General features: G+C 41.8%; 1 protein-coding gene across 1 annotated transcript; it reads left to right on the forward strand.

Moving 5' to 3' along the window:
• Positions 1-18,661: 18,661 nt before the first annotated feature.
• SLC35F2 (solute carrier family 35 member F2) lies at positions 18,662-54,750 on the forward strand. Its single transcript, XM_020803169.3, has 8 exons — positions 18,662-18,878; positions 32,868-33,043; positions 34,442-34,569; positions 40,271-40,430; positions 43,868-44,024; positions 47,586-47,638; positions 50,314-50,468; positions 52,572-54,750. The coding sequence occupies exons 1-8, from the start codon at positions 18,736-18,738 to the stop codon at positions 52,818-52,820; spliced, it is 1,221 nt and encodes a 406-aa protein (XP_020658828.1). The 5' UTR covers positions 18,662-18,735; the 3' UTR covers positions 52,821-54,750.
• Positions 54,751-72,089: the final 17,339 nt, after the last annotated feature.

The following is a 72,089-nucleotide window of genomic DNA, read 5'->3' on the forward strand; positions in this document are numbered from 1 at the left end:
AAAGTCTAGATTTTTTTACCTTGTGAGACCAGGCTCTGCTACACCACATGGAGTATATGTTCTAACCATGCATGCCCGCCCTGGAAAACACTAAATCTGGTGAAGCCCTTATACATCTCATACTGTGCAAAACCTTTTGCCTCTCCAGCTTGGAGACAGAGATGCAGCGTATTTGTGAGAATTCATTGCATCCTCTCTTCCTTGTTTCTGTTATATCTGGATTTCCTGAGTAGAATAAGGTTTAGGGAGAATGGAGGCTAGGGAGATGGCAGGGATAATTAGTTGCACTTCTTTACTACCTGTTCTCATCTTCTCACAATTGAGTAAGGTTCAGACCTTGGAAATATTACTTTTTTAAAAAAACTACAGCTGCAAAAATCCAGTAGTCAACGTGAACAATAGTCATGCTTGCTATGGGATTATAGGTTTTATGGTCCAAATAGTAAGATTTCCCGAGCTCTGGTAGGGCTTCTGTTTTGCTCTTTTCTTCCAGAGAAAATTGCCTAAGGAGTGCATGGATGTGTAATAGTACAGAAATATAAAGTAGGGGAGCTGTCCATTCAGCACTCCGGGACCATACTACTGAGAGTTTATGCTCAATTAAAATCTTCCTTTAAAAAAAATGAAAGAATGTGGGCTTAGCATATTTCCTTGGCTCATATTGCTAAAATTATCGTGCCCGTTTCTGCATTCATAAAGATGAAAGGAAGGAAAATCATGCTGATGATTGCCCTTGTCAAAAAGAAGGAAAAAATGAAGGAGGGATACCACGTAGCTTATGGGTAGTACTGTAGTCATAGAACTAGTCCTTGGCTTTCAGTGGACTTCCAGTGGGACTGTAGCTTGGAGGAGCCTGGCCCTATTCTATTCGTATCTGGTCTTTTCCCTACTACTGGGACCTAACACAGCTCACAACACAACTTAAAATTGTAAACCTTATAGCACAATCGCATCCATGTTTACTGAAAATAAACTTTCACTGTGTTGAATAATCCTGCATATGGATGCATAGAACTGTAGCCCTAACATGTATGCAGAATTTATCGCTGAGTCACCTTGGATTATGGAGAAGCCGTGCCGAAGCCCTGCCCGGGAATGAGGTAGCCGTCTTAATAATTGAACTCCCAAGAGTGGCAAATTTGCTGCTCCTGGCAATCCATTTGGAATGACCCAGGTGGATCACTGGTTACTTCCAAAATGCCTGGCTCTGAGGAGTCCTTAGAATCAAGGATTTCTAAAGCAGCTGGCGCTGGATACAGTGATGCTGGGCTGTTTTTTGCAAAAAGCGCAGCTCTTCTCAAAAACCAGCAGGCCCTTAGCAGCGGGCAGGTGGGTGAAATCATGCTGTGGAGGAGCATGACCGCAATTCCAGTCTCTGGTGACAGGAAAACATGGGTCATCTCTGGCAGTGTACAGGTGCACCGATGACACCCAATTCTTACCTTTCTCATCTGAACACAAGGAAGCTGTTCTGCTTCTAAACCAATGCCTGAAATTGATAATGGACTGGATCCAGTCCAAATTGAAGCTTAATTCAGACAAGATAAATATGCTCTTATTTAGTCAAGGGACGTGGTGGCGCTGTGGGCTAAACCGCAGAAGCCTGTGCTGCAGGGTCAGAAGACCAAGCAGTCATAAGATCGAATCCACGCGACGGAGTGAGCGCCCATCACTTGTCCCAGCTCCCGCCAACCTAGCGGTTCGAAAGCATGCAAATGCGAGTAGATAAATAGGGACCACCACGGTGGGAAGGTAACAGCGTTCCGTGTCTAAGTCGCACTGGCCATGTGACCATGGAAGATTGTCTTCAGACAAAACACTGGCTCTGTGGTTTGGAAATGGGGATGAGCACCAACCCCTAGAGTCAAACACGACTGGACAAAAAATTGTCAAGGGGAACCTTTACCTTTACCTATTTAGTCAAAAGTCAGATGGGGAAATAGGTGTTTGGCCTGTGTTAGATCACTGGTTCTAAATCTTGGGTTAAGAACCCAAGGTTTTGGACCCAAGGAGTTTTGGACTGCAACTCCCAGAAGCCTTCATCACCAACTGTGCTGACTGGGGTTTCTGGGAGTTGCAGTTCAAAAGCATCTGAGTAACAAAGGTTAAGAACCACTGTGTTAGATGAACTTATGCTCCCATTTAGGACTCTTATTTGTGATTTGGATGTATTCTTGAGTCCAGGTCAAGAGCATATACATATGTGCAATTGAGGCTAATGCACTATTCCTGTTCCTGGATATGTCATATTTGACATCACCAAAAATGTGCTCTTTGAAGTACTGTAACATCCTGTATGTGAGGTTACTTTTGAGAAGAATCCTGAACTTTCAGCTGCTTCAGAATGCTGCAGTTAGACTGTTGACTGGGCCAGTTACAAGGAGCACATTTATTTTATTTTTGTTTTATTTTTTATTTGGTAGTTGGCTTAGATCAGAGCTTGAAGTTATACATTTTGAACTTGTTTTGTTACTCATTACGTCTTGACAATTGGGTTGCCATTGCTCCAGTTAAGCAAAGGTTCATTGTATTGTGCATTATTAATGTCCTGACTTGTCTTGTCAAATTACCAATAAGATACAGAAATGCTCTCTACTTCCCTCTAGTGGTCAACTTTGATAAGACAAATATTGGAATATTTATGAAAATATGGAAAACAAAACCAAATAATATTTCCCTTGCCACTCAGGGTTAGTAAGGGAATGGCATAAAACCTGTAAACTTTCTGTCAAAATGCTTTAAAAAGCTCTATAAAGTAATTTCTTAATTAAATAGGTGTTATTATACCTAAAAATAACTGTGTATCACTAGTTACATTACTCATTACCCCCCAAATTAACCATTGCACATAACTAGCTACAGGGTTTGACTTGAACTAGTTGGATGTTGTTTACATGCCCAAGTGCAGTGGCTATTGGTTGTTTCCAGGCAAAGCTGAAAGTGCTGGTTATGATCTATATAAGGCATTTGTTTGTTTGTTTGTTTGTATATAAGTTTGTATTAATATACAACTTTTCTTCCAAGTTTGGAATTCAAGGCAGTTCATGAGATTATTGGACAGGTCTATGATGATTGTTTATTGATGGATCTGAAAGTATTTTTTCTAATCTACGCATTTTCACCCCTGTTACCTCTTAATGTTCTAACTATATTTATATTTATTTGAGTTTGCTGTGGTTAGTCACCCTGAGTTCCATCTTTCAATAGAAAGGTGGAGTATGCAATAAATAAATAAATATTTTTCACTTTCAAGATGCACATTTTAAAATCTTTTGTTTTGCAGGGATGATGGTGCAAGGAGAATTACTGTAGATATCTCTGCTTATTTAAAGCCTAGTATTATCATGAACTCTTGGGGAGTATATGAACAATAGACTCTTCATTCTGTTGAGGGAACAGAGCTACAGATAAGGATGCAGTCATCTAATGAAGTAAAACTTCAAGTACAGAATACTCAGCAGATTGTAGTGAAAAACATAAGGCAGAATGTACTGAAGCCTCTTCCAACCTGATTCTCCCCACCTCCACCCCTGTTGCTTTGGCTACAAATCCTGTCAGCCTGAGTTGGCATAGGTAATAAATTATGGGACTTGTGCTTATTTATTTAAAATATTTTTACCTTGCCTTTCTCCTTAAAAAGGACCCAAGGTGGCTTACATCAGTAAAAGACAATATATAAAAGCTAAAAACAGAAGTATACAAATATTAAAAATAAAAAAAATACCACACTAATGCAGGAAACAAAACCAACATTAAAACACATTCAAAGCAACAAGGAACTACAATCTGTTTAAGAAACCCTTACAGCAAAGATGGGGCCATCCTGGCCTCCCGTGGGAAGGAGTCCCAGTGTCTGGGAGCAGTCTTCTTCTATGTACCAAACAAACACAACTGTGAAGGTGACGAGGTTGAGAGAAAGCCTCCTCTGAGATATTAAAACTCAGGCAGGGTCACATAGGGAGACGCAGTCCTTTAGAGAGATTGGACCCAAGCCATTTAGGGCTTTATAAATTTGTACCAGCTCTTTGAGTTAGCCACTTGTAGTCAAAAACATCCAAGGGGACCAATTGGCTGGTATATTGTGTTCTTGTCTATTATGGTGTTGTAACACTGTATTTTACTCCTGCCAACCTAGCAGTTTGAAAGCATGTAAAAATGTGAGTAGATAAATAGGTACCACCTTGGTATCACATTCCGTGTCTATAGGTACCACGTTCTGTGTCTAGTCACGCTGGCCATGTGACCCCGGAAACTGTCTTTGGACAAATGCTGGCTCTATGGCTTGGAAACGGGGATGAGCACCGCACCCTAAAGTCAGACATGACTGGACTAAATGTCAAGGGTAACCTAACACTGTGTACTTCCATTTATGTCAGCCAGTCCCAGAGTCTCATGAAAGCCACTAATCATTAGTTTTCACTTGTCATTTCAAGCAAAAACTCAACTAGAACCCAGTGTGTCATCAGCATACGTCTTCACTATGGCAAACAGAACGTAATACTAATTTCAGCACAGATTTCAGAATGACTTTTGGATACATTCTGATCCAATAGTCATATATTACCAGGCACAACAGATTCTCCATGTTCAGTCTGAGGTAGATTAGCCTAAATCTGAAGAAATCAGATTTGTCTCTGCTTACTAAAACTTACCCCACTGCAAATTTCTCTTGAATGAGTATTTTCTAGTACAAAAGATACCTCCAGCTATAAGGTAGAGATGGTGAAAATAAACTTTTCACTGACATTCTTGATGTCTATAATGTTGAAGTGTTCTCAAAGGCCAAGCAAAATGAGACATTATCCACACATTTACCAGCCGCAGGAATAATTTTTGGAAGATAAACTGCAAGTAGTGTTCCCAATTTGCTTTCGGATTCTTGTGTAGGGTTATGTGTGTATTGTGTGCTGTCAAGTCAATTCCAACTTATGGCAACCTGTTCCAGGGTTTTCAAAGTAGAGAATACATAGAAGTGGTTTCCCATTCCCTTCTTCTGGGGTGCCCTCAAACTCTGCAGCTTGACCAAGGCCACACAGGCTGGCTGTGCTCACAAGAGGCACATTGGGGAATTGAACTCTGAATCTCTGGCTCCACAGCCAGATACCTAACTCACTGAGCTATCCAGCCAGCTAGTACAGGGTTGGGTGAAAATTTAATCCTTTATGTCACCTCTCCCCAAGTCCTGATCATTCCATTTGTTTTTGCTGTCTGCACTGTAAGAAAGCTTCCCACTCAATCCAACAAGATGGATTGGGGAATTTTATTTCTCAGTGCATGAAGATTATGTATTTATGTATTTTTAAGAAGCCAGTTGAGCAGTTGCTAATTAGTTCAGCCCAATGTTGTCGTGTGGAATCCTATTTTTTCCTTCAGCGGTTTACCTGCTCTGTTCTGTTTCTTGCTCCAGCTGCCAATTATCAGTTGATCAGAAGAAACTACTGGACATGTGTTGTTGTTGTTGTTGTTGTTGTTGTTGTTGTTGTTGTTGTTGTTGTTGTTGTTGTTGTTGTTGTTGTTGTTGTTGTTGTTGTTGTTGTTGTTGTGTCAATTTGCCCCAACTTGTGGTAACACCATGAATGAGCAATCTCCAAAATGTCCTGTCCTCAACTGCATAAGAATAGTTATTTATATGACAATTTTCTTTTTTTAAATAAGCAATAACCTATTCCAATGCAAAATCCCAGAAGCTACGCAGCACACTTTTTTAAGAGCTCACATCTTTTATTAGAGACAGGAAAATTTACCCTCGGCCCATCTGCTCTGGGAATACCTCAGGCACTCTAGCTGAGATTATCTGGGAACTTAGTTTGAGGGAGGCAGAGCTTTCCCCATATTTGTAATGTATTAATATGTATCTAAAATTTTAAAGGAAAGTGATCCAATTATACCACCAAACAAGTTGTGGAATCTCTAATTACTTGGAAGTCAAATGCACAATCTCTTACTTTACACTGTATGTCACCCGGTAAACGATGCCATATCAGTCTGTAACGAGGGAGCAAATGCTTGATTATTATTTTAGGCTAAAACCAGAGAGAGGAAAAAGGCCTAAGAAACTGAAAGTTAGCATATCATGGTAAATTTTAATTGAAATAATATTAGCTGTGGGTCTGATGGCAATTTTTATATATATTTTAATTACATTTTAATTGTTCTGACTTTTTATTGTGTTTTAAATGTTGTAAGCTGCCCAGAGACCTTTGGGTAGTGTGGGTGGCATATACAATGAATGAATGAATGAATGAATGAATGAATGAATGAATGAATGAATGAATGAATGAATGAATAAATAAATAAATAAATAAATAAATAAATAAATAAATAAATAAATAGGAACCTTCTTACAGTGTGCTCTGTATCGTATATTTAGCTGCCTGGATAGCTCAAAGAATTGTGTACAGTACTTGGCTGTGGAGCTGGAAGTCATGAGTTTTATTTCTCACTATGCCTCGTGATGAAAGAGCCAACCAGGGTGGTCTTGGACAAGCTGCACAGTCCCAGGGCACCCCCAGAAGGGAATGGTAAGCCACTTCTGAGTATTCACCATCTAGAAAACCCTTTAAAGGGTCAACATAGCCCAGAATCAACTTGTTGGCACATAATTATTGTTGTGTGGTCCATCCATATGTGAGCTGGCTGGATAGCTCAATGAGTTACGGTATGTCTGGCTGTTGAGCCAGAGGTTGGAAGTTCAGTTCCCCAGTGTGCATCCCAGAAGAGCCAGCCTGTGTGGCCTTGGGCAAGCCGCAAAGTCCCAGGATGTCCCCAGAAGAAGGGAATGATAAGCCACTTCTGAGTAAAGTTCTTTGAATTTTGTTTCCTGTTCTTAGACCAGGGTTCATTGTGCGATACAGCGCTTAAAGTGCTAGTGTAGTGTAGTGATTAGAGTGTGGGGCTGGGACATGGATAATCTAAGTTGTGGAGCCCACGGTACCATAAAATGCACGGATTAACCTATGGCCATACACTCCCTTAGCCTAAACCACCTCAATCTGTGTGAGGATAAAGGTGGGAAAGAGACCTATGGTAGCCACTTAGAACACCAAATACAGAAATAGCCATTGAATATCAATAGAAGCAACAAAACAATGACATAGCATCATTCCTTTTCATCAATTAACTGTTTTTGGCTGATTTTGTTTATCTTATTGGTCAGAATCCTCTTGTTCTTTCATAAGGTCTGTATAACATCCAGTACTAATTTTGGCCAATCCATAACAGGATGCATCTGAGCCCATGACCAGATACACAGCTGGGATATGCCCCCATACCTCGTCATTTTGCTCTGGCAAGTTACACCCAGTGCCAAAAAGATCATGGGCTTTTATGTTCTTGTTTAATTTGTGTGTTAAGCTGATTTATTTATTTAAAAAAAAATTAAAATGGGTCCTAGAACCCTTTTAAACAAACAAACCCATAATGCCACATGCCATGTGAATTTTATCCAAAGATTCTGGAAACAGATGCTTTCTCAATGTATTGTCAATAAGAACTTTTAGTTAAAATAATGAGGGGACTGTCAGTACACTTCAATGAGATTTTGCTGAAAACACGTTGCTGACATTAAGGATTTCAGGGTTATTGCTAATTCCAGTAATAGATAGCAGGGCAGGGAGGATGTGTTATAGAAATGCATTTTGGCCCCATGCCCAGGCTAAATGTAACCTCTTCCAAGCTGCAATCCCTATTAGCAATATTTAACATGGAGTGACAACCGTTAATAAAAAAAAATCTACCGTATACTTCTATACCAATCAAAAATTATGCTAGATAAAAATTCAAAGCCATGTCTCCCAGAACTAGACAAAACAAAGTTAGAAAGTACACGTTGTGCATTGCATTTTAATGTTCAGGGAGCAGGGAGGGTGAAGCCTTTGTATATTCATTGCACGTAGCGGTATCTCTTCATGGACAAACAAGAATGCAACATGATCTTTTGTCAGAGAAATACATGACATCGTTTTCCTTAGAGCAACAGTGTTTTCCCAATTGTTGAATTGAATTTGGAAACACACTCTTTTCCTACACCCAAAGTGGGTAGCTTTTTCTCAGCTACTTTCTATGGAAAACCTGTCTAGAACGCACCTCTCACTTCCATTCTTGATTTCTTGCAGGCTTGGAAATATTTTTCCAGTGTGAATGAAAACAACCAGATAATGAGATGAATCTCTTTCTGCCCCTATTATATATATGGGTTACTACATTCCAAGCCATGGACTTTGTATGGGATGGGGACTCTTGCATTTCCCCTCTAAAATATTGATTTATTTGTCTGGTTTCATTTCATGTATAGCCTGCTTTTCTCCAAAATTTTTGGTTTGTCTGACAATCTCCTATTCCTGCTGCTCCCAAATCACCAGTGCCTCTTCATATATATTAGATGCTGTTATTTGGTTTTGGTAATATAATGGTAAACACTTTCCAAGCAGATGATGCTAGGGCTTGAACATGAGACTTTTTGCATTCAAAGCAAATGTTCAGCCACAGAGCTTTAGTCCTGATAGCTGTGAAGGCAACAATGCAGCAAAATTATTCCCACCTCCCATAGAAGCTGTTTGGAAAGCCAGTGAATCATTCTACAAATCACGCTTAGACTGAATGATTGTAGCAGTACGGCAGTGGAATCAATTACCTCAGGAGGTGGCGAGTGCTCCAACACTGGAGGCATTCGAGAGAAACTTAGACAACCACCTAGCAGATATCTTTTGATTTGTATTCTCGCATTGTGGAAGGGGCTGGACGTGATGACCTTGTAGGCCCCTTCCAACTTCATGATTCTATGATTCTCAGTTAATCATTCAGAGTCATGCAGTGGGCAGCCTCGTCTATGAGCTCTCGTCGGGCTCATAGAAACTCCAAGTTACTTTTCATGCTACACTTGCTCTTCTGTTTTTCCCCTCAGGAATCATTGCCGTAGGATGTAATTCCGTTAGAAATAAGATCAAATAAAGAGGCAGCAGGATCATAAAAAAAAAGCAACTATGCAATTTTCTGTTCTCACCATAGCCATAAAATGTAAGTAGGCCTCATAAATCAGTGCTCCTTTAATGAATGTTCATATTCTAACTCAGTCCTGAGCTGCAGTTGGGAAGGGACCACCGCTCAGTCATAAAATATGTGCTTTGAACACTGAGGTTCCCACAATCATTCCCTAGCAGGCATAACTTCCAGCCCTGGGACGCCATGGATGCTTTTTGCTGCTCCTCATGCACTCCCAAAGCTAGCAGAATGCCAGCAGCTTCTCCTTACAGTCCAGCTGGTGTATTTTATAACTTCTAACATCACTCATTAGCTGTTGCTGGTGGAGATTGCTGGGGAATGAGAACTCACTGAGATACGGGGAAAATGTATTGTGATTGCACATATATGCTGGTTCATGTGGCTTCTGTGCCCTAGCTGATGTTGCCAGATGCAGCCCTGAAAGCTGAAAAGTTTGTAATTTTTGATCAGTTAGCACAGTGATTCCCAACTTTGGGTCTCCAGATGTTCCTGGACTAAAATTTCCCAAAGCCTTCACCACTAGCTCTGCTGGCCAGGATTTCTAGGAGTTGTAGTCCAAGACCATCTGGGGACCTAAGTTTGGGAACCACTGACTTAACACATAAAGGAAAAGATTGCTTTGCCCTCTAAGAGCGTTTGGCCAGACCAGGGGTCTCCAAACTATGACCCGCAAGCCACATCTGGCCTGCCTTGCCTTTTTATCCGGCCTGGGCATAGGAAGAGGAAGGAAGCCTGACAAGTGATCCGAGGTGGGGTATCGCTTGGGTCCCCCCTTCCTTCCTTCGGCCCTTGAAAATGTGTAAAATATATGATGTGGCTCTCACACTGAAAAGTTTGGAGACCCCTGGGCTAGATGGACAAACAGCATGATGCGGTGCAAGGTAGCTTCTTTGTTCCTTCCAAAGGGGATGTGGGAACATAGTCTTTATAAATGAACTAAGATGAGGAAAATCATTAGGAACAAAAATCACGCCCTGACCTAGAATCCTGTGTACATAGCAGAGTGCAAATGTAGCTGAACTGATCCTTCACCAGTGTCACCTGCAGCTGCTGTTGCTGCCAAATAGCTGCTTTTAAGGACCTTCTCCATCATCATTGGATGTATCCATTCTCCTCTGCAGATGTGGCTGTTACTCCTGAAGAGAGTGGATAAATCTTGGGCTACATTGGCAGCCAAATTCCTTAATTCAGAGCTTTGATTCGCAGCTGTCTTCCATTTCAATTTGCTGTTAGTGATCACACAGGGGCCATAGATTGATTCAGAGCTAGTGTCTACACATGGATATGGTGGGAACTGCATTTCAGTCAGTCTGCCTGCCTGCCTGCCTTCCTTCCTTTCTTCCTTTGTTCCTGCCTCTGCTGATCCTTTTATGGTTCACCGTGAAGCTGTTTGTATTTTTAAAGGGTAGTACAATCTTATGGAAAAAGTGACAGCTTTCCGAAGTTCTTCATAATGTACACAGAAACATACATACCATGGAAATATATCCAGTCTTCTGTATTTTCTTAGAGTTGTTTCTATTTCATAGCATTTAAAAAAATCAGTGCTGAAGTATGTATGTCAGTGCAGTGATTCAGCGCTAGACTAGGTTATTAAATTTTTAAAAAATCAGGCACCTGTGGGAGGGGTGGGTGTTCTTGTGCTTCCTAAACAACATGCTCCAACTGCCTCCATCACAACACCACCCACAAGCATGCCCCCCTACTTTTGCAGAAGAAAACAATCAACCACGCAGAGAAAAGCCATTTTGAATTGTTCCAGCTTGAAAAGAGCAGAATCCCCTAGTAGCAGAAAAAAAAACCCTCCACATTGGGAGCAAAAAGGTCCAGATTGATTCGAATTGGCCTTTGCATCATGTGATCAGTTTAAAAAAATTTTTTTATTCCTCCATTTTGTAATTGGAACAAATCCTGTGGTATTTAACTGTGTAGTTACAGTCTTAGTCTGGTTCCTCAGCTTAGACTCTTCCACCTTCGATGACCGTGCTGCAAATGCAGATTCATAATGTAGTCTAGAATCCTGACAGCATGGCTCTTGGCTTCCCTGACACCCGCAAACACCCTCATCACATTAAGGTGCTTATCTAAGAGGGAACTCTGTCTAGAAGCAAAAATTAGGAAACTGTATTTTGGGTACATCATGGGAAGGCATCTCATTCTTCTGGAAGGGAAAACCATTGAATGAGACCAGGTAACATGGTGTTGACTTTGCAGTCAGAAATACTCTGCTGAGATCCATTGTTCCACCTGCTGTGGGGAGTGAAAGAATCCTGTCTCTGCAGCTCCACTCATCAGCGGGACCAGTCACCCTCATCAGTGCATATGCACCAACACTGTCATCCACTACAGAATCTGCTCTCTTGAAGTCTGCTACAGGCGTGATCATCCAGCACCGAGCACAGCTGATGGAATGCTGGGTGCAGCACTACTCTGAGCTATATTTCAGAAAGAATGTAGTAGCCGAAGAAGCATTAAATAACATTGAGTGCCTGCCTGTCTTGGAAGAGTTGGACAGCGAAACGGCTTTAGCAGAAATAAAAGGGGCCTTGGATTTCCTCGCCTCTGGCAAGGCACCTGGGAAGGATAATATCCCTGCTAAAGTGCTGTAAAGAGATCATCACCATCTAGCTGTATGAAATCTTTTGTCTTTGCAGGAGGGAAGGTGAAGTACCACAGGACATGAAGGATGCAAACATTGTCACAGTGTATAAGAACAAAGGAGACAGGGGTGACTGCAATAACTACCATGGCATCTCTCTTCTCAGCATTGTAGGGAAGCTGCTTGTCTCTGTTGTGCTGAAGAGACTCCATGTGCTTTGTAGACAGAGTCTGTCCATAATCACAGTGTGGATTTCAAGCGAATAGATCCACTGTTGACATGATATTCTCCCTCAGACAGTTGCAGGAGAAATATATTTGTCTTCAGTGTGGAAGGGATTGTCATTCGCGAAGTAGCTTTCTCAGCCACACTAGACGCTGTTCCAAGTTCTCCATACAGAGCATGTTACCATACTCTCTTGAGACTGAAGGATACCTAATCTAATTGAAAATGGGAAGGCAAGATTCTCTGGAAAAGAGAATAATGCTGGCAGAAGTTGAAGGCTGCAGGAAAAGAGGAAGACCAAATATGAGATAGAGTGACTCCATAAAGGAACCACAGGTTCAAATTTATAAAAGCTTAGTAGGGCTGTAGAGAATAAGACATTGTGGAAGTCACTCATTCATGGGTTTGCCATATATTGAGGGCAACATGATGGGACACAACAACAACAACAACAACAACAACAACAACAACAACAACAACAACAACAACAACAACAACAACAACAACAGAAAGTCCTGTGAAACTGAAATGGTCTTAAATTAAATTACCGTATTTTTCTGTGTATAAGACTATACTTTTGTCTAAAATCTTTAGACTAAAAATTGAGAGAACAAAAACAAGTGGAGGGGAAAGCAGGGATCAAAGCGATCCTGCAGCGCTTTGATCCCTTTTCCGCTACACTTGCTAAGCCCGACTTAGATTTCTTAATTTTTGATTAGAAAAGTGGGAGTCGTCTTATACATGGGGGCATCTTATACACAGAAAAATATGGTAAATAGTTCTCAAATCAAAGTTTGAAAACAAATTATTTCTCAGAGCTACAACTGCCAGAATCAGCCAGCTGGTATAGGCAATGGCTGGAAAGTCCTGGAAGCTATACTCCTAAAAATAATTGTGACGTTTATCCCGTGGCCCCTACTTGTTTCACCAAACAAAGAGCTCACACTAGTATCCCAACACATCCTTTACCACGCTGCCACCAATTGTGACGTTTACCCTCATGTTCCCTGCTTGTTTCACCAAACCAAGGGCTAACACTATGTATCCCACAAGCTGACACCAATTTGTCCCAATATCCACGTGCCCCATTTATTATTCCCTCACAAAGGCGCACGTCGTGTTCTCTTCTCACCGCTACCAGTGGATTACTCCAATCCATAATATAAATGATATATGTTGGAACGCTTGTCTGGTGAACAGAAACAGAACTTATTTATTGAAGTGAAGCAGAATGAGTAATAACAGAAGTTTTTCAGATATTCAGTATACATAAGTAATTCATCAACAGTTCCCTCAGTACATAGTTCTTTTAACTTGCAATTTCATTACCACCCTACCTATATCTGTAATCAGCTCTGTCTCTCTGACTAATCCTATCTCTCTGACTAACCAGCCTTATCTGACTCCTCCTTCTCCAGCCAAGCCTCATATAGCTGCTGACTCCGCCTCTCCAGCCCTCTCATAGGTTCATGCAAATCAGCAAATGAATATGAATGGCACGAGTGATATGAGCGGTCACCACATTAATTTTCCAAACTGAAAGGTAGAAACAGATCTGCACACCTTTGCAGGCAACAGAGATGGCTATTTGATCAATAATAACATTAAAGTAGAAATAAAGCAGTTTCTCTTTCAAAAGGAAATATAGTGTAAGGGCCAGCAGTACTCTTTTAGCGTAGTCTACCTTGCAAGTTTGTTGTGTGGTTAAAGGGGAAAGGAAGGATCTTACATGCTGCCTTAAACTGTTGGAATAAAGGAGGTGCAGAAACTGAATTATGAAACAAAATAAGAAGGATTGTCCAGGATTCCTTGTGAATGTTCCCTAACAGTGTTTCTCAGTCGATGGTAAAAGTACCACTAGTGGGATGCAGAAGTAGTCTACAGGGAGAGCAGAATTATCAGAACATTTATAGAACATCTGCTCTCCTCTGATCCTCCTATCTCCCTGCAAATATGATGTGCCACTTGCCAAGGACTATGCATTTTTGATATACAGTTACTGTAGTGCTGCAATTTATTCGCAACAGTATTATTACAAGTTTCATTTACTAAGAGAGCTGCTGGTTTTGTTTGTGTGTTCATTCCCAAGAGTCCTGCTGTAATTTTTCATGTTCTTAAAAGTTACTGTAAATGATCAATATAGTGGTTGTTATGGGTTTTTCGGGCTCTTTGGCCATGTTCTGAAGGTTGTTCTTCCTGACGTTTCGCCAGTCTCTCTGGCCGGCATCTTCACCCACAACAACCATTAGATCCCGGCCGTGAAAGCCTTCGTGAACAGATCAATATAGTGACACAATGACTGTAAACACTACATGTCCTTGGGGTGGCGGTGGAAGTTGGCTTCTTGTTTCTATTATTGTAGGACGCTTAATCTTTGATTGAATGATTAGTGGGATGTAAGATACAAAAGATCAAGAGGACATTAGTGCACAACTGTATAATCATAAACAAAGCATGGCGTCAAGTCAATTCTGACTTATGTCAACCCTTTCCAGGGCTTTTTAGGCATAGAATGCTCAATGTTCAATGGGGTTTAACATGCCCTCCTTCTGAGGGCATCCCGAGACTGGGCAACATGCCCAAGGCTACAAAGGCTGGCTTTTTTTCCTGGGACACACAGTGAGGCACTGAACTCCCAAAATCTGGCTCTGCAAGCAGGTACTTTACTCACTGATCTACCCAGCAAGAGAAACTGTATATACTCCAACATTTCACAGATACAGTCAGGGATACAGCTGTAATATCCATGTTTTAACACTAAGGAGCATGCTTCAGGTCCTGCCATTCTATAACAAGAGTGAAGGCTGGTGACTCTGATGTTAGTATGGTGGTGAATCCACTCTGGGTTTTATTCCAAACTTTGAAGTACGTCCCCAAGCTTCTGAACCTGTTTGGGGAATAAGATTCAGAGCCTTGCACAGCTCCTGCAAATTCCAGTCCAAAATCTAGGGTGTAGTCATTGTTCCATTTATACAGGAGCCCCCAGCCTCGGCTGTGTCACACACTGGAGGCAACTGTAGTTCACTGTGTGCTGTACACAACATTCATGGCAGGCCCAAGACATTTTGCTGCCTGAAGTGAAGGACAAGATGATCCTTCCCCCTTCTGCACACAGAGCCAGACTGGAGTGGCATTTGATTCTTCGTCAAACACCGCAACAGAATACAATCTGCTACCATAGCCGGGTTCAGCAGAGTAGCTGAAGAGTTTCAGGACAGTTGCTCAGGGGGAACATTTGGGGGAAAGCCACTGCTGCTCCAATATCTGGCACTCACATTACCTTATTGTTGTAAGGGTAGGATTGGTCAAATCAATGTGTTTACTCTGCAGTGGCTTGTCATCTCCAGCTGCAAAAACCAGGAAGATATTTATTCTTGGGTTAAAGTTATACTAGAGAAAACATAATTGTTCTACAATATGTAGTCAAAAGTTTGAAATTATATGCTTGAACAGCTGAAGTGTGTGAAATACCAAACCATGGGATATTCTGTTGACATTCATATACTTCTATTTAAATGCATGTGCACACAGACTATATACAAACCAGTCGCACACATGTTATGTACATATTTATTTACCTATTTAAAATATTCATATCCTTTTTTAAACCAGTCATAAATCTACTAGGCAGCTATACCCCTGCATTAGGGCTTTGAAAACTGGGAAAATGACAAATCTAGCAGAATACTGACAACATATTAATGAGGCATTCAATATGGGATAAGAAAAAAAATAAACATCCTTAGTAAATAAGAGTTTTTGAAAGAGTGTACTTATTTGGAAGGAAGGAAGGAAGGAAGGAAGGAAGGAAGGAAGGAAGGAAGGAAGGAAGGAAGGAAGGAAGGAAGGAAGGAAGGAAGGAAGGAAGGAAGGAAGGAAGGAAGGAAGGAAGGAAGGAAGGAAGGAACGAAGGAAGGAAGGAAGGAAGGAAAGAAGAGCCAACAGTGTGATGTGGATCATCATCGTTTAATTGTTTAGTCGTGTCCGACTCTTCGTGACCCCATGGACCAGAGCACGCCAGGCCCTCCTATCTTCCACTGCCTCCCGGAGTTGTGTCAAATTCATTCTGGTAGCTTCAATGACATTGTCCAACCATCTCATCCTCTGTTGTCCCCTTCTCCTCTTGCCTTCACACTTTCCTAACATCAAGGTCTTTTCCAAGGAGTCTTCTCTTCTCATGAGATGGCCAAAGTATTGGAGCCTCAGCTTCAGGATCTGTCCTTCCAGTGAGCACTCAGGGTTGATTTCCTTCAAAACGGATAAGTTTGTTCTCTTTGCAGTCCAGGGGACTCTCAAGAGCCTCCTCCAGCACCACAATTCAAAAGCATCAATTCTTCGGCGGTCAGCTTTCTTTATGGTCCAGCTCTCACTTCCATACATCACTCCAGGGAAAACCATAACTTTGACTATGCGGACTTTGGTTGGCAAGGTGATGTCTCTGCTTTTTAGGATGCTGTCAAGGTTTGTCATCACTTTCATCCCAAGAAGCAGGTGTCTTTTAATTTCGTGGCTGCTGTCTCCATCTGCAGTGAACATGGAGCCCAAGAAAGTAAAATCTGTCACTGTCACTACAATGTGGCTACAAAACAGACAAATGCTATTTTAGGCCGCATTAACAGAAGTATAGTTTTCGAATCCCACGAGGTGCTAGTCCCCCTATATTCAGCACTGGTTAGGCCTCACCTTGAGTTTTTTTGTCCAGTTCTGGACCCCACACTTCAAGAAGGATGATAAACTGGAACAAGTTCAGAAGAGGGCAACAAGAATGATCAGGAAGCCCTATGAGGAAAGACTGAAATAATTGGTCATGTTTAGCCAGAGGGGTGGTATGATAAGACTTTTCAAATACTTGAAAGGCTGTCATGCAGAGGAGGAGCGGGATCTGTCCTTGATCATCCCAGACTGCAGGACAGGCAACAATGGGCTCAAGTTATAGGAAGCTGGATTTTTTTTGAATATCAGGAAAAGCTTTCTAACTATTAGAGCAGTATGGCAATGGAACCAATTACCTTGAGAGGCGGTGAGTGAGTGTTCCAACACTGGAGACATTCAAGAGAACTTAGACAACCACCTGGTAGATATCCAGAGATAACCAGAGCACTGAGCACTGTCCTCTGAAGATGCCAACCACAGAGACTGGCGAAACGTTAGGAAGAACAACCTTCAGAACACGGCCAAAGAGCCTGAAAAACCCACAGCAACCGCTGGTAGATATCCTTGGATTTGAATTCCTGCATCAAGGATGGGGTTGGACTTGATGGTCTTATAGGCCCCTTCTAACTATTCTATGATTCAAAGAAAGAAAGAAAGAAAGAAAGAAAGAAAGAAAGAAAGAAAGAAAGAAAGAAAGAAAGAAAGAAAGAAGCTGGTGTACCAGCTTCTCTGTAGAAAAACTTCCACTTGACTGAATGTACAATGTATAGAGTAATTAGCAAACCTTTTGTTTGAAGTTTGGAATGGAAAATTCCAGCCATGCTTCAAGGGATAGTGCTCGAGATTGCACTCCCTAGCAACCTAAGTCTGAACTCAATTCATGCGAATTCAGACTTGGCACAGATACTGTATCTGCCTTGATGAATTTTTAGGGCTCTTATCTATAATGTTTCTGCACTGTCCATGGGTGGGTGGGGGGCAGTGCCCAGCCTGATGAAATTGAGTTTTCTCCATGAAATCTTGTGTTTTGTTTTAATTTTTAGTGGTTCAAATAATGACATCACTCCATTAGTGATACACATCTGTCTGTCTCTAAAGTGCTATAATATGCATCTTCTGTTCCCTGGAGGAAAAGAGTGGCTTGTAAACTCAAAGGTAGAGGTCAGCCAGGTGCCCTCTCTCATTTTTTAAGAAGCCACTTAATTATCTGAAAATTGAGTCATGGCAACTGGACTTCTTTCCTATTAGACTGAAACATTTCACTAAATCATCCAAGTAGCTTATTCAAGAAGCTAGTTAGATGAGTAGCAAAAGATAAGAAGTCCAGTTGCCATGACTCAACTTCCAGATAACCTCACTTAGATGACTATCTTCAAGGCCACTTAATTGTTTAAAGCTGCCTTTTTATTAATGTACCTCACTTGATGTCCAACTATGGTTTAAATTTGTTCACCTAGTCAGATTCGTTGAGTCAAGTGGTTTTATTTTATAGTTTATTGTTTGTTTACCTGTTATAATTGTTCTTGTGTTTGTAGTTTCTATGCCTTGGCTGCTAACCGCACAGAGAGTGTGTACGCCACTATTGGGCAGCATGCAAGTTAAATAAATAAACGAATGAATGAATGTGAAGAAACAAAACAGGAATGTATACACAGTAGAGCTTTCTAAAGGCTATTGATAAGATGGTTGTTGTGGGTTTTTCAGGCTCTTTGGCCCTGTTCTGAAGGTTGTTCTTCCTAAGGTTTCACTAGTCTGTGGCCGGCATCTTCAGAGGACTGGAGTAGCACTGCCTCTGAAGACAAAGCACAGAGTTCTCACAACAAACCCACAACAACCATTAGATCCCGGCCATGAAAGCCTTCCCCAATACTATTGATAAGCCTCGGTCTGATCGATTCCTGAGGGAAGCCTTGACTGAGTACAGAAGCGCCACCGGCTCCTCGTCGAGGTCAGCGGGAAGGCGGGGGCCTTTATCGGTCCCGTCTCGCCCGAGCGGCGGCGACCCTCAAGGCGCGACGGGGTTTGGGTGCGGGATCCGCTGACGAGTCAAGGTTTGCCGCCAAACCCAAACAAGGCGCGCAGGAGCCGCAGCATCCCACGGAGGAGGAGGCGGGGCCTCCGGGAGGCCGGGCGAGGCTCCGCCCCTTATCTTTCCCCCTCCCTTTCCTCTCTCTCTCTCTCTCTCTCTCTCTCCCCCTCCAGGGCGCCTCCCTCCGCTTCGTCCCCGCCTCGGAGCCCGCTCTTGCCGCCGGCGCGTCATGGAAGGCAGCGCATCGCCCGAGTTGAGCGCGGCCAACGCGGCGGCGGCGGCGGCTCCCGCTCCCGGTTCTCCTCCTGCCCAGCCGTGTGGCAGCGCCCGTCGTCTCTTCTGGGTCCGGCTGAAGGAGAAGCTGTGCACTTGGTGAGCGGGGAAGACAAAGGGCAGCCCGGGTAGCCTGCCTTGCCGGCATGGGCTGCCCTTTGACCGGCGGAGGAACCGCCGAGGCGCGCCTCGGGTGGTTGACACGTGGGGAAGGAGCCCTGAGGTCGCGGGATCGGGAAGAAGCGGGGGGGGGGCTAGGAAAGGAGAGCTCCCCAAAAGTGGGGCAACAGCGGCGGATTCAAGGCACCGGGTAGGCGATAGGGACCAGTGAGTGGGATCCGGATAAGCATCCTCCATCGTCCACGTGCTTCTCTGAAACGACCCGTGGGGGTGTGTGCTTTTGCTGGGGGTGGTGGGGAAGTTTCCATTTGAAACCGGCGGCTTCGCTCGGAACCTAATCTAAGGAGTTAAGTGGCTGGTACTGGCTTTAGCCTCGTTGGGGGGGGCGAAAAACACTCTGCACATGCTCTTGGAGCTTGGTATTTGGCCGCGATCACCCCTTGATGTTCCGAAAAGAAAAGCATGTTTTTTTTTCTCCTGACTAATAAATACCTAAGAGGCACCGTGGGAAAACAAGATAGACAAGGCTTGTAAACTTTGATAGCTGTTTGGGAAGAGACCAGAGTTCAGTGGCAGCGTGTGGTTTAGATCGTATAAGGCCTTCCTTCTGAGGTTGAGTCTTCTGCGCGTCCACCTCTAGCCTTAGGGGGCAAATGGAAAACTGAAAAGATGCACAAAATGTAGTAGTTAAGGTGGACTCAGAGGAGCCAATGACCAAGAGGAGGCAGTGGGCTTAGCTTTATGGGGACACATTTGCCTACTGAAGAGAACATTTGTTGTTGTTGTGATGTACTACCAAGTCACCTCCAATTTAGGGCAACCCTATGAATGAATGAGCCATCTCCAGAATGTCCTCTCTTCAACAGACCTGCTCAGCTGTGGCTTCCCTCCCAGTCTTGGTTCCCTAGATGTTCTTGGACTATAGTTCCAGAAATCCTGGCCAGCACAGATAGTGGTGAAGGCTTCTAGGACTTCTAGTCCAAGAACATCAGGGGACTCAAGGTTGAGAACCACTGCTCTACGGAGCCAGTCCATCTCATATTTGGGCTTCCTCTTTTCCTGCTGCCTTCTACCTTTCCCAACATCGTTGTCTTTTCAAGAGAATATTGCATATACGTTATAGGTGTAAATGTGTACATTTTTGAAAACTAGGTATAGAAACACAGTGTGTCTCTCCAGATGAGGGAAGACTCTGATGGCTAGGTAGCCTGGGTAAATATGCTCATCCAGGGACTAAGAGATGATGGATAACGTCAAGGCACTGCTCTCTTCATTGGGTTTCAGACCACATTGTACTAAGCCTTAGGTAAGTGTAGCTGTCTGTCTAGTCCAGCATTCTCTTTCGCAGGTATCTCTGGACAGGCTATGACATGAACGTTTTCCCGGTGTTTGCAAAAGATACACTGCTCTGTAGACTGTGTTTTTATTCCATGTTGCCAGGGCTGGGATCAAGGAAGCAGAGGACATCTTGAATAAATGCAAGTACTGTAATGGAAAGACATCGGGCCAGTTTCTTGGCAAGCCAGATAGGATTTGCAGCGTTCCCATTTTGTTTGTACATCCGTAGGTCTTTTTTTTAAAGTAGCAAATAACTGCATATTTCTGCAAGGTAAGGTAATTTGAAATAGCAAACCCTCGTTCCAAAATCAGTTTGTCTGTTTTCATCTTCCACAAGCATATTCTAGCTATGTGCAGTGAGAACTGCAAACAGGGAAAGTGATGGGTGCAGAAATTATAGTATCACTATACTAACCTGGAGCAGCTCTTGAACTCGGATGGAGAGATGCTTCAGCCCAATATTTCAACAAATGGGAGAGGTACCCCCAGCCCAGCTGGAAGCGACCTTCAACACTAACCAAGGTGCTTTGAACATCCATTCACTTCCTTGAGGAAACTGCTGAACGTCTTACTGGTAACAGAACATTTGAAGGCTACAATCCAATATAGTTTGAGAGTAATCTGGCAATGAAAAAGCCATTTTCTGCCGGTTTGGTGAAAGACCATAGAGAAAGGCAACCCACTCTGTTGGGAACTGCAGTCCAACAATATCTGATGTAAATAATATATTCTATTCAAGTTTCCTATTGCATGCTGAGAATTGGAAAAAAAATAGGGAAATCTCATAATCTATAAACCCTTTTCCATCTTTTAACTTTGCCTTTACCATTTTTTCTTTCCACTGTAGATTATGTCTTTTTACAGCATATTGTCCGGAAATAACAACCTTACAGCATTTTAATAAACTCCAAAAAAGCTATTATAGCACAAGCTTTTGGGCTCTAGAGTCCACTTCAAATGATTTATGTGGTGAAGCAGACTCTAGTTTACAAATATTTGTGTCTGGGAGGTGAATGATCTTAATTAAGGCCATATTTATACAAAACATTTAATTGAAATGCAGTGAATTAGTCAAAACGGGAATGATAACGTGGACCTCCCTTTCAGACATAAAACAGCAAGAGAGGTGTGTGACTGTTTACTGGGGTCTTTGGATGGAGATTGGTGGCAGTGTCTTTGTTCTGCTTGTTTTAATACCTGAGTTGCAAAAGTGATGGCACAGGGAATTTATTCCTCCAGGCTGGCAGCCAAGTGCCTTTCTAGTATACTTCTCTTTGAAGGAACTTGTGCTGCAACATGATATTGAGCTCTTAGACGCATGTCTTGGCAGAATGTCAGCTCCTTGCCTCATGCTGCAACAGGGCATGCCTGTGGTTGCACCCGGGGAGACAGATGTTACAGCGTGGTCAGACTGGTTTTGAAAGCCAGGGCCAACATGGTTTTAGGCTGGTGTGGTGTTCACAGGCTGTAGAACAATTAAGTGCAACAGAGTGATGGTTGTTTGGATTGTTTTATTTTCCCTGTTGTGAACTCAAAATTCAGTAGCATTCCAGTCAGAATGATCAACACTTAATTCTGACTTGTTTCTCCAAGATAAGAACAGTGTATTTAATGTTACCCAAGTAATATTCATAGTGGTGGTTAACTTTGGCTGGGCATGTGTCTGTTTTCTTTCTAAACCCAAATGACAAGAAGAACAGAATCCTAGGATGCTGGCAAAAGAAATAATAGTAGGCATAATATTTATTTATTTATTCATTCATTCATTCAATTTTTACCCCGCCCCTCTAGACAACATCTACTCGTCTATTATAGCACTTAAAGAGTAAAGTTATTTCAGGATGAGCATTTATAGCTCATAATTTGCTTCTGCGGACACCAGGGTCTTAGGAGGAATTTAGGATTAGCAAGAACATGATAACATGGGCAAGCGAGGTTATCTCATCATCCTCTTGTACAAGTGAAAGAATTGTCTTCCTAGAACTGGCTGCTTATTAGTAATATTATTACTTATCAATCCATACATAGTGATCCCCAAAGAGATGCAGAAGAAGATATAAAAAACATTGCTAGAAAGCAGGGCCTACATGCATTGGTAAGGATTAATAGTTCAGTGGCAGAACAGATGTGTTTTATGTAGAAGGTTCAGTCTGTTAACATGTCCAGGAAAACACTCTCCTGAAGGTCTAGAATCATAGAATCACAGAATAATGGAAGGGCCTATTAGGCCATTGAATCCAACCCCCTGCTCAGTGCAGGAATCCAGTTCAAAGTATATCTCAGTATGGTTCTTCTGGGTTTTTCGGGCTCTTTGGTCGTGTTCTGAAGGTTGTTCTTCCTAACGTTTCATCAGTCTCTGTGGCCGGCATCTTCAGAGGTTGCTGTCCTCTGAAGATGCCGGCCATAGAGACTGGCGAAACGTTAGGAAGAACAACCTTCAGAACATGGCCAAAGAGCCCGTAAAACCCAGAACAACCATTAGATCCTGGCCATGAAAGCCTTCGCGAATATATAGCTCAGTAGTTTGGTTATCTGGCTTGCTGTTGTTGTTGTTTAGTCGTTAAGTCGTGTCCGACTCTTCATGACCCCCATGGGTCATGAAGCCAGGCCCTCCTGTCTTCCACTGCCTCCCGGAGTTGTGTCAAATTCATGTTGGTAGCTTCGCAGACACTGTCCAGCCATCTCATCCTCGGTCATCCCCTTCTCCTCTTGCCTTCACACTTTCCTAACATCAAGGTCTTTTCCAAGGAGTCTTCTCTTCTCATGAGATGGCCAAAGTATTGGAGCCTCAGCTTCAGGATCTGTCCTTCCAGTGAGCACTCAGGGTTGATTTCCTTCAAATCGGATAGGTTTGTTCTCCTTGCAGTCCAGGGGACTCTAGTCTCCTCCAGCACCACAATTCAAAAGAATCAATTCTTTGGCAGTCAGTGTGGCACAGTGGTTAAACTGCTGTACTACAGCTAAAACTGTGCTCACGACCCGGGGTTCAATCCCAGGTAGCCGACTCAAGGTTGACTCAGCCTTCTATCCTTCTGAGGTTGGTAAAATGAGTATCCAGCTCGCTGGCATATGTAGCCTGCATAATTAACTTATAACCCTCCCAGAGAGTGCTTGAAGCGTTATGGGGCAGTATATGAGCAGCACACTTGGAGGATTTTGAGCATAACCTTGTTAGTGTGGGAAATGAGTGCAATTGTACGGTAGTTGGAGCATTCTTTGGCACTGCCCTTCTTTGGGATTGGGATTTAGACTGATCTTTTCCAATCCTCTGGCCACTGCTGAGTTTTCCAAACTTGCTGGCATATTGAGTGTAGCACCTTAACAGTGTCATATTTTAAGATTTTAAATAGTTCAACTGGAATGCTATCCCCTCCACTGGCCTTGTTGTTAGCCACGCTTTCTTAGGCCCAGTTGACTTCACACTCCAACATGTCTGGCTCAAGGTCAGCAACCACACTATCTGGGTTGTCCGGGACAGCCAGATCTTTCTGGTATAATTCCTCTGTGTATTCTTGCCACCTCTTCTTGATGTCTTCTGCTTTTGTTAGGTCCCTACCATTTTTGTCTTTTATCATGTCCATCTTTGCACAAAATGTTCCTTTAATATCTCCGATTTTCTTGAACAGATCTCTGGTTTTTCCCTTTGTATTATTTTCCTCTATTTCTTTGCACTGTTCATTAATTCTTTGGAAGTCAGCATTCAGTTTTCTGTAACTTTCCCTATCTCCCTTGCATTTTGTTTCCCTTCTCTTTTCTGCTATTTGTAAAGGTATCTGGCTATGGATACCTAAACTACTCCCAGAGGTTGAGAGTTCAATTCCTCATGGTGCCTTCTTGATAGAGGCTGTACTCAATGTATATTGGAATCTGTGAATATTGAATGGAATATAGTCCATTTCAGCTATTTCTCTCTCTCAGTTCTTCCTTAGTAATTCATTTTTTCTAAATAGGAACTTTAAGATCTGTAATAGGGATCTGTAATAGAGTTAAATCTTCTGTTGCCTTAATAGTTCCCAACTCTGAAGTCTCCCCCAATATCTTTTCTTTTTTGGATTTTTCCCCCTCTTCCTTCTTACAGTGTTTAAAATTATTTCATTGCTGTTACTTATAGTGTTTAAAAAGTAACTTGTTATCTTACTTGGTACATTGTTGTTATTTTGGAAAAAACAACAGGGTTGATAAGACAAGACACTTGTCAAAAGGCCTAATTAACCTAATTATAAGCATAACCATTAACTTTGAAAAGTAATTTTAACATGTTGTTACACCAGTAAAGAAACTTTGTTCTCAACCATTTCCTTTGCAAAATAATTTTGTTAAATTAGTTTGTAAGGTGAATAAATTGTAGGCAACTAGGCTATTTTTAGCACCTTGCTGTTAAGCTTTGTCTTTTCCTTGCAGAACTTCAAAAGCATGATTGGTAGGATGTTCTGATTTAAAGATGACCCACAGAACATTTAACTCTATTTAGTCATGCTTTAAAGCATGTAGAAGTCCACATGTGTTGAGGGGAGTAGTGGGGATCATAATATACATGCCTTCTCCATCATTTCTTTAATTGTGGAAACATAGCTATCCTACTGTAACCCAGTAACCTCTCCACATGAACTAAGCCCCCAAATTGGGATTCTGGATCATGTGGAGAAACTAAATTGCTCTAGCAGCCTCTTCCTCTTCAGATGTTTCTGTTCTCAGTCTGATGACTATTTAATGTGTTTGCGTGCCATATGTGTTAAAGCAGCCATTCTCAATCTTTTTTTGTGTGTGTCCATGGGCCTAAACACAATATGAAAGAAATATAGGCTGAATCAGGATTGAGTAAGTCGCATAATGAACCTTATAAGGTGTTGTTGTTTGCAGTCTGTGGTCCCCTTCAAATGTGCCAGCCCCCCTTCCCCGGGAGCCATATGGTCCCTTTAGAGAATGAGCTGTTGGTAGTGGAACAGATTATCTCAGAAGATGGTATACTTGCATGGACATTTTGCTGAGGAGTTTGTTTGTTTGTTTTTGGCTGGGCTTTCTTTTGGTCTCCCCCACCGCATGGCCTGGGGTTGGGGCCTAGGGGGTGGGGCTTTCTACTTTAAATGAGGGTGTCCCAGGACGCATGAGATTCTCAAATTCTCTGATTCTTTCTCTGACCCTAATATGGTAAATAGGAAAGCCAATTAGAATTGCATACACCTGGGACACAAGAAAGTTTTAAGGGTCGGATCATACTTCTGCACAATTAGAGAGCAGGCCGGATAGGTGGGGCTTGACAGCCATGGAAGGCAGCCCATCTAGGAGAAGGAAAACTCTGATTTCAAACCTCCACTGCCCTGTGGCTATATCCACTCATGGAAACAGCTTCAGGAATTAACCTAGAGCAAAATTTGGAGCTGGAGTCCCGAAGGCAGTTCGTGTCGTTCTGTCAACTCCTGCGACGTTGGTGGAACCAGTTGTATTGGCTCTTGCCTTTCCATTGGACCATTTCAGCAACGTGGAGAGGGGGGATCTGCTGCTTGGGTAACAGCCTATCCTCCATATTACTTTACCCAGGCTTCATGCTCTGAAGAGGACACGCCTCGATACATAACACATTACCATGGTCTCTCGAGACTGAAGGATGCCTATGTTATGTTATGGTGACTGGTGGATGGCCACCTGTGCTGTCACTGTCTTTCGTTCAAAGAGACCTATCCTGAAAAAGTCATTGGGTTAGATGATCTTCAAGAACCCTTTCAGCTCTTTGACCCTCTGGTGTCATCTGCACAGTTGGCCACCTTGTTACTCACCCCAGTTCCAGATCATTGACAAACAAATTAGAAAACACCAGTCCTCATTCAGATACTTAAGGAGTCCTTATACTTCTCTGCTGTGATGCCCTTCCAGTTATCCCTGTTCCCCATTGGTTCATTACTTTCCAATCTGTGAGAAGAACCGCCGTAACACTTTGAATATCCCAAGTATGAAGTGCCTATTGAATCACTCCTGTACACATCACTGACAGTGGAGGCTAAGAAATTCTATAGCCGATAGTCCAAAAGCTTTTTTAGGTCTGTTGCATGCCCTTGCTTTCATATTCAAGGAACGCAAAAAGATTAATGGACTAGGAAGACTTCCCCTTAATTATGCTACGAATCCAAGGGTGGGTTTGGGGAACATTTAACTGTAGGATCAGTGGGCCGTGGGCCTGAATTTAATGCATGTGATAAATCTGTGAAGGGCTATGGAGTGAACAGCCCTGTTGCAGTTTATATTCATCAGAATAAATCAAAACCATGCATTCCCTAAATAAACCTCTGTCTGAGATCATTTCCATTACCTCATTCAAGAAAGAGGCAAAAGAAATTAATCGTTAGTGTCACTGAGGAGTGGTCCAGAGATGTGGCCAAGTTCTGGAAGGGAACGATAATTGTTCTTTTATTTATTGGATGATAAATAATAGATAAGAAGAGTAGTAATCAATAGCCATCCCAGTAGCACAATTAGGGCGATGAGCGAAGAGGGAGATGCTTGTTATGCAAGTACTGTACATTTTCTGTTGCTACCATAGCAAAAGCAGTGTTTCAAAGTCAATGTTTCAGAATTTTGCGTTTCTGGTAAAATTCCTTTTGGTACATAGTAGAAGTGCAAAAATTCACAAAGGAGAATAACAACAACTTCCCCAGACTCCACACCTTTCTCATTAACTGGAACCTAAGCTGTCAGTAAATCAATCTGAGACATTTATAGGAAGAAGAATAAAATAATTTATTTACTTACAGTTGCTTGAAATTACAGACTTGTGTATACTGCTTTCTTTAGCGCACATATATTAGCAACCAACTGTACAGATTAACAGCAAACAACTGCCACCAACCCAGGAAAGAGAGGGGGGGGGGAAACACTCAGTAGAGAGGTGGGGCTCTCTTTAAAAGGCTGGAAGGAATTATCAGTTAGCTGGATAGATAAGCACTCCAGTCCAGAAAAGTTCCTCCCAGTCAAACCAGCTACAATCATGTGAAAAAGAAAGTACATCAGCTTTGAATTATGTAGTTTTAAGTATCAAGATACTGTATAATAAAAATCACCCAGTCCTTAGGTCTGAAAATTAGGTAGCTACAACCTCAGATGAACAACTACACATGAACAACTACACAACTTACACCATGCCATGATTTATTTAATAAAAATAACACCAAGATGGTGAAGCCTACTATTTCCATAGCAATTAAGAGGCTAAGTAGCAGCCAGGTGCCGCTAACCAAATACCCTGAGTTGATCATCAGCGAGTTTGACCACCTGTATAAAAGCTGAAGTCTTAGCAGTATGATGGTCTGAAGCATTCAGATTTGTGTTAATATAATGCCAAGGAGGAAACACATCAGCAGTGATCATAGAGAAGCAATTGTTGCTGCCCATCAATCTGGGAAGGGTTATAAGGCCATTTCCAAACAATTTAAAGTGCATCATCCTACAGTGAGGCAGATTATTTACAAGTGAAAAACATTCAAGACAGTTTCCAGTCTTCCCAGGAGAGGCTATCCAAGCAGATTCGCCTCATGGTCAGACCATGCAAAGCTCAGAGAAATTGCAAAAAAACCCCCAATAGTTACATCTCAGACTCTACAGGTCTCAGTTAGCATGTGAAATGTTAATGTTCATGACAGTACGGTTAGAAAAAGACTGAACGAGTATGGTTTCTGTGGAAGGGTTGCCAGGAGAAATCCTTTTCTCTCTAAAAAGAACATGATAGCATAGCTTAGGTCTGCAAAATTGCATCTGGACAAACTACAAGACCTCTGGAACAATGTCCTTTGGGGAGACGAGACTACAGTGGAGATCTTTGGCCATAATGCACAGTGCCGCATTTGGCAAAAACCAAACACAGCATAGCAGCACAGACATCTCATACCAACTGCCAAGCACAGTGGGGGGATGGGTAATGATTAGGCCTTGTTTTGCAATCACTAGACCTGGGCAGTCATCGAGTCTACCATAAACTCTTCTGTATAGAAAAATATTCTAAAGTAAAAATGTGAGTCCATCTCTCTGACAGCTAAAGCTTGACAAAAATTGGGACATGCAACAGGACAGTGATCCCAAGCACACCAGCAAATCTACAACAAAATGTCCGAAAAAGAAAAGAATCAAGGTGTTGTAATGGCCCAGTCAAAAGTCCAGACCTCAACCCAACTGAAATGCTGTGGCAAGACCTTAAGATAGCTGTGCATAAATAAATGCCTGCAAACCTCAATGAACTGATGCAATGTTATGGACCAGAATTCCTCCACAGCAACGTGAAAGACTATTAAAGTCATTCAGTAAACGATTACTTCAAGTTATTGTTGCTAAAGGCGGTAAAGTGTATTTAGTTTTTCACACTTGGCTTAATTTTTCTTAAATAGATCATGACACAGGGCAATATTTCATGTGTTGTTGTTCATCTAAGATTGCATTTACTTAATTTTCAAACAGTCCTAACAGTTCTCCACCTGCAACATAAAGTTTCCAATTGGACACAGAGCAAAGGGGTAGAAATAGTTTGCAGTTATAATTTAACTCATGAGTTTGATCCGGGTAGATGGGGCTCATCAGCCTTGGAAGGCAGCCCATCTAGGAGAAGGAAAACTCCGATTTTAAACCTCCACTGCCTTGTGGCTATATCCATCAATGGAATAGGCTTCAGGAGTTAACCTCGAGGCAAAATCCAGACCCAGAGTCCCGGAGGCAGTTCGTGTCGTTCTGGTAACTCCTGCGACATCACTGGAACCAGTTGTATTGGCTCTTGCCTTTCCATTGGACTATTTCAGTGACGTGGAGAGGGGGGATTTGCTGCTTGGGTAACAGCTTATCCTCTATATTATTTTACCCAGGCTTCATGCTCTGGAGAAGACACTTCAGATTCACATGCAGTGTCAAAATAACATGGAAAGTAGCGGTTACCGGGTATAAGCCTTTGCTTGATTAGTATAGAGTGTGACACCAGGGACTAATTTCAAAGGTGGGAGGGTTCATTGAATGAGACCAGGGAATATGGTGTTGGCTTTGCAGTTAGAAATATTAGGCTGAGGTCCATTGTTCCACCTACTGCGGAGAGTGAAAGAATATTGTCTCTGCAGCTCCATTCATCAGCAGGACTGGTCACCCTTATTAGTGCATATGCACCAACACAGCAGAAGTCAAAGACAAATTATATGATGATCTGGCAGTTACTATCAAGAAAATCCATGAAAAAGAGCCACTGTTCGTTCTCAGATTTTAACGCTAGAGTTGGTCCTGACAATTCTTGGCCCACTTGTCTAGGCTGGTTTGACATTGGGAAGATGAACGAAAATGGCCAATGCTTGCTGGAGTTTTACTGTTATTATGGTTGTTGTGTCAGCAACATGTTCTTTGATATGAAGTTTTGATACAGAGTTTCCTGGAGACATCCAAGATTGAAGCATTGCCATCAGCATCATCTGATCCTCACTAGATTCTCTAGCCTTCCTAGTATTACGATAACGCACAGTTATTAGGGTGCTGATTGCGATACTGATCACTCCCTGATGTGTAGTAGAGTAAAACTGTGAACAAAGAGATTGTACCATACGAAAAAGGAAGGAAGACCATGTATTCACATCAGCAAAACTCGTGATTAGAGAAAAGTGGAGAAATTTGCTCAAGTGCTTGAGGAAATCCTTCCAGGACCGGCTGATGCAAATGCACCTGAACAATGGGAACATTTCAAGAATGCTGTTTATAACACCGCCTTGTCCACATTTGGCAAGGAGACTAGTTTGAAACCCATTCGGAGGAGTTGATGCCAGTCATCAAGGAAAAGAGGAGAGCTCTAGCAGCATACAAAGCCTGTCCTAATGAGTACAGCTTGCAGGTCCTTCGAGTTGCTCGTAGCAAGTCCAACAGACTGCTAGGAGATGTTCTAATGATTATTGGCTTCAGCTCTGCTCTCAGATACAGCAGCGGACACAGGTAACACCAAGGGAATGTATGATGGCATCAAGCAGGTTTTAGGTCCAATACAGAAGAAATCTGCTCCTTTAAAGAATGCTACAGGCTTCATCATCCAGGACCGAGCGCAGCAGATGGAACGCTGGGTGCAACACTACTCTGATCTATATTCCAGAGAGAACGTAGTCTTTGAAGAGTTGGACAGTGAACCAACTTTAGCAGAAATAAAAGTGGCCTTGGATTTCCTTGCCGCCGGCAAGGCACCTAGGAAGGATAACCGCCCAAAGAAGACGCGTTCTAGATGGGCGGTATATAAATAAATAAAAAATCAAATGAATAAATAGCATCTGGTTGAAGTGCTAAAGTGCTGTAAAGAGATCATCACCACTGAGCTGTATGAAATCTTTTGTCTTTGCTGGAGGTAAGGACATGAAGGATGCAAACATCATCACATTGTATAAGAACAAAGGCAACAGGGGGAACTGCAATAACTACTGTGGCATCTCTGTTCTCAGCGTTGTAGGGAAGCTGCTTGCCCGTGTCATGCTGAAGAGGCTCCAGTGCTTGCAGACAGAGTCTATCCAGAATCACAGTTTGGATTTTGAGCTAATACCATTGACATGATATTTTCCCTCAGACAGTTGCAGGAGAAATGTAGGAAATTACAGCCACTCTTTGTGGCCTTCATAGATCCTACAAAGGCAGTTGATTTGGTTAGCAGGGACAGCCTTTTTAAACTACTTTCCAAGAGTGTATGTCCACCTCAACTCCTTAACATCATCAAGTCCTTTCATGAGGAAATGACAGGCACTGTAGTTTTTGATGGCTCAACATCAGATCCCTTTGATATTCAGAGTGAAACAGGGCTGTGTCCTCGCACCAACTCTGACACTCTCTCCCTAGATGTCGAGCTGGATAAACACATTGGCAAAGCAGCTACCATGTTATCTAGACTCACAAAGAGAGTATGGCTTAACAAGAAGATGATGGCATATACCAAGATCAGTGTCTATAGACCTTGTGTCCTGAGCACACTCCTATACTGCAGTGAGTCCTGAACCCTTTGTGCATGGCAGGAGAGGAAGTTGAACATGTTCTATATGCATTGTCTCCGACACATTTTTGGCATCATCTGGCAGGACAAAGTTCCAAATAGAGGAGTCCTGGAATGAGCTGGAATTTTTAGCATGTATACATTACTGAAACAGCAACGTCTATGTTGGCTCGGGCATGTTGTTGAGAATGGCTGATGGTCGGATTCCAAAAGATCTCCTGTATGGAGAATTAGTGCAGGGAAATCACCCCAGAGGGAGACCACAACTGTGATACAAGGATATCTGCAAATGGGATCTGAAGGCCTTAGGAATGGACCTCAACAGCATGGCCTCTCCCAATTTGAAGAGATTCTTGTTCAGCAGGCTGAGGCAAAGAGGCAGTCCCAAATCCAGCAAAATCAGGGAGCTGGACGGGGGACAGATTGTATTTGTCTTCCATGTGGAAGGGATTGTCACTCTTGAATTGGCCTTCTCAGCCACACTAGACACTGTTCCAATACCTCTGTTCAGAGCACATTACCATAGTCTCTTGAGACTGAAGGATGCCTACTTAATTTTCAAATTTCCAAGGACCAGATGATTTTTTTATTATGTCCTGATATGTAAAACCATAGAATTCAAAGAGAGTGGTCTTCCTTTTTCATATAACTGTACAGTATATGGAGGATGTTAGATTACAAATAAAATTCCAACAATGTCTAGATATTCTATGCCATTATTCTAAAACTCCATGAAATGTTACAGTGTTCCTACAGAAGATTTAACAGCACTTATTGTCAAGTCCTTGCTGACAAACGTCTGCATAGTCAAAGCTATGGTTTTTCCAGTACAGTAGTGATGTATGGAAGTGAGAGCTGGACGATAAAGAAAGGTGACAGCCGAAGAATTGATGCTTTTGAATTGTGGTGCTGGAGGAGACTCTTGAGAGTCCCCTGGACTGCAAGGAGAACAAACCTATCCATTTTGAAAGAAATCAACCCTGAGTGCTCACTGGAAGGACAGATCCTGAAACTGAGGCTCCAATACTTTGGCCATCTCATTATAAGAGATGACTCCCTGGAAAAGACCTTGATGTTAGGAAAGTGTGAAGGCAAGAGGAGAAGGGGACGACAGAGGATGGGATGGTTGGACAGTGTCATCAAAGCTACCAACATGAATTTGACCAAACTCTGGGAGGCAGTGGAAGACAAGAGGGCCTGGCGTGCTCTGGTCCAAGGGGTCATGAAGAGTCAGACACAACTTAACAGCTAAACAACAACATTGTCAAGTTACCTCCAACCCATGGTGATGGCTATGAATAAGTGATCTTCAGAATTTCTTATGCCCAACAGCCATGCTCAGCTCTTGTAAACTCAAGCCTGATTGCCGTGTCAAAGATGATGATGCTGACTCTACTTGTATCTTCAAATGTGTAGCACTTGCTAGATGCCCTATTTGTCCTTCATTCTTCCACCAAAATCAAAATGTCCTCCAAATAAGTACATGTCTGGAGTTCCAGCTTTTGTTAAAAGAAAGCTGTTAAACAAAGTATGATAGCGTGAGCAAGGAAAATAAGCTTCATTATTAGTATATGGTGTGAATTGTTGCATTGTTTGAGTGGATGAATGAATGAATGCATAACATCACAATCTTCTTAACAACTTGCATTTTGCATCCACAGGTACATTGTGAAAACACTTATCCTGGGTCAGACACTCTCCTTGTTCATATGTGGGACTGCAGTGACCAGCCAATTTCTAGCTGACAAGTGTGGTGTGAACACCCCAATGCTACAGAGTTTCATCAACTATTGCTTGCTTTTTCTCGTTTACACAACAATGCTGGCCTTTCGGAAAGGTACAAGTAAGATCTGTAGTATTAAAGTGCGGTGATTTCCTGTGTTGTGCTCATTGATCAGGATGTACAGTATATGGAAATGTACACCATTCTATGTACAACAACTATGGGCAGAGGTTTGGAGGCATGGATTTCATGTATTGCCTGATGTTGTAGTATTATGTGCCATCAAGTCACTTCTGACTTCTGGCAATGATCCAACGTCCCTGCTCAGGCCTTCCAAACAAAAAGCTGTGGCTTCCTTTGTTGAGTCAGCCCATCTTGTGTTTGTTTGGTTTTCCTTTTTTCTTCTTCTTGCATTCAATTTTTCCCAGAATTATGTATGTATTTTGCATTGTCTTATACAAAGTACAATAACCTCAGTTCAGTCAGGTTAGCGTCTAGTAAGAGGTCAGACTTGATTTGATCTACTAATTACTTATTTGTCCTTCTAGCTGTCCATGGTGTCATAAAACTCTCCAACAGCACATTTTGAAGTTTATTTCCCTTAAGTATACAGTTTGAAAACCATTCTAGGAACGCTGGAATCAGATCTTATTTTTTGTGTCATTGTGAAAATATGACTAACATTGCTTTTCATGCAGCGCTTCTTTTAATTTTTTTTGCTTTACACAAAAATATTTGTACCTTGTCTTTGCCTTAAAAAACAGCAAACACTAAAGGCAGCTTGCAGTATTAAAAACATCTAAAATACAGTAACTGATTTGAAGAAAGAAATTATAGCTGATAGAAAAAATAGGCTAATGGGTCAGGTTTGATGCTTATGAAAGTCACTGGATTCTTGGCCCGTCTTCCTACAACCTTCTCCAGCTGCATAAAACATGTTTCAAAGTGATTTCCATGCCTTTGAACACCCCCCCCCCCCGTGTACTTAGAAGCTGCAATGGAAAAGAGAGGTTGTTCTGCCTCCCCTTCATAAAAAAGTGGTTACTGTGTGAGGAAAGACTGTTAAAAAAAGAGAGAGAAACAAAGACAAGAAAAGGGCAAGGTAAATGTCCCTTTTCAGCTGTGGTAGCCCAAGATGTTCTGCTGCCCGAGGCAAACCAGCAGACTCGCCTCCTGTAAGCCAGTGAAGGTACATAATGTCTGCCAGCAGTAAAATTAGTTTTACACCTGAGACAGAAAGTACTATAAGTGCTTCTTGCCAGTCCCTGGCAGTAAAAATACAAGATTAACATTTTATTGCTCTACCAGATGGCCATCACGCTCTGCCTAAGGATAGGGGTGGCCTTGTGTTCCCAATCTTAAGATTAATCTCCAGGAGTCATCCTCTCAGGTCCTAGTCAAAAGCAGCTCAGGTATTGATGATTTACACAAAAGAGAGCTTCCACAGAAGAGCTTGGAAAGAAAAGAGGCTCATTTGCAGACAATAAGAATATGTGTTCCATTTTTCTCCAGACGGTGATAGCCTCTTCCAGATCCTGAAAAGGAAGTGGTGGAAGTATATTTTTCTTGGACTGGCTGATGTCGAAGCCAACTACACTATAGTGAAAGCCTACCAGTACACAAGTATAACAAGTGTCCAGGTAAAAATGAGTCTTCTAGAAAATAAGTAACAAATTAATCATAGCATGAGCTTGTGTGGGCAAGGGCTGCAGAGAACAGAGTTTGGAAAAGTTACTTTTTTTTGGACTGCAGCTAACAGAATCCCCTTTGATGGCTCACACATCCATGATAGATGTAGAATCCTCAGAGTCCAAAAAGTAACTTTTCCAAGATTTGTCTGAGAGACGTTGCGACAGTGTGGCTGAAATATTGGGCTAGGTAAGCCACCTTCAGATGATCTCTCCCAGAAATGCTTGGTCATTTTCCTGTTTTTGTACAGTTTCTTCCCATTACTAAAAAGTTGGCGTGCCCCTTCCTAAAGCTTAGTTACTGGCAGTTATTGCTGTAAGTTAAAATATTTTGATTTTTTCCTCCCTCCCTCCCTCCCTCCCTCCCTCCCTCCCTCTCTCTCTCTCTCTCTCTCTCTCACACACACACACACACACACACAAAAAGAACAAAGCAGTCTGTGCAGATTTACCTTTAAATTATTTGTTTTGCCTCTATTTCATTTTTTTTTAAAAAAGAAAAGCATGGATGAATCCATGGAGACGCAGGCAAGGCCAGTGATGTTCACACGTGTCCCCCCCCCCCCCCGCTTACTGGGTCCTCACTGCAAAATGAGAATGATACTGGTGTTTTGTTATTGGCCAGTCCTGAGGCCTCATCAGCTTGTGGAACTAGCCAGTTTACTAGTATGCAGCCAGAATGCATAGATGACCTTTACCTTCAATATGTAGTGGGAAGGTGTTGCGTCTCCGTGGCGGAATGTGCTCGAGGGCTCACATAGCTCCAAGGGTTATTTTCCTGGCACCAGGATCTTTTGGGGCTCTACGAAACCCTCCACCTGCTCCTGGAAATGGCTAGAAGGTTACTTCTGGCTTTAGGGGGCACCTTCTGCCAGATGTGGGCTCGGCACCAGTTGTTCTAGAGAAGAATGGTAGTCCTGAAAACTTCCACCAGCAGCAACAACAGTTCTTATTTTTCTGTCCTCCCACAAAACAAGTTGAGGGCAGCATGGTTGGTGAGACTCTGACCCCTTGGCTATTGGAACCGTGCTTCCTGGTTTGCCATATTACACTCTGGCAATAAAGCAGCCGCAAAAGAGCAAAACAAAGAGTCGCAGGCTGGCTGCCTTAGCCATCACCTTGAACTTTTATCGAGGGATGTTGGCAAGTTTCCCGGTCCACGTCTCAAGTCCAAGTCTTTGGAACTGAGTCCTGACTCTCAAGCCTTGAGTCTGAGGCTTGAATCATTTGCCCTGCTCTCCCCGGACAAACGACTCGAGACTCAGACTTGAGACTTGGAGCCAAAGACTCGGATTGTGCATGAACCACCAAGCTGATAGCCTAGCGAATGTACAGAGACAGTGGGACTGAAAGGGAAGCCGGGTGGGCACATGTGCAGGCACAGAGACAATGGGTCAACTTCCCTTTCTGGTGCCAGTGCCTGCCTCTGCACATGTACCGATCTATCAGCTGGGCAGCGAGTGTATGAGCAGGGGCAGTGAATGTGTGGGCAGGGGCAGTGAGTGCATGGGCAGCGGCAGCAGCCGGTTCCTGGAAGGGAAGCTGGGGCTGCTGCCTATGAGGATGGCAAAGGCAGCAGAAGCAGGTAGAGAGGCCCATCTCTAATAGAGACCCAACAGTGGGACTGAGAAAAATGGGTCTGAGTTGTGAGTTTAGTCTGAGTCTTTAAATCCCCTCCCCCGAGTTGAATCTGAGTCAAACTGCAGGTGCAACTTAAGTTAGACTTAATGACGAGTTTCAGTTTGCAAGTGTCCATTCCATTATTTTCCCTCTGTGCGGTCTGAGGGAGTGCAGTGCACTCAGTGGCATCACAATATAGCCAGATTTCATTAGCCCTAGTATTTTGTTGCTGCAGTTCTAGACTCCCTTGAGCCCCACCCTTTCTGTCATTGCTTTAATCATGGAAACAAAGCAGACTGAAGTTGGAGTGCCAGCTATAATGGAACCCCACCTTGGGCTTCTGCATGTGAACCCCAACTTGGAAGTTTTTTGTTCACAGTGGAAGGCCACCCAGATAGAGCATTCCCCTCCCATCTTCAGACTGTTTTGTTTCCACAATTAAAAAAATGACAGAGGGGTCAAGCCTAGTGACCTCCCATCGTTCTATATGGGTGCCACATGTAAACAGAACAACTATTCAAATATTCAGCAAACTCCCCCTACCTAAAATTAAAACTAATAATTTGTCCATTCATCTTTTAGCTTAGTTGCCTAAAAACCTTTTGAGAGAGAGAAAAGTTGTCCCCCAGCTAATGGACATCACATATTTCAAAAAGCTGATTATTTTTCAAACAAAAATTCACAAACATTCTCCACAGCTGGAAACTTCCACACCATGGGTAACTTCCAGCTTCTGTCTTTGAATAAGAAAGAGCTATTTTCCCCCTTTGTCACTGAGTTCTATATGAGGAAGTCTTCTGTATGATAACTGATAACAATGAGATGATCATTGCTATTCCTCACAAGTTAAGGCTACACCAATCTTAAGCCCACTCTCTTGGCACGAGCTCCATAGAACTCAGTGGCTGGAATTTCTGAGTAAACAAAGTTGCCGTACTGATCTGTTGTGGGTCAGACTGTGCCATATTGCAGCCGTTCTCAACCTGTTTTTGGCCACGGCCACAAAAACAATATGAAAGAAATATAAACTGAAGCAGGATTCCACACGTTGCATAACAAATGTTAGATGGTGTTGTGTGTTGCCCCTCAAATGTTCTAGCCCCCAGGGAGGCCATATGACCCGCTACTGAGAATGGTTGCTATGCTGCCAGAAAGTAAAGTTTGGTTCTCTACGCTACTACCGTGGCTACTCCTAGTGGTAAAAATTGTTTGAAGTGCAGAGTTGGTGAGGGGAATTGAGTGTGGCTTCAATAACTTCCTCTAATTACTGCCGCCAGTAATTACAGTGGCCTTCTACTGTAGCAAATAAAAATGGGTCTGGCAGGAACCCACATAGCAGTTTGAGCTACAATTTCCCCTCAGTAGACCTTCTCTTATTTGTTAGTTTACCTCAACTGGCACTTACTGTTTCGATACATTCATTCAGAGAGGGTAATGAAAAAGAATAAAGTGTTTCAGTTTACTCACAGTCCTTATATAAAAACTAACATATTGTGGAAAAATATTAACTTGTTACATAACTTGGCTTAACTGGTTAACTAGCCTCATGTTGACTAACTGATTTGGTCACAGAATATTTCACTCTAATTGTCTTCAGACCCATAAGTCACACTCTAACTGACAGAACACAAACTGAATTCTGACTGGAAAAAAAGCAGGAAAAAGAATCCGAGGTAGATAGAGACTGAGGTGGTTGACATCCATTGCAGTTCTCTCCCAGCCAAAACCTCTCAGAAGACATCATATGAGGGTGCAATATATTAACACCTCAAAATAAGCATTTTTTAAAAGCAGAAATGAACTTCTGTACATGTCTGGTTTTGTTATTTTCACTTTATCACATTCTTGGCTTTCCTTGTGGTTCCCATATGACCTTGGCGGCAGAAAACAGGTCCTCAGACTTGGCAACAGGGCCCTTGCTAGATGAATTGGAACAAGAGAGAGATGTAGAGGAGACCTGATTACAGTACTGGTGATATTGGATCAGTAAACCCCCAAAGTTAATGTTATCGTAGGTAAAAATGTATACTATGCTTCCGATATGTACATAAAAGAGAAAGTTTTGGTTTAATACGGTTTCTTAAAAACGCCCTAAGCTATAAAACCATTGGTCAAACAGATAGGTAAAATAGTATCATTCAAAAGCCTGTGGTGTCCAAACAGAAATAACCCTGTGCCTAATGGGCTCATTGATCATAGCAATTCCAGAGCTAAGTTTCGCTCTAGTTCTGATTTATAACTCTGCAGTTTGAGTGGAGACTTTGCATGACTTCACTGTGACATCATCAGAGCAGGTACAGGAAGCAAGTAGCCTGTAGAAGACTTATGAAATCTTGCGGTGAGCCCTCATTGGAAGGAAGTGAATCAGTGTGAGTCATTCAGCTGTTAAAAAACAAAGAGCGAACTAGAAATCCTTGTTCTCCCATTGGCAGTTGCCCAGGGTAAGAAAAATAAACAGTGTTGTACGTCTTCTTAATGTACAGACAAATGAAAAGTGTAAAGTGGGACCATAATAAAATGTTGCAGTGTTTAATGTTCTTGTTCAGGGTTCCTGCTGGCAATCTTGGCCTTTTTCAGGCTACTACTCCATTCCAAGGAGACAAGAACACAGACAACAAGTTGCAAGAGGGAAGAAATGAGAGGCTGAGGATGTTTTTAGTCTTTTCATAGATCAGGGGTCTCAAACTCAATTTACCTGGGGGCCGCTGGAGGCAGAGTCTGGGTGAGGCTGGGCCACATCAGATTTTCTGCCAAGTGGAACAAGAGCTGGCCAGGAGTTTCCTTAGCCCGGCTGGGGCTCCGAGGAGGAGGAGGAGGATGAAGAGGAAGCACTGCTGGGTGCTGAGGTGGCCATTGGCCGAGCTGCTGCTGGGGGTGCAGAGAGAGAGAAAGAGAGCCACAGAGCTGCTTCACTGGAAGAGGTGGCGGCAGCAGCTGCTGTTGGCGGCGCTGTTGGAGGCACTCTTTGAGGATAGGCTGGGAGCGAGCTCCGCTCTCAGGAATCGCTCGGTGGCAGCTCAGGTGCTCAGGAAAAAGAGCTGGCAGCGTGCGTCGCTCGTCGGTTCTCCCCCAAGACAGTGCCTCTTGCACCCTCCATCTGGAACTGCAGCCTGCCAGCTAGCAGACAGGCGGACCGGCTGGCAGGCTGCAGTTCCGGATGGAGGGTGCAAGAGGCGCTATCTTGGGAGAGAGCCGACGAGTGAGGCAAGGCTTTTTTTGACTTGACAGCAAAGGACACGTGGGTGCTTTGGGGGGGCAGGCAAGGCGGGGGCCGCAAACTATCATCCGGTGGCCCGCAAATGGCTCCCGGGCCGCATATTTGAGATCCCTGTCAGAGATTATTAATTTTTCATGATACATGTTTCTGCATTTGATTAGTTTCTTCCTGTACAGAATTATCTGTGGAAAGAATCTTTGTGTATGTGGGAGCTCTCAACCGCGGAACTGTAGGCAGAAATACAACTATCTGTCTGAATAGAAAAAAGGATTATAAACAATGATTAATTATAGCAACTGTAATTATTTTCAAATTTGCTCATTCGTCACCCATGGCTCATTTTAAGCAGCTCAAACAAGGAGGTCATAGCAACTGAGTTTTTGTATAGCCAGCTTGTGAGCTGGGGGAACATCTTGCTCAATTTTTGGAATGAATCGTCTCCATTCATGTGCTCTGTCTAATATTTTTATTAGTTAGGATGTACTTCGTTTATAAGAATAGGCTGCTTTTAAAAAAATCACAAGCTTTGTTTTGCATGCAAAACATCCTAGTACAAATGGAGGATGCTTTATGGAATAGCATCTTCAGGATGCTATTCATCAAAAGTTACATCAAAGTCCCACTGAAAAATTTGGAGTCAGGTGGAATCTCATCATCCTCAGCTTACTTTGATTTAAGTGAGTCCTTTAGCCACCAGGCTGAATTTACTCTCTTCAGATCGTGTATCTTGAACACTTGGTGATTGTGATAAAAAGAACTTGTGGGGGCTTTTTTTCCTTTGTATTATTATGATATTTTTCTTTTTGTGCTTGGCAGCTCCTAGACTGTTTTGGGATCCCTGTGCTGATGGCTTTATCATGGTTCATTCTTCATGCAAGATACAAACTGATCCATTTTATTGCTGTCGCTATCTGCCTGTTGGGTGTAGGGACGATGGTTGGTGCCGATATATTAGCTGGGAGACAAGATGACGAAGGTAAGGTCTGGACAAAACTTGTCAATGAAATATGGAAAAATGGTAGAAGCAAGGAATTCTGTTCAATGTGAGGCATCCTTGATGTGAGCCAGGTCTGTATGTAATAGTGCAGTGTGGCCACTTGAAAAATCTGTTTGCAAGAATTCATAGTGTTATCTCAGTAGAGAATCCCAAAACTTTGATTTTATGTCATTAGGAGCTTTGGAAAATTGCTTAGAAAAGTAAAAGATGCAGGGTATATAAACAGCTAAATCTATATGTCCAAGTGATGCCTTTAAAGTTTTACAAAAATTTTTTTCCGGGGCTGGAGAGTACATCACAGGTCAGAAATGAGGAACGCCTGTCCCTAGGCCACATCTGGTTCCCCATCCAGTCCCGCAACCTTTTTCTCCGGTCCAGGGAGAGAATTTCTATGACATTTCATATTTTCTCTGCAATTTACATTTGAACCCATAAGCAAGTCCAAACATGTTTATGTGTAATCCGACCTTTCTCACCAGATTACTTATAAACATGTTCAAACCCCACCATAAGCTCAAACATAGGTTGCAGAAAAAACTATGTCATAGAAATCCTCCCTCTGTTACTAATAAAGGACTGTTTACAGCCTGGGAAGCTCTTGCCGAGAATTGAACTCTGGTTTTCATCCTGGAAACCTGTTGCCTTTGCATTTTATCCTGGGAAGTCTTACTCTCAACATACATAGACATGAGATGGGCTTGAAAAGAAAATGGAAATTTTTTCCAAATTAATAAAAATTGCATCTGACCTTTCCCACTTTGCTTTGGACCGTTGACCTTTTAGCCATCCCTACTGCTGCAATGTCCCCCCTCCAGACCCACCCCACATTGGAATTCAGACAATTGGAGGCCATAAAGGGCTCCAAACCCATATCTTACGTGAACCAATCAGTAAAGGATGGAGTTACCAACTCTTGAATAGGCACTGATATAAAAATGCAACAAGTCCTTCTTCCCATTGCAGTTGTTTTCCTGGAAATGTGTTGGGAAATGCTTCAACAGCCGATTTTACAACTTTGAAAAAAAGACCAGGAGCCTTGCTTGAGAAAAAGCTTGCAACCTTCCTAAGAGTATCAGTTTAAGAACTGAATTGATGTTGGAAAAGGTTGATGGACTAGAATGTGCTGCAACAAGTTGAAGCAAATCCCTTAGCCTCGAAATAAAATAACACAAAATGCTGACGCGCCCTTTGTATTAATTTATAGGAGCTTTCTGAGAAGCAAAACAGAGATCAATGTATTGACCATGATGGAGAGATACATTAGGGCACTAAAGTGTGTGTATGAGAGGGAACACGCCTCCAGTTTTAGAAAGGTAATGTGCCTCTTTAACTAGGCATGCAGTTTTGACAGAAATAACATGTATTAACACTGGCTTCCCACAGATCACTTACAAAATATCCATGCAGATTGCAACCCGTATTTCCTTAACAATTATTAGCCGGCATCAGAATAATTCTGTCCCCCCCCCCCACCGCTCAGTATTAAACCTAGATAGCATGTTGCATCTGATTTTTCCTGCCTGAATGTGAAACTTTTAACTTCCTTGTTTGTTTTAGCCCAGTTCTCTCATCTGTCAAGGTCATCCTGAGGCTTGATTATGAAGTATTAGCTATCCTCCTGCTTTGACGTCAACCATAAATTTTAAGAGCATCCCTTCCACTTTTTCGTCCAAGTAATTTATAAAGATGCTGGGGGTGGTGGTGGTGGAACTGGGCCTAGATAGCATCCTGTGGCACCCCACTTGTTAACGTCTTACTAGCATAACGAGGAACCATAACAATTTGCATTCTTTGCCTGTATTCTACCAGCTTGGCTACAAGAATATCAAGGGAAACTTTCTCAAAGCCTTGCTGAAATCAAGATGCTCTATATTTGCAGCATTCATCTAATTTATCAATCTTGTAACCCTGTCAGAATAAAAGAGATAAGATTAGTGTGGCATGATTTATTCATGCCATTTCTTAGTAATCACTGCAATCTTTTCTAAGTATCCATAGACTGATTAACGCTCTATTCTGGTACCTTTCCTGGTATTGAAATCAGCTGACCAGCTGGTTATCTAGATCCTCCGCCCCCCCTCCCCCAAATCTGAAGACAGAGACAACATTTACCTGCCATTAGTCTTTAGGGACTTCAACTGTTTTCCAGGGCTCAAAGTTTTATACACAGATGCTCTGAGTTTACATCTGCAAGTTCCTTTAATACCCTTGGATTCAGCTAATCTAGCTGTGCAGATCTAAATTCAGTTAGGGAAGCTATGCGTTCCTGTACCAACTCTTTACATCTTAGGGTGCAGTTTTCTCATCATCTACTTTAATCTGTTTAAGCAGATTTTTTTTCCCTTTAGAAGACAGAAGCAACGTAGGTGTTCAGCAGGTCTGCCTTCTCTCTGTCATCTGTTAGCATTTCTCCATCTGTCCCAGGCAGTGAACCTATTGCTTCCTTATTTTGCCCTAAGCATAATCGGGGGGGGGGGGGGCACACCTTTCTGTTGCTTTTATTCAGCCTTTCTGAAAGTCTGAGCCCATCTTGAGATTTAGTCCTCTTGACCTTTTTTTGGAAGAAAGAAGAAAAAGAAAAAGTATTTCTCTTTATTTTTTTAAATAAATTATAACTCAAAAAACAACCAAATATACAACAAACAAAATTGTATACAGACGTCATTAACTAACAACATAATAAACAATGTAACATGTATTTTCCCTCACCAGGATCATTTGGGTATAGAATCAATTTTCTGCCCCATGCAGAGTCTCTTACACACTCCAGAACTGCTTTAATTCTTGTGCTAGTGCGCAACATTTCTCCTTTGTTAATACACAATCTATAAATCCCTCACCCCAAATATCTATAAAAATATTCACCTTTTTTCTGACAAATGGTGGCTACTCATTTGGACTCCACCTTGGTGATTTGTCCTCCATCTATAAAGCTCTAGTGACACAAAAAAGGAGAATTAGCAGGGCTGAGGCCAACAAACCGATTTTACACCACAGTATGATGGTTTGGATTAACCATGGTTTAGTTAAGATTAACCATGATTTGGCAGTTTGGGGTGACATAAATTAATTTATTTAACTGGTTTGTTCCCACAAACCATAGTTCAGTTGAACCGCACTTAAGAGTTCAGGCACAATATTAAACAGTAATTAATTTAAAATGGAAGCAAAAGCTTCCACACTCTTCCTTGTAGCTGCTCAGTAGAAGAGGGAGAAGCTCAGCTTGTTCCCATCAAAAGCAGCTGATATCTATTGAGCCAAAAGGAATTCACTGGTAAGTACCAAATTTTTCATATTCTGTCAAGAAAGAGGCCGAACGGCTTGAAATATTGTCTGATTAACTGTCTGTAAAACTACCTGCAGGTTTTATATTACATCAATTCCTTTTTTAAAAAAATTCATGTTTTTCTATACAGGAAGCAACGTAGTTATTGGAGATGTCTTAGTCCTCGTTGGCGCTTCGTTATATGCAATTTCGAATGTGAGTGAGGAATACATTGTGAAAAATCTGAGCAGAGTGGAATTTCTAGGAATGGTGGGCTTGTTTGGGACTATTATCAGCGGTGTCCAGCTGTAAGGATCTATTATATGTATTTTAACTGTATTTAAGAAAACATCTATACCATAGAATGATTTCTTCCTTTCCATGAATTGGTGGATCTGTTATTAATCCATCAATAGCATTGCAATTAATCTCTTTAGAAGAGTGGGTGTTGTAGGGTGATCAGTTTTGCAGCCCAGAAATGTCTTTTTTTATTTTCAAATTCACTATCAAATCAGGTGGGTAGGCAGCTGTGGTTTCTCTCTTTCATTCCCTCCCAGATATCCTTTCATATCATCCATCCACTGCATCACGCACAAGTAGGACATAATTTTAAATCTCCAGGTTGCAAACTGGCAATCCTAGGTATTTAGGCTTGTGTTTGATTGCTTGATCCAGTTTGTTCTTCTGATACTCCATGCATATTTAGCTTGCCTCTCATCCTGGCTTTTTCTAGCTTATGTGTTGATCGTGCTATCTGTTGGCATTCCAAGTCCTGTAACTGGTTATTCATGCAGATAATCTCCTTGACCTTAATGGAACCAGCCACAGGGTTAAGGACTTGGGGAATTAAATCATTGACTGGTTTGGAATCTTGCTTTTCTGGAATGGCATTGTCATTGTGGGTTTGTTTTTGTTTTTCCAGAGAGAGAATTGGCTTCCTTTACAGTTGTTTAATAAGCGGAAACTCTTCCACACTTCTTATTGCTTCATCTCCATGTTGGAAAGAGTTTGTCATTCTGCTTACTATACAAGTGTGAAAGGCACTGAAGACTGTCTGTAGAAAAAGTGGTAAAACAAATTTCCTAAGAACTTTGAAGATATGGAATTAATCATGGGCAAGGTTTCTTCAATGAAATAAAATAATTTTGTAGAATTGTGTTGCTTGAAAGCTGCTGAGGCAGTTGTGGGCCTGAAGGCTGTTTGCGATCGCAATAGCAATCGGAAAAACATCTTCATGAAGCAGATTCGTCGTCAAGCGGGGTGATCGTTAAGCAGGGCACCACTGTATTGATTAGACAAACCTTTTTAAAAGGCTGCATTTATTTGAATTGGCCAAAATGCCATTAGTTATACCTGCTGGCATAATGCAACTGGCATAAACTTTGCTGGTGAAATGCCACATGTTAAGACATTAGTGTAGGCATTTACACTTGTACACCAAGTCACACAACTGTGTGTACAACAACAGATGCCTACACTAACTTCCTAACTTGGCAGCAATTCACCAGTGAAAACTATGGTAGTTGCACTATGGCATAAAAACTCAGTAGGAGTTCTGCACCAACTTTTGGATCAATTACAGCTAAAATGAATGCTAGGTAAACTTGTAAACAAGTGAGGTAGTGGGGATTTATCCTGGGAAAGGCCTGGCATGTCCCAATAATCCTTATTTTTTTAAAAAAAATATTATTTTTTTTCTACATACAAAAAAACCCACTCATGAAAAAAAAAGAAAAACAAGACATAACAATACTAGTAAGATCAAAAACAAATACAAAATAAAACCCCACATATATAGGCGGGGGGAGGCATTCCATACAAAATTTCCATTCTTAGAAGTCTTTCCCCCCCCAATAATCCTTATTGATTGAACAGGTTTTCTCATAGTCAATTCTTATTTCAATAAAATTATGACAGGATACTTATTTCTTGATTAACTAACCTGTGTGCTGCTTGAAACAAGCCAAAGGTAGCCTTGTGGGCTGCATAAAGTCCTTAAGGCTGTTCTCTGCACTAATATTAGAAGTAGCAGAGCTTGGAAGTAACATGTTATAAGTTACGGCATGCATTCCTGCTTTGATTGGATTCTTAGTACCACTTGTATTTTCCATTTTTGTGTACAGTGGTGCCTCACTTAGCGATGTTAATCCGTTCCGGAAAAAACATCGCTAAGTGATTTAATCGCTAAGCGATATTAAAAAGCCCATAGGAACGCCTATGGGCTAAAAACTTACCTTAAAGCGAAATTCCTCCATAGCGGCGGCCATTTTGGGTGCCTCTAAAGCGAGGCAAAACAGCGGTGACCATTTTGTTTTTGCAGCGGCCATTTTGGAACCACCGATCAGCTGTTTAAAAAAGTTCGCTTTGCCATGATCACTTCCCCGTGATCATCGCAAAGCGAATTTTAGCCATAGGGGCCATCGCTAAGCGATCGCTCCAGCGATGGCCAAAAGTCCATCACAAAGTGATTTCATCGCTCAACAGAGCGATCGCTAAGTGAGGCACCACTGTATTCTGTTTCTCAGAGTGGCATTTTAAAAAATATTTGTATACTTACTGAACTTTGCCTTAATATTGCCTGTTAATGATATAAGATGCATCTTTACTCACTGTTTGTAGTTTTAAATATTATTTTTTAATTATGTTAACCACCGTTGTATACTCATTGTTTTCAACTTTAAATATTGTCTTTCATTGTTATAAACCATCTTCGAACCTTTTCATGGAGAAAGGTGGGAGATAGACAGACAGACAGAGAGACAGAGAGACAGAGAGACAGACAGAGAGACAGACAGAGAGACAGAGAGACAGAGAGACAGACAGATAGATAGATAGATAGATAGATAGATAGATAGATAGATAGATAGATAGATAGATAGATAGATAGATAGATAGATAGATAGATAGATAGATAGATAGATAGATAGATAGATAGATAGAGCTGTTAAAATAACTGCTGTTACTAGTATCAGTAATGAAATGACGGTGATGTTTTGTGAAACAATGTAATGGTCAGCATTACCAAGTCTTCTTTAGCGGAAATGTCACATTTCTTTTAAAGTATTCGACAGGAGTTCTTGGTTTTGGCCATTTTTATATTTTGCAGGTTTGGGTTTTTTTTTTAAAGAAGGAAAGACATAAGAATAGAGTAACACATCAGGAGGATATCAGTATCACAATAGAATTAAATAACAAAAAACTTTTTAAAGATGCAAAGTAACAATCACCACCAACGTGTTTCTAAAGCAAACATTCAAAAACCTGGTAAGAACACTGGGATTTCTAGTGTTCTTTCTTAACAGACTTTTGTCCCGGCTGGTTATAACCTGTAGATCAGCACTGGACATTTTAGTTCAATAGAAGGTTGCAAGCTGTGCTCTTTGATCGTTAATGCTTTTAGGATTATTGTTTTGTATTTTAATGTTTTTACTGCTTACTGATGATATTGATTGCCTGCGTGGCTCCCTTAAGGAAACAAAAGGTGGGATATAAATATTTATAATGAATTTAATGAATTTAAGGAGGAGGACTGTAGTTCATAAATGTTCCCACTGTCTGCTTCCAACATGATGCTCTTCAGATGTGCAGAACCTCTGTCCTCACTATTACAGTTCCCATCAGTAGGAGATGTAGATGTCTTTGTACTGTCTTGTGTGTGCTTGAACCACAAAGCTGTAACCCACACAAACCTGGGAGCAAGCTCTGATGAACTCGATAGAATATGTGTCCAGCTCAACATACAAGGGCTATAAACTGATTCATATGTCAATATTAATCATTAATAAATACAGTAGTTTTCTGGAAGCTATGTCTTGAGATTTTAATTTCAGCATTTTTCTTATTCTTGATTTCCCTTGTCTTTTCTTTAGGGGCATTGTGGAACATAAAGACATAGCTAATATTCATTGGAACTGGAAAATTGGTATGTGTATGTTTGAATAAATGTGCATATCATTATGGGATGATACTTTAATAATAAGTGCATATCGTCTGTCGTGTTAGGAACATAGCAAAAGGAAGGATGCAGTGGTTTTCAGAGCACGAGCCACCAGCGTAGAGAGGAGTTACACACACACACAATCCACCCACCCTCGTCCTTTCCCCACCAAACAAGGGATGAGTTGTACTACTGGAACTGTCGGGATTTAGGCACACCTATGTTTTTCTGGGCTGCATCTTGTCGGTTTAGTTACTTTATGCCGTGAGGCAAGGGACAATTCTTTTGGAAAACATGGGAGTGGTCATGCCTCAGAAGCAGAATGCATGTTCCCCATTGAAAAGTTGCCAGGTTCAATCGTGGACAACTTTAGCTCTACCCCAAACACTGGAGAGCTGCAGCAAGTCAGAGCGGACAGAACTGGCCATGAGGTATAAACGGTTATGGAATGCTCTCTCCTTGGAGGTCTGGTGGCTCCTTCAATGGCTTGCGTCTGGCATCTAGCTAAAATGTGACTCTACCAGTGTTTGGAAGTAACTCTAGTGAAAGTTAACATAGTTGCCTATAACTAGTTACTTTTGGGTATCAAGCAATCCAAGTGGTTACAAAAGTAGTTATACCATTCTCCCTTAATGTTACACTGACTGACCATAATAATGTTTCCTGCTCGCAGTTGACTGATTTTTCTGATTTATTAGTGGTAGGTTGCCTTACTTGTTTACGTGGTGCTGGTATTTAGTACATTATTTAAGAGTTATGTTATGTTATGTGTGTTTCATTTTTGGATATAAATTGGCCAGATAAGTATTTACCACTAATTAGTGCAGTACACAAGTTAAATAAATAAATAGGCATAACAGGGAACACTTAAATAATAAGGAACACTTAGATTCTGGAAACTGTGTACCCTTTTTTTTTCACAATGAAATATCTGGGACTGTTTAGTGTAGTAACGTTTGAGTTTCTTGATAATGATGAATGACAACCACGTCACCCCCAGAGAGCATGGGCAGTGGCTGGAGAAGATAGGAGTTGTAGTCCCACGGACATCTGTGAAGTCTAGGTTGGGAAAAACTTGATTACTTTGACAGGTGGTACAGGGATCATCACAGAGGGTTATAAAACTGTAAGAAGCATGGATAAAGTCAAAAGAGAGTACATTTCTTCATCTCTCATAACTAGGCGAGGATTTCTATGACACTTCACATTTTCTCTGCCACCTACATTTGAATCCATAAGGAAGTTCAAACATATTTATGAGTAATCTGGCCTTTCTCATCAGATTATTCATAAACATGGATGGGCCTTGTCAGCCTTGGAAGGCAGCCCATCTAGGAGAAGGGAAACTCTGATTTTAAATCTCCAATGCCTTGTGTTGTATCCATCAAGGGAAAAGACTTCAGGCAAAATCCAGAGCCGGAGTCCCGGAGGCAGTTCACAATGCTCTGGCAACTCCTACAATGTCGCTAGAACCAGTCATATTGGCTCTTGCCTTTCCACTGGACTGTTTCAGTGATGTGGAGAGGTGGGATTTGCTGCTTGGGTTACAGTCTGTTCTCCATATTCTTTTACCCAGGCATCGTGCCCTGGAGAGCACACTCCAAGTTCAAACCCACCCATAAGCTCAAATATAGGTTACAGGAAAAAATATGACGTAAAAATCCTTGCCCCTACGAGTCATAACCATCGAATCCCAGATCACCCACTGGGGTTTTTTGGGTGGGTGGGTGCAATTATGAAGAAAACAAATGGATAGACATTACTTCCAACCGATCCAAAGGCTGGCAACATGTCTTTTCTTTTTAACTACAACTCCCAGAATTCTCCAACCATAGGGTGACTGGCCATGCTAGTTGGGGGATTGTAATAATAACAATCCAAAAGAGTAAAATTTCCAAGATCATCCAGTCTCCCTAAGTAAGATCATTTAAAGTCTAAAATTGCCTAGCTGCACAGCTGAGGCAGTGTATACTATTCTAATTGGACATGGGCACTTTGTATTCGTATCTAGGGATACGAAATACGAACCGTGGCACCACCACAAAGATATCAACTGCCATGGTGGCCCAGTTCCCACCCCCAGAACTGGTGGGCCCACTCACCTGGCTCCATGAAGCGCTGGGGCCCTTCTACTGTGCCAGCACTCCAATCCGCTTCCCCACACAGCTGACCACTTAGGCGTGGAGACAGGATGGGGAGTCTCCCCCATTCAGCTGATGAGTGGTTGGCTGTGCAGGGAAGTGGGGAAAGGCTGACCGCGCTCCTTCCCGGATTGGAGTGCCAGTGCAGTAGAAGGACCCCTGTGTTACGTGGTGCCCAGTGAGTGGCCTGACTCGTTTTGGGGATGGGGCCACCGCAGCACCATTAATATTTCACATCCCTGGATACAACTATAAAGTGCCCATGTCCAGTTCTGATTACCAGTTGCTGGGGGACAACATGTCTGGGTTATCAGCTCTGCCAGAGGCTGGGCACTGTGGAGAGTTGGGAGGCTGGACTAGGTAAATGTTTGGTCTGATCTGGGCAGGTTTTTCTTTATCTGTATATCGCGGTATGTTCTTGAACTTAAAATACTTCTGAGAACACGTGTTCTCTTTCATACTTCTGTTTTGTTAGCATTCAGCATCTTTAAATGTTTCGCTGATGGTCTTCTCTTGCAGTTTTGCTTTTCCTGGCTTTTGCCCTGTGCATGTTTGGACTGTACAGTTTCATGCCTGTGGTGATTAAAGTTACGAGTGCAACGTCTGTCAACTTGGGTATTCTGACAGCTGATCTATACAGCCTTTTCTTTGGCATCTTCCTTTTTGGCTACAAGGTAAGTCAAATTCAGATTACTAGCGTTTGTGCCTGAGCTTTGCTTCATGACTTATGGTATTGTGTAAACATACGGGCACACTTACAACAGTTAATAATGTATGGTGTGTTTTGCTTGATTTGTTGTTGTTATGTGCTGTCAAGTTGCTTCCAACTTAGAGCAACCTAGAACTTGGTGTTCTAGGCTAGCCTATCTCCCCGTATGAGTCTTCTCGGCATTTAAAATTGTCAGGGGAGGCCCTCCTCTTCGTCCCATTGCCAGCACAGGTACAGCTGGTGGGGACATAATAGAACACTTTCTCTTTCGCTGCTCCTAGATTATGGGATGCTCTCCCTCATGAGATCAGGCTGGCCTCCTCCCTTTTATACTTCTGCCAACAGCTAAAGACTTACTTTTTCAGGCCGGCTTTTTACCATCATGACTGAGTCCCTGAATGTAATTTTTAAAGTTAAGATAGTTTTTAACGTTTTACCTGTTTTTCATTATTCAATCGTATTTTAATTAGTGCATAGTTTAATTTTTTTTTTATGTTTAACCTATTATGTTTTAAATGTTATTCTTTTTAATGTTGTGAGCCACCTTGGGTCCCCTTGTTGGGAGAAAGGCAACCTATAAATAAAACAAATAAAAATAAAATGTTGTCCCCATGGCCTTGTTACAGATGTGGCATTATGGGCAGAGTTCACTATCAGTGAAAAAAATAAATAAGTTGATTATGCTGGCAATGATAGCTAAGCTAATTAATCAGGGATTATTACACATCAGTGCTCTTTCTCCTTCCCAGCCCTAGGATGCTGGGAGTCCCCAAATCTCCTCCAAATTGTGGGAAATACGTTCAACTAATTAAGGACAGAGCATTCAAACTTGGCTCACCCTGCCAACCTCAGATCTTGCTGCTGACATAGTGTCCTTAAGGATTAGGTATAGTTTCCCATGCCGCTTCAGTTTTGTGAGCAGGGAAAGAATTATACCCATATAATTATCCTGGGAAGTGGGGAAGCACAGGATCATCTCAGAGGAGATCACAATTTCTGATGGTCAGATGCCAGTTGCCTGTACTTACCATCTAGGAACCCTTCCCTAAATCTGTTTCCTCAGCAACAGCAATTAACCAGACTTGTTGGAAAGGAGTGGTACCCAATGTTGTGTAGTGGAGAGAGTGATGGACGAGGACTCTGGAGACAGGCTTCCAATTGGCCGTAGAAGCTGACTAGGGGAATGGAGCTGGTAAACCCACTCCTTAAATGTCTCACTTACCTTGGAAGCTCTATTAGGGTTGTGATAACTCGGTTCTGACTTGATAGCACATACCTAACTATTGGAAAGGAAGCTTCCCTAATCGGTCTCCTAATTTGGTTGGGCTCCAGTTAAAATGTTTTGGAACATCATGGGATGGTGATATTGCATCTTGTCTGCATGTTTTAAGTGTGGGACCTTGAAGCCAGCTGCATTTCCTCATGTCATGGACACTTTCTCCATTATCTCATGAGACCCAGATAGCTGGCTGCTGTTTCTACTGTGTTTACCCACCTCTCCTAAGAGAGACAGAGAGAGAGAGAAACAGATAAAATGTCCATGTTTGGAGAATACCGCAATTTCCTTGACTAGCATTTATGGTTTTGACCTACTGAATCCAAATCCCAATCTGCGTCTTAAGATACAGACTTCAGCTTTGACTTGAAACCTAAGAGTGCAGGCGAAGATGACTGACACCATTTCCTTTGCAGAATTAACAAAGTATACAGGGCCTCCTCAGGCCACACTGCCTAATTAGCCCAAGGGTATCTGTGAAGCCTGTGGCCTTGGAAGCTACATTCAACTTTGGAGAAACAGAGAAAAAGAATAGGTTTGGAAAAATGGTCCTGAAGGGGCTTGAAACCATTCCCCACGGATACCACGGCCCTGCTGTAAAATGGTGTGACTGTTGGCCATAACAACTTTGCCTTCCGTGGTTAATTTACAAAATATTAGGGTGTGCATAGGCCTATGTAGAATTTTATGGCTCCAAAGCAGAATTCTATAATTTTTTATATAAGTTAGACTGTTTTAAATCACAACTTTTCTTTCTTTCTTTTCTTTCTCCCTCTCCTTTATGTTGATCAGTTTTCAGTGCTCTATCTAGTCTCCTTTGTGGTCATCATGGTGGGCTTCATCATGTATTGTTCCACGCCAACCCGCACTGTGGAAGTCATCTCACCTAACTTGCCATCAGCTGCTAGTACCGGATTTGACAATTTTGCCTTAAAAATCGAAGAGAGCCACCTAGATGCCTTGGTTGTCTCACCTACAGAGCACAACAAAGAAGACAGTCGGGCTGAGGAAATAGAATGTTCAAAATTCACTGCCTTGTGAAATGCACGGCTTTTATCAGCTACCCAGATTACCTTGGAAATGTCAGTGAACAACAGATAATGAACATTATGCTGCTCTTAAGGTGGATGAACTGGAGAGATACCTGCGGTGGTATCTCTGCTCATGCCAAAGTTTGTATTTCATTGCAAAATGAGGGCTATTTCCTTGGTTGAATCATCTGTGAAGTCATGTACACTGAAAATCTATCTGTAAAGCTGACAGCAGAACAGAAAAGTAAAGACTACTAGGAGAATTACTAACAAAATGCTCTGTAGAAAGAAAAAAAACTGATTCTCCTCATAACCAATTATTTTGAGTAATATGGGTATTTATGTGTGTCAAGAACCAGGCTGGCAAAAGACTAGACTGTCAAGAATATGAAGGGATGGAAGACACAAAACATGATTAAATTGCCATTAGTCAGAGAATTTGAGAATTGTAAAGGAAAAGAGAGAGTTCTGGTCCATGAGGACTAGAAACACGATATTTTGAAGAGATGGATTTGACAACCGGATTCTGTCTTTGAGCAGTTAACGTGCTTGGTCATACTATCTCTTCAGAATAATTTAATTTCGCCTTATCTTTTGGAAACCAACATAATTAACAGCCATTTGCAATAACAAGTGACGCTCATAAACCAATTTTTGAGTTGATTAATGACAGTGGCTAAACTAAAGCTGCTGTGAGCCTTCCACTCCCTTCACACTGATATTTGTGTCCACCTTTAATTATATCAGCTGACTGAATCATTCAGTGGTTTAGGTATCTGGCTGCAAAGCCAGAGGTTGGGAGTTTGATTCCCCACTGTGCCTCTTGAGGGAAGAGTCAGCCTGTGTGGCCTTGGGCAAGCTGCACAGTCCCAGAAGAAGGGAGTGGCAAACCACTTCTGTGTATTCTGTACCGAGAAAACCCTGAAAAGGGTCACCATAATTCAGCTGACTTGATGGTGTGCAATTATTATTATTAATTATATCATTTATTTTCCTCCCAGATGTACTTTGTCTTGTTCAGCAGGTAAATTGCCTGTCTTTTTAAATATGTGGATGAAAAGCCTTATTTGGAAATATGAAGCTAGTCTTAATGATTCCATAAACGATTTGTCAAGGTATGTTTAAAGGCATTAGTTGAGGATCTGCTGAAGAACATGGAATAACAAGGTGTAGTTTCACCTTTAGAACTTTTGTCACCTATTTTAACGAAATCATGGAAGCATCCATATTTGGAGAACTGAAAGGCCCGCATCGACCCAAATCAGTTCCTTAGTGAGATAATTTGAAAACGGCTGCAGGGTTAAATCTGTCTTCCTCTTCATTCCATGTTAAACAGCGATGTCTGTTTCTATGTGTGCATTCTGTGTGTGTTTAGATCAGGACTAGAGCTTGGAGGCATTATATTTTTGGATTATAACCTCCACAATTCTGTATGGCCACCTATACACAACCTGGGGGGAGTCTGTGAATAACAGTCTAAAAATTAACTAAGAAGCAACTTTTAATGTAATTTTAAAAGTAACTTTTCCAAGCTATGCCATGATCCACGCATTTGTTCCCAACAGCGTTGAACATGTGATCTTGCACCTTTTTCTGATCCTGTTCCATTTTTGTATGGGTAGCATGGCGACCCTGCAAATATATCCCTGTTTTCATTTATGGATGTACTTTTCTGGATCAGAACATTCCTAGTTATCTTGGATCACGTTTTACATTTGAAGCCATACAATAAACTGTTGCAATAGAATTGTGTCATTAGACCATCAGTTGCAGCAGCGACATACTTTCTTCTGCTGCCTGCTTCCAAATAATGTCATAATTGTGTGTGCTGATATGTACATATGTGTGTGACAGAAATAAATTGCAATTGCTTTGTGATATATTTTTAACCAGTTGAAACTGTCTCTGTGTGAATGCAATAAAATTGTTTTTAGGCCATCCCCAAGACTGGTGAAAATGATTAATTCCTGATAAGACTAGAATAAGAATCAGAAGGGAACCATCTTTTCCTAGCAAAGTATTTGGGATGCTTTCTGTTGCACAGTTGTGAAGTTCTGGTAATACTTTCTAGCACAATTAAGGCAATGAGTGAAGATGGAGATGCTTTCATAACAAAGAGAGTGTTTCAAAGCCAAAGTCTGTTGCAGAGTTTTGAATTTCTGGTAAAATTCTACATGGTAGAAATACAAAGATCCACAGAGGATAACAGCTGTAAGTTCTCGAGAATCCATCCCTTTCTCATTAACTGGCACTTAAAGTCTCAGTTACTCTGAGACATTTGTAAGAGAAAGAATAAAAAAACATTACTTACAGTTGCATGAAATTACAGATTTATATATATTGCTTTCGTTACTGCACACATACTAACAATCAACTGAACAGATCGACACAAAAAACAAAATAACTGCCACTAACCAATGAAAGAAAGGGATAGAACATACAGCAGAGAGGCAAAGCTCTCTTTAAATTTCAGAAGCTGAAAAGAATAATTGTCCCAGTCCAGAAAAGTCCTTCCCAATCACTCAAGCTACAGACAGCATGCGAGGTTGTAAATAAAACTCCAGTACTTTCTGCCAATTTGTGCTGCCTTGTGCTTCTCTTAATTTGGAGAGGCTTGCTGCAGATCTTGTTGTCTTTCTGAGCAGCAATCCTAAATGTGTTTACTGTCAGTTAAGGCTGAAATCCAAGGTCATAGGAGGAAACCCTGCCAAACTCAATGGAACTTACTGCTGAATAGAGATGTATCTCATTGGTGTGGAAGTGCTGGTTGAACTCGGTGAAACAGGCAGAGCAATCCTGACTAATAAGAGGGATTGTTGACAACATGTAGAAGGACTTAGGATCTTGTAGATGTCTTCCTTCTTCAGACATGTTCCCAAAATACCTTGTTCCATTCTGCATCGCTGGCAGGACCTGAGAACATTCACTGACAATGGATGGCCCACAGCTCTTGTCCTCAAGATTACTTGTTTTACGATGTGGTTCTTGGCTTGTTTCGGGGAAAGCTACATTGAAGTCTTCCCCACAATGGGAAATTGCTCCTTCACATTTAAAGGCGGGATTGAGAATGGCAGGCCTGAGGATCAGATCTCACCCTCTTAGAATCTCAAGATGACCAGATCCAAGGAGTGTTCAATATATTGTAGTACCACCTTAAGATCACTAGATGGCAGCCAGAGAATGTTTTTATTTTCACTGGCATTTCTATGGCATTGTGCTAAGACGTGATACAGGATGGGAAACGCTGCAGAATTTAGAAGGGGAAAAATAAATTTTAAGGTGAAATGATAAATATGAGCAACAATTTGGCTAAATAACTAAAGTGTTGCTGTAGGGATTTCTGTTCTGTGCCATCACGTCAGAACTGATTTATAGCAACCATTAATAGGGCTTTCAAGGTAAGTGAGATATTTAAGGAATGGTTTTACCAGTTCCAGTCCCCCCAGTGGATTTCCATGGCTGAGTAGGGATTTGAACCCTTGTCTTCAGAATCCTAGTCCATCAGTCTATCCACTACATGAGTGGTCCCCAACCTTGCGCCTCCAGATGTTCTTGGACTTCAGCTCCCAGAAATCCTGGCCAGCAGAGGTGGTGGCGAAGGCTTCTGGGAGTTGTAGTCCAAGAACATCTGGAAGCCCGAGGTTTGGGACCATTGCACTGGGAAATCAGTGTAGAGAGAGTTCCCTATTTAAAAAAAGGTAGGCACAAGTGAGGTTTACATTACAGTATCTATTTTGCGTCTCCCTGGATCCCTGTAGCCTGCTAACCAGAGCTAAAGACAAAATGGCACCTCAAGGAGTTAAGTAAACTATCTACTGAAAGGACAGCAGGTGGACAATTGTGGTCCTCGAGGTTTTTGGATGTACTGTGTTGGCTGGGGTGGATGGCCTAGAAACCCGGAAGAGCAACTATTGCCCGCCTCTGATTTATACAAGCATGCATGTGAGTTACCTGTTCTCAGAGGTTGCAGTGCAATTCTAAAACTGGCTGCGGTATTGAACAAAGATGTGCAAGCATTTATTATCCTGTCTTGCAGATGAGAAATACTAAAGGCCAAGAGATGTAAGTTTTAAGTACAAGGTCAGGCATGGAGGAGGTAGCATTGTGTGGCATAAGCTTGCAATTTATTAGATATTTTTAGAGTCATGTCCTTGGGGGTCTATGCGGATACCAGTAGGATTCCTCATCTACCTTCTGCACATCTGTGCCTTTCAGTAATTACACCTGGTTCATGCTTACCTGTGCATAGTGGCTTTCACTTCTTTATTTCATGTTATAAGAACAGTGGGCATCACATTTTTGGGCTGTCGCCTCAGCCTCAAAGTTTATGCCACCTCTACTAGATGAAAAGATCTGGAGAACTCAAAACGCTTGCGTTTTTGTAACTTCTCAGTTATCTAATAAAGTTTTTTCCCTACTCAGAACTCTGTTTCTTTGCATGGATCACCCAATTACTTTTTCTGTCTGCAGTCTAAAGTTGATTGTGTTGATCACCTCTTAAGGTGTAAGAAACATCCTGCTAAATCAGATCGAAGGGACACCAAGTCCAATATCCTAACCCCCCATTGTAACCAATAAAGGAAGCCCCATTTAGCAGAAAATAACAACTAAATATGAGCTATAATATCCTGCTTCCCTATATAGGAAGACCACGGTATCTGCGGAATCAGTACCCACTGTTTCACTTATTTGCTGCCTGAAAATATTAAATAAGAATCCCCAGAAATATGCATTTCCAAGGTGCATTACCAGATTTCGTCACTAGAAGGAACCAAAGACTGCTATACTGTATATATATCATTTCTATATCAGCCCTTTTAGGCACTGGGGGACAGGCTTGGAACTTCTTTCCCACGGATACTGTGGTCCTACTGTATTTCAGTCACCAGATTTAGATTGTGTGTCTGTTTCTTGGATAGGACAATTTCCCCCACTCTGTGTCATTTTCTTACAGAAAACCTAACAGTATTTTCAATGGAATGCCATCTCAAACCTGGCAATAGCTAGCAAAATAGTAGTATTAGCAGTGGTCGTCCTTAGTGGACCCAAGTGTTGTTTTATTTTAAAAAACCTGTAAGAGCAAACAACATGCTAAACCCTTTACATTGCTTTACGTTCTACTATGGCCAGAAGTGAACCAGAAATAGGACAGTCTAGTGTCATCCTGCTGGAGAGAATTCCGCTGGCTGCATCCTCTCCAGTTCTCCATATTCCCCAGAGAGTAAGAAATGTGCATTTGTTAACAAATAAGAGAATAATCCTCACCCTGCAGTGTGTGGGCTAGAAGGGATTAAGATGCGATAGGAGTGTACTCCACCGAAAAAAGAAGCTACAGGGGAGGAATCCCATAGATCATATAGAGTGCTGTTTCACTCTATATGATCCATGAGAATACAGCTGTATGAAGTGTGTTGTATTCACAGTTTTTCCCTCTTTGCTTGTGTGTGTGTGTGTGTGTATGTATGTGTGTGTGTATTTCTCCAGCTATAGGATGCAGCCGATGTATCCCCATCAATGATCTCTGCACATCTTGTTTTGTTTTAACAACACCCCCACAGGAGTAGGATCAGTCAGCAAAAGTGTTGAGGCTAAGCAGATGTTCTCAGAATAAGAATCTGGAGAAGATACAATTGTGCTGTCTGCTCTTAATTGAAGGCCTCAATAAAAAGGAAGAGGGGAAAAAAACCCAATCTAATTTTAAAGAATCAGGTGCCAAGCATCTGCCCTGGCAGATTGTGATCCGTGGGAGTAAGCCCCACTGAGGATGAAAAAGACTTAATTCTGAGTAAACATGCATAAGACTGCACGGCAGAGCCCTTGCAAATCCACAGTGATTATGGTGTTTGCAGCCTTTTTTATAAAATTAATCGGCCTTGGCGATCCATCTTCCTGGATAAAATCAAGGATTGGGAATACTGCAGATGCACTCTGTCAATTTAAACATGCCGGAGAGTCCTGATCAGCTTCATTTCTAAATGGCTACTCGAGAGGAAAGGAGGGTGCCTTCATTGCATCAGCAGGTACTTCGTTTACACAGATGTAACTGTACAGAGCAAATATCATATATAAAGAGAGAAGTGTCAGCTGCCTACGATTTAGGCTCCTTTGGATCCAGTACTATTTCTTGTGGTTTCTTTAAAAAAAATTCTTCATATGTACGAAGGTGACTATTTCCTGGTGGCCATAGTGTGACTCAATAGTGCTAGGAAACAAGTGCAATTCAAGTGCTTTTCCACACAGTTGTCCTCTTTTCCTGGAAAAAGACCCCCTGTTTGAAAAAACCCTGGGTGATTATCCACACATTTGCATTCACATTATGAGGAACAGCTTCCATACTACTGTGGATCAGTTCTACACATAGAATCACAGGTATTCTGTGTGTAGGTATTATAAACATTTTTGTAGGCTCACTACACAAAAAAATGGAGTGTTGGTGCCCCCTCTCTTTCAACATCTGGACATCAACAGGGTCCCTAGCCTTGAATTTTATGATTTTATTTCCAGTGGAATTTGAAATAAATATATATATATATATCTTGGTTATTTTGAAGATGCTGACCTTTAGTTACGTCTCATAGTATTAGTTCTGCATGATATGATGTTCAGGACAAACTCATCCATTTTTGTCATCAACATTGCAGAGTTCATGGGGCTCCTTTCTGCAAGGCAAATACACAAGAGATACAATTGGTTTACAACATTAGACAAAATTATTTCAACAATATTACATTGCTGATGTAGAAACTTTTGGTCAGAAATACCCCTGATGATTTTAAAGAAGAAGGTTCAATTCACCTAGTATTCATTTCAATGGCAAACACACACACATATGTATATACATTCAAACATGGTGTTTAAAACATGGCTGCTCTGTTGGAAAGATTGCTTCCCCCCCCTTTTTTTTTTAAATTACTGCTCCCTAGCCAGCATGAGATTCTAGGAGCTGCAGTCCAAAAATATAATATATCTCAGCTCTGGTGTTAAAGCAGTTAGAGACACGGAAACAGTCTTCTGCCTGATTAAAAGGTTCTTTTTAACTGGCCAAAAGGGCAAATATAATCAAATTACACTTTTGTCATAATAAATATACACAAACATGTTGCAATGTAAGCAGAATTGTTAATATTTTTCTCAGAATGATGTGCAGTTGATATGCATCTCTGTGCATATCATCATCATCATCATCATCATCATCATCATCCATAGGGGCTTGCGTGCTTCAGTGAGGTTGAGAGCTGTGCTCAAGGGTTTCCCAAGCCAGCCAGGTTTCAGCTGAGAAGCCAGAATAACTGTGTCCACCAACCATCAATCATGATGAGAGGGAATAAACAGAAATCCATACCAGATCGGTCATTGCCCAGGTCAACAAGGGCTATGTGAGATGCTATAGCCCCTGGGCATCTGGTGACAAATGGGCTATAGGATTCAGCAGACCTTGTTGGGGAACTAGGACAGGCTGCTGCAAAGCTACTGGAACAACGTAAATGCAAAACTTGGACTCTCACCAAAAACTGAGAAATTATCAAATGATATTACGAGGCAAACCCAACAGCCTGTGGTTTTCAAAAAAAGAATAATGAAAATTTGGAAAAGGAAACACCCAAGTAGTGACATAACTGAATGACGATTAATGGACCAGAGGTGGTTTATCATCTGGAGTAAAGTGTTTTCAGAGCTGGAACTGCAAGAACTAGAAAAGGTAGCAAAATCAGCACATAACAATGACCATAATATGGAAGACAAATGGGGAGTAGAGGTAGACACAATAGTGGGAGAAAACATATAAATAGAGGAACAACTTATGGAACAACCCAGAAATTATGAGTTGACAGAATGGAAAACATCACTGAGGGAAAAAATAGTAGCCCATATTAGCCGGAACACAGAAAGACAAAGGTTCCCCAATTTGTGCCAGTTACAAAGTAAACCAGTAAAAGATCTACTGAATGATGCAAATGTCATCAGAACAATCCCAACTGACATGCTAAAGGAAACAAACCAGCTCATGTATAGCGCAACTGCAATAATTATCATGGAACTTGGTTACAAGCTGCAAAATGTATGACCTAGAAAGGAAACCAATTGTTGAAACTATGGAAGAATTAAAACAGTGGGTAACAGCTACAGCAAATAAAATTGAAACATATGATAGACACCTGAAACAATATGGAAAAAACACAGAATTTCAAAATAACCAACTATTGTTCTATACATCAATAGGAAAAATGCAGAGCAAAAGAAATTAGGCCCCATGTAAACATGATGCTCTAAAATTTTGGAAAGAATGCAAAAAGGATGAAAACAAACCTTAACATGGCCTGGGTAGGCTATAAAAGGCATTTGACTCATTGCCACACAGTTGGATTAATACCTGCCTAAAAATGTTTGGGATTAGTAAAAAACATTCAGAAGTTCCTCAAGAAAAACATGGAAAAATGGAAAACTATCTTAATGGCCTGCGGTGAAGAAACTGGGGAAGTTCGCATCAAAAGAGGAATATTTCAGAAGGACTCTTTGTCAACAGTGTTTTTTAACATCTCACTAATCCCCATGTCAATAATTTTAAATAAAACTGGACTGAGCTACCATATTTCACAATAAACTGGGAAAATCAATAATCTCATATACATCAATCTTTAGATTACCTAAACTACTGTATATGCAAAAAGTTCTATAGAGATAAAATCACTGCTAAACACAGTGCAAATATTTAGTGAAGATATCCAAATGAAATTTGGAATTGACAAATGTGCAGCTCTGTCTATACACTGTGGCAAAATCCAAAAGTTAGAAAGAACAGAGTTTTAAAAAATGGCAACAGTTTAAAATCACTACCAAGTGAGGAAAATTACAAATACCTTGGAATACTAGAAGCAGACAACATCATGTACACAAAAGTTAAAGAACTGACAGAAAATATATCAAAAGACTACGGAAAATCTTACAATCAAAATTAATTGGGACAAATACAATCAAACTCATAAACACATGGGCTGTTCCAGTAATTAGATACTCAGCTGGAATAATAGATTGGGCTCAAAATGAATTAGAAAAATTAGAATGAAAAACACAGAAACTAATGAACATGCATCATGTACTACATCCAAAAAGTGATGCGGAAGTCCTCTGAAGATGCCGGCCACAGAGACTGGCGAAACATTAGGAAGAACAACCTTCAGAACATGGCCAAAGAGCCTGAAAAAACCACAACAACCATTAGATCCCGGCAATGAAAGCCTTCGCGAATACATTCGACAGATACTTAGGTTTTCTGTTAAAACGTGTGTCTTTTATATAATACCAGACAATGGTTTTATAATTTTGACTGTGCCCATGCTGTCCAGTTCCTCACAGAGGAGGCCCAGTTTGTCAACTGTCCCTTCTGTTCCCTCAAGTAGCCTTGCACAGGCACAGCCCCAATCGCTGGTGCAAGTTGAGGATATGTGGGTGTTTCTGTCACTTAGATCAGGAGTCTAATTTGGGAGAAAGAACTACACCGGACTTCCCTCTTAGCAAGCTGAGGGCTGGGCACCGTCTTGTGAGGTTCAAAGGTTTTGCACCCTAGCCTCCTCTTCTTCTTTTAAGAAGTGCCCTCCTTTCCCCTGGGCCTCATGGCCATTCATTGCAGAACCCCCAAGAGCAGCCCTCACCCTGGAGTCCGGAGCGTCAGAGGAGAGTAAACAAACCAGAGACGATAAACAAATAGCATGAATATTTAATTAAGCTGTGCTTCAATTATTCATGAGGCTGCTTGAGGGTATTCTTTTCAACACGACTCCCGGAGATATCACAGGATGTCTTTTTTTTCACACCGCTCTGTACCTTGGAGAGCCTTTTATTCATCAAAGACCGCCACAACATTTCACTTCTCTGGTAACTATTGTCGATCAATCATCTTTAATCATTGTGGGCTATACCCTACTACAGTTGCTTGGCAGTGGCTCAAGAGAGAACCAGCCGTGTCTAGCTCACTATGTCACCGGGAACTGTGTACCATATAAGGCCTCAATCCTTTTTTCTGCATTTCTTCTGTGTCCCCAGATTTTTTTAAAACTAAAAATTAAAAACAGGGCTGTGGCTCTTTGTCTAAATTTGACATGAAACTACTAATGAGTTCTTTCCTTCCGTGTTGATTTTAAAATCATTGTTGATTGAAAGCATTGTCAGTATTGTCTGAAAGAGGAAACCATTCATTATCCTTAATAATACAGCTACTCCTAAGGCTGATATCTGTTAAGCTCCATCCATTCCTCTTAGATTTGCCCCCCTTGGGCAGCCATCGTGGCTGGGAAATTCTGAAGGAAGGAAAGGAGGGAGGGAGGGAGGAAGGAAGGAAGGTCTACTTATTGTACTCCCCCCCTCATTTATTTTACCTTGAATGGCCATATGCAAGAATCATTTGCCAGTTTTTATTTCCAAATTACTGTATTTTTCCACGTATAAGATGTCCCATGTATAAGATGTCCCCCACTTTTCTAACCCAAAATTAAGAAATCTACAGTAACTGGGGCTTAGCAAGTGGAGGGGAAGGCAGGAATCAAAGCCCTGCAGGACCACTTTGATCCCTGCTTTCCCCTCCACTTATTTTTTTCTCTCCTCAGGGTTGTATAAGACAACCCTGAATTTTTAGTCTAAAGATTTTAGGCAAAAGTATAGTCTTATACATGGAAAAATATGGTACTTTATTTTATGAATTATATGGTTCCTTGGTCTTCATTCATTTGTTCGTTCGTTCGTTCGTTCGTTGTTGGTCATCCCCTTGATTGAGGAAATTCTTACTATCCTGTAATAAGTCTATATCTCCATATTTCTATGGGATGTATATACCTGGAAGAAAATACTCCAGTTTTTTCATATATGTTTCTTCCAAATAATTATTCATTTTTATAAAAGGAAGAATTCCTGCAGAATTCATAAAACCTAATTCTTAGAGATACTTCTTCACCCTTTTGATTTCCCTTCTCCATCTTTCCAGTGTGGAATATATTTCTAGCTCCAGGGAAAGCTTTCAGAATAGAGGTCAGACTCCAAGGCTGTAAATTTGTTTAATAGGATGTGACAACTGTCTATGATCTCCACTTTCTCCTTCACAAACTATAGCAATAGACAGATTAAAATATGGGTTTCAAGTAGGCAGATAAGGTTCTTCTAACTTTCTCCCCATCAGCATAGCTGGATAATATCAGAGCTTGGGATATGGGTTTTTTTAAAGAAGTACCTCCATTATCTTGAACCAGCCGAGCTCCTGCATTTTTACAATGTACGTAGTTAAAATAATATTTTTGATATCTTTATTGTACCTTTTATGCAGCTATATTTTGGATTGAAATCTGACTTGATCATTTGCCTGCAACTTAAGTTTGGTTTTCATTTATTTTTAAGCATTTGTGCCTACAGTTTTTCCATAGCTGTAAGACTTTTTGTATGTTTTTAACAACTTTGGAGTATTTTTGTGCCTATGGAACAGAAGCTGACGTTGCCTGGAATTATTACAGCAATGAAGCAACTGTTACCGTGATACCCAGATTAATTTTGATATGATTGGAAAACAAATGTCTGGTTTCATTCGGGAGTTAACGCTTTTTCTATGATAAATGCCAACTGCTCTTAGGGAGATATTCAGGTGTCAGACTGCCTGACCTGACACCAGACTGATAAAAGAGTGAAATAAAAACTTGAGACATTCTTGTCCAAATGCCTTTGAAAGTAGCTTTCTAAAGTATCAAGAAAATGTTATTTATTACCTAAAAACTAAATGTGGAAATTTCTTGTGGCTCATGATTGGAAAAAAAGGGTGCATCCCCAAATTTGGGGGCGATGCACTCCCTTGGCTTACCCTATGAACTACCCCTTGTAGCTACTAATGGAATTGCTTTTGAAATGTAACTCAATTAGATCTTTGCTACCTAAAAAGGAACTAGTTACAGGTAACTGATTCCAGCAATTACTTTGATGCTGTGCCCCAGTTCCCAGAGAAACTAGGAGTGATGTAGGTGAGGATGAGAAACATTCTTCCTTTAATGTCTTTAAGTTAACTTCTTGTTAGGATCCAGTCTCCAGTCATTGCTCAGATACTTGGAGAGGACAGGTGAGTAGGCAGTAAGATCAAGGAGGAGCCACCAAGGGTAGGAACATCTAGGAGCCACTATTGGGCCTACCAGTGGAGTATGAACCTCGGCAGATGGCCAACAATGCCAACCTCTGATAACAAATTATGGCTGGAAAGGTAACTTCCCCCCCCAACAATGATTATGATCAGCAGAGGTATAACAACAGTAAATATATATTACTGCATTGGTGTTAATAGTACAGTAGGATCCCTGTATCCGTGCGGGATTGGTTCCCAAACCCCTAACAGATGATGAAAACTGTGGATAATAGTGAATGCTGTACATAGCGTAGTAAAAGAAAAAAGCACCAATAAAATGATCTTTGCCATGTACTACCAGAACTGACCATTAGAGGGAGCCAGAGACCATTCTATATAGTCTTCAACAATAAGAATATCTAGCATGGTCTCTGGATCTCTTTAGCGGCCAGTTCTGGTAAATACATAATGAAAATACGTATTTCTAGGCTTTTTTCTTTTACTATTTTTAATATTTTCAGACCACAGATAAGTGAAACCATGGATATCAATCCCATAGGTACCTGGTCCTATTGTGTTTACTGATTTAGACTGCTTGGTATACTTCATGATCTTTGACACTCTCTTCCTAGATGTCGAGCTGGATAAATGCTTTGACAAAGCAGCTACCATGTTCTCTAGACTCACAGAGAGAGTATGTTTTAATAAGAAGCTGATGGTATATACCAAGAACCAGGTCTATAGAGCCTGTGTCCTGAGTACACTCCTATACTGCAGTGAGTCCTGGACCCTTTGTGAATAGCAGGAGAGGAAGCTGAACACGTTCCATATGCGTTATCTCCGATGCATTTTTGGTATTACCTGGCAGGACAAAGAGCCAAATAGAGTAGTTCTAGAACAAAATGGAATTTTTAGCATATATACACTACTGAAACTGCGACATCTACATTGGCTCGGGCATGTCATGAGAATGGCTGATGGTTGAACTCCAAAATATCTCCTGTATGGACAATTAGTGCAGGGAAAGTGCCCCAGAAGGAGACCACAGCTGTGATACAAGGATATCTGCAAGCAGGATCTGAAGGCCTTAGGAATGGACCTCAACAGGTGGGAGACCTTGACATCTGAGCATTCAGCCTGGAGGCAGGCGCTGCATCATGGCCTCTTCCAATTTGAAGAGAGACTTGTTCAGCAGGCTGAGGCAGTCCCGAAAGCAGCAAAATCAGGGAGCTGGACAGGGGAAAGACTGTACTTGTCGTCCTCAGTGTGGAAGGGATCGTCACTCTTGAATTGGCCTTCTCAGCCGCACTAGATGCTGTTCCAAGTCCTCCATACAGAACACGTTACCATAGTCTCTCGAGACTGAAGGATGCCTAGTCTAAAATACCTCACAGACATTTTTATCATCATGGAGAGAAAGTGAAATAAAAAACTTCATTTCTTAAATGTGGCCTGCTCTGCAGCATGCAAAGCCAATAAGAACCCTTCTAGAATGAGACGTTGACAATGGTGACCCCTGTTCCAGCTAGGAAAATTGCTTATTTCTCAGATCCCCAATCCCAGCTAGTGTAGAGAGACTGAGATAAGATGGGAAACAAAACTATTCCACAAAGCTTATTAAAAGTCAACTTACTTCCCCCCCCCCCACTCCTTCTTCCCCATCTCATTTTTCTCTGTGCTGTGCCTTTTTGGCTTATAAGCTTGGAAGCAAGGTCTGGTTTTGTAGCTGATTTTATGTAAGCCATTTTGGAAGCAGTTTCAAGCAAAGACCAGGTTTGTAAGAATGCTTTGAAAAAGCAAACAAACAAATCACTCCCTTTTTGCTCTACTTAAGCAGCAAAAGAATCAATTTTATCAGACATACAATTGCAAATGAGTTATACCCTAGTGAAAATTGCAACCACTTTATTTAATTAATCTAGTTTCAAAACACTTTTCAGAACACTATTTGGCTCCAATACCCTGAAGAAAAGTTGGTCTAATTGGAATATAAAGACAGAAGGCATGTTTTGATTGCAGCATGCCTTGGGTTTAGTGCGCTGAATTCACTGCTTTATTAACATCTACATTCAACACAGACAGAATCATCTGTTGAGAGATCAAGGCGTTGGGTTGAACTCACCAGCCTTCTTTAATCCTCTGCAGCAGGTGCTCCATGAACGTCTAAGACCTGGATACATTACTGCCTGATCTGCGTGACTCCAGGCTAAGCAAAAGCACTTGCAAACTTACTGTCACTCTGGGCAGGAAACGGAGAGAATGTGCTTTGTGATTCTCTCACTGCAATTATGCTTGTCATATCTCTGGTGCTGGCTGAGCTGCCTGGGAATGGTCATGCTTGTCTGGGTCTCCAGGAAGGGAGACAAGTACAGTGGCGCCTCGCTAGACAGTTGCCCCGCATGACAGCTTTTTTGCTAAAAGTTGACTTTTTGTGATCGCTATAGCAGTGATTCCTATGGGGGAATTTCGCTGGACGATGTTTGGCACCTGCTTCGCAAACCGATTTTCGTTAGACAACGATCTTGACAGCTCCCCCTGCACTCGCAAAACGGGTGTTTTCGGGATCTAAGCTTCGCAAGAGAGCGATTTAAACAGTTGATCGGCGGTTCACAAAGCAGCTTTCCTATGGCCGATCTTGGCTAGACAACGACGATTCTTCCCCATTGGAACGCATTAAACAGGTTTCAATGCATCCCAATGGGGAAATGCTTTTCGCTAGACGATGATTTCGCTAAACAGCAATTTCAGTGGAATGGATTATCATCGTCTAGCGAGGCACCACTGTAAACAGCATGTTTTGCTAGGTAAACTCTGGTGGCAGCACTCAATCCTGTGCACCCCACTTTTGTGGCATCACAGGGCCCAGCCTTCTTTCTTTCATTCATTTAAATTATGGACGTATATGAAATACAACATTCAAACAAATTTAAAATGTTAAAATGATTAGGTTATTTTGACTAGAAGCAGACTATTTCAATAGTATTATCTCAGCTATTTACTAGACCTTCTTTGGTACACATGGCAGGCCATAAATTATGGGCTCATAGATGCTGCATTACTGTACAGTATAAAATACCTAAGGTCAAGGCACAGGGCTAGCTTAAATATTACTCCAGCTGACAGCCGCATTGTGACCACTGAAAATAAAAATGATCCCACAAATATGAGTCCATGTTTTAAGCTTGTAGTATTACATGATTGCCACCATTTCTCCTGGATCTGTATCTTTAAACAGTGTGGGTTCAAATTACCAACAGGACTATTGCTTTTATTCATATAGTCCTGTTGATGTGCATAAGTCATCATCAGGGGCCTAGTATACTTACTGTAAGGGCATGCAACCATAGATGCAGTGCTTTTTGTACAGATTCAATGAGTATTCCCAACAGCAGAGTTGATTTTTTGAATTCGTGTCGTTCCCTGCCAATGGCCAGTATCCTCTTGCAGAACTCCAACGGTGTAATGACAATAAGATTGCTGAAGAAGAGTTCCTTATTTTGATTTCGGGGTGCACATAACTCACAATGAGACAAAGTCACATGCACCTCAACAAAAGTTCTTGAACTAGTAGCAGACTTTCGCTACCACTATCCTAATTCCTGTTGCAACGGAAGAGTTCCACGAGAGCATAGTGGCCAATATCTGAAACCTAAAGCCAAAGAATGGTGTATGTGTGTTGGGGGGGGAAGAGAGAATTGTCATATTTCTGTATTTACACACAGAGTTGGGAAGTTTACTTTAAAAAAGTAATTCATTCTAATTATAAAGTCTAAAAGTAGTTAGTTACAATGTTTTTGATTGCTCAATGTCCAAAACAATGAGCATGCTAACAAGCTGCTGGCTGTATGAAAAACCATGTCACAACAGCAAAAATAGAGTGGTTATAAAAGGTAAAGGTAAAGGTTCCCCTTGACAATTTTTGTCCAGTCGTGTTCAACTCTATGGGGCGGTGCTCATCCCCGTTTCCAAGCCATAGAGCCAGCGTTTTGTCCGAAGACAATCTTCCGTGGTCACATGGCCAGTGCGACTTAGACACGAAACGCTGTTACCTTCCCACCGAGGTGGTCCCTATTTATCTACTTGCATTTGCATGCTTTTGAACCGCTAGGTTGGCAGGAGCTGGGACAAGCGACGGGTGCTCACTCCGTCGCGTGGATTCGATCTTACGATTGCTTGGTCTTCTGACCCTGCAGCACAGGCTTCTGCGGTTTAGCCCACAGTGCCACCACGTCCCCAGAGCGGTTATAACTACACACAAAAAGTGAACTTTTCCTTTAGTTGTAGTGTAATTTAAATATTCCTTAGTTATTTAACAACAAGTAACCAGTTGTTTATAATAAGTTACTTCCAAGCTCTACACACACCCTTTTGTGGCATTTTAAAAATTCTCTTAAAGTGCTGGGTGTCTGGTCCATGGCAAGAAGCCTGGAATGCCCTATTTTTAGATCGAGAAAATATAAGTAGGTCAAGTTACAGGAGCTCCTGTAAACATCATCTCTCTATTTAAAAATCCTTTCTGTTCTGCTTTAAGACTGAAGTGACTCTTGTCATTCTGCTTTTTTTTGAATACTGTATTTAGTTTATCACCCCTTTCTGATCTCCTATCAGATTCTGACAGTTTAAAGTAGAAGTAAACACTGCAGCTATGTTTGAGGAAACCTCAGTTCTCTGTAGCTTCAACTGGGGAATTTACTGGGACCAGCCCAAGACATTTTTATACTTGATATGAAGGCCAAGGGTTGTGTCCCCTCCATCATTCTGTGTACAGAAACTGACTTGACTGCCAGGCAAATCTTAACTAGGGTTTTCCTTCTTATAGGACAGGTGACTGTGGGAGGTGAGGACAGGGAGTTCCATCGACCAACAAAGAGGAATGATTGGCAGGGGCTCAGAAAGACCAGCCATGCGGCTGCCACAGCTGCCTCTCCCCCAGTGGTTGACTCCCCTGTGGCTAATGGTAGCATTAGCCCTGGAATTTGTACCCTATAAGAAGCAGAAGAAAGCGTGATAAATTTAGGTGGCAAACTTATTCCTTTAACTGCTGGCATATCTCTAGTTTTTTTCCTGGGTTGCCTCATAGCACCCAAGCTGTGATATACTGTATATCATTAAAAATACAATATTTAAAAGCTAAAAACAGTAAGTATGCAAATATTTAAAAAGAACTAAACAAATATTATATAAACACAGTAGATAAGATCGAATACCAAAACATATTTAAAAGCTACAAAGCATAATGTTTAAGCTGGCTCTCAGACAGCCAGTTACTAAGCAAGACCTGCCTAAAGTGAAAGGTCTTCATCTGCTTGCAACAGGACAGCAAAGACGGGGCCAGTCTGGCCTCCTGTGGGAGGCAGTTCCAAAGTGTGGGAGCAGTAACAGAGAAAAGGTAAAGGTAAAGGTTCCCCTTGACAATTTTTGTCCAGTCGTGTTCGACTCTAGGGGGCGGTGCTCATCCCCGTTTCCAAGCCATAGAGCCAGCGTTTTGTCCGAAGACAATCTTCCGTGGTCACATGGCCAGTGCGACTTAGACACGGAACGCTGTTACCTTCCCACCGAGGTGGTCCCTATTTATCTACTTGCATTTGCATGCTTTCGAACCGCTAGGTTGGCGGGAGCTGGGACAAGCGACGGGAGCTCACTCCGTCGCGTGGATTCGATCTTACGACTGCTTGGTCTTCTGACCCTGCAGCACAGGCTTCTGGGGTTTAGCCCACAGCGCCACCACGTCCCTCAAGTAACAGAGAAGGCCTTCTCATTTGTCCTCACCAAACACACTTGTGAAGGTGATGAGACTGAGAGAAAGGTCATGATCTTAACACCTAGGCAGCCTCATAAAGGGAGACACAGTCATTGAGATAGCTTGGACCCAAGCCGTTTAGGACTTTATGGTTTGGAACGAGCACCTGGAAATGGACTGGCAGCCAGTGAAGTTGCTGTAACACCGGGGGTTATGAAATCCCTGTAACCAGCTCAGTAAGCAATCTGGCTGCAGCATTTTAGACCCACTAAAGTTTCCACTAAAGGGACGTGGTGGCGCTGCAGGCTAAACCGTAGAAGCCTGTGCTGCAGGGTCAAAAGACCAAGCAGTGGTAAGATCGATTCCACGTGATGGAGTGAGCACCCGTCGCTTGTCCCAGCTCCCGCCAACCTAGCGGTTCGAAAGCATGCAAATGCAAGTAGATAAATAGGGACCACCTCAGTGGGAAGGTAACAGCGTTCCGTTTCTAAGTCGCACTGGCCATGTGACCATGGAAGATTGTCTTCGGACAAAAATGCTGGCTCTATGGGTTGGAAACGGGGATGAGCACCGCCCCCTAGAGCCGAACACGACTGGACAAAAATTGTCAAGGGGAACCTTTACCTTTACCTTAAAGTTTCCAAACACTTTCGAAAGGAAGCCCTACACAGAGCGTGTTACAGTAATCCAGCCAGGATGCAACTAAGGCATGTGTCACTATGACCAGATCAGATCCTTCAAGGTGCAGCTGGTGCACTAGTTTTAACTGTGCAAAGGCACTCCTGGCCACCACCAAAAACTGGGCATCCAGGCTCAGAGATGAATCCAGGAGCAGCCCAAAGCTGTGCACCTGTGTTTTCAGAGGTGTTTTAGTTGTTCTTTCCTCTACATTTTCCATCTTTACTGAGATAGCTGCTGGATCAAGTCTTTTTCTACATCACTGTTGGGAATAAAAGTGGTCAATGATTGGATAAAAATTGTGGGAGTTGCACTCCAATGACATTTGAGGATCCCAATGTTCCCCATCTTTGCTCTACTAGGTGAGGTGAGGATTTCAAGTTACATTTGGGGCTGTTTGTGAGACCGCTAGTATCAGTGATAGCTTCAGATCTTGGGGAGTACCTGGGCAAGAAGTAATCAGAGGGTTCCCCCTTTCCTTGTCCCAACCAGTTGTTCATCTTTTCCTTGTCCCAGCGCTCAACGCCTTTATGCACCTGCTCTTCCTCTTGAGCCCATCCACACAACTGTCCAGAAGAACAGAAAAAAGGGAACAGAGAATACAGCTCGTTCTCCTGCCCTTTGTATTGTTTTGCTTCCAGACCTGAAGACAAGTGAAGAGGAAGAAGAGGGGGAAAAGCAGCTCTGGAAGTCTTTGTAAACTGGCCTCTCTTGGCAGGTACTCGATGCAACAATGCCGACTTTAGGGCTGAAGTGTCTGGGAAGTGCTATGC

Source organism: Pogona vitticeps, chromosome 3 (genome assembly GCF_051106095.1).
Source record: "Pogona vitticeps strain Pit_001003342236 chromosome 3, PviZW2.1, whole genome shotgun sequence".
In the NCBI taxonomy this organism is placed as follows: Eukaryota; Metazoa; Chordata; class Lepidosauria; order Squamata; family Agamidae; genus Pogona; species Pogona vitticeps.

Bases quoted from the DNA above. Each gene is read 5' to 3' on its own strand.
- SLC35F2 (XM_020803169.3), top strand. From the start codon at position 18,736: ATGGAAGGCAGCGCATCGCCCGAGTTGAGCGCGGCCAACGCGGCGGCG. The intron at 34,570-40,270 runs GTAAAAATGAGT...TGTGCTTGGCAG, and splicing joins CAAGTATAACAAGTGTCCAG to CTCCTAGACTGTTTTGGGAT. The intron at 44,025-47,585 runs GTAAGGATCTAT...TCTTTTCTTTAG, and splicing joins ATTATCAGCGGTGTCCAGCT to GGGCATTGTGGAACATAAAG.